Source organism: Catharus ustulatus, chromosome Z, assembly GCF_009819885.2.
Source record: "Catharus ustulatus isolate bCatUst1 chromosome Z, bCatUst1.pri.v2, whole genome shotgun sequence".
Lineage (NCBI taxonomy): Eukaryota > Metazoa > Chordata > Aves > Passeriformes > Turdidae > Catharus > Catharus ustulatus.
The window spans coordinates 26106944-26174362 of NC_046262.2; the positions used below are offsets into that span (position 1 = coordinate 26106944).

At 39.2% G+C, this 67419-nt stretch overlaps 1 protein-coding gene across 12 annotated transcripts; it reads left to right on the forward strand.

Moving 5' to 3' along the window:
• Window positions 1-634: 634 nt before the first annotated feature.
• ZNF366 (zinc finger protein 366) lies at window positions 635-38677 on the forward strand. Of its 12 annotated transcripts, none has more exons than XM_033085857.1 (8): window positions 5301-5381; window positions 10231-10380; window positions 13810-13889; window positions 20316-20449; window positions 21555-22883; window positions 24927-25118; window positions 30745-30919; window positions 32860-38677. In XM_033085857.1, the coding sequence occupies exons 5-8, from the start codon at window positions 21585-21587 to the stop codon at window positions 33393-33395; spliced, it is 2202 nt and encodes a 733-aa protein (XP_032941748.1). In that variant the 5' UTR covers window positions 5301-5381; window positions 10231-10380; window positions 13810-13889; window positions 20316-20449; window positions 21555-21584; the 3' UTR covers window positions 33396-38677. The 12 variants fall into 12 exon arrangements, with proteins under 12 accessions (XP_032941746.1, XP_032941743.1, XP_032941749.1 ...); XM_033085860.1 differs by having other exon boundaries at window positions 20316-20438; XM_033085855.1 differs by lacking the exons at window positions 5301-5381; window positions 20316-20449 and adding an exon at window positions 635-781.
• Window positions 38678-67419: the final 28742 nt, after the last annotated feature.

Genomic DNA, 67419 nt, shown 5'->3' on the forward strand with positions numbered 1-67419 from the left:
CTCTTCTGGAGCATAGTACATTGGTTCTGTTTGGCCATAATGCCACTCTTTGAGATCAGTTACTCATTACTGCACTACCAGTATCAGGCAATGATCCTTGCCATTTTCATGACCCCTTTCATAGCCCTTCTTTTTCCCCACAGCATTCTATAAATACCCAATGTGCTATTTTCTTGTGATCACTGTAAACAGGGTGTTTAGGCAATTTTTTACCTATATCACCATGGAAACAAGAACTGTGTATACATGTATGATTAGTCTTTCTCTAGAGTAAAAGCTTTCATTATCTATGCAAGCTTACCGCTAATTGTTCAGCATAAGATATGGGTGTCTTATTCCTGCTACTACTTCAGAATTCATTTCATGTAGTTGCACATAACAAGCTGTAAAGAAGGTTTTATGAAACCAATAATGCAGATATAATACTTGAGGAATTCCTTTTGGATTGGATATATTTATTTTTCCAAACATTTTGTTTGAGAGAAAACGAGATTGCTATCTGCTGTTTCCTTATTTTTTGCAGGAAAGCAAAGGGTTGTTGACTTCCTCTCCCCTCCCTTCCTTCCTTCTTTCTGAAGGTACTGTACTCATCTGAAAAAAAAAAGAGAACGAAATGATTGTTCCTGTTCTCCTTCTTAAGTCATTTGAAACATTGTCCCTGCTAGTTTTCTAAGTTTACTGCAATCTCTGCACAGGGGGTTCAGCAGGAGAGAGAGACAGACATGACAAACATGAGAGCAGGTAGTGTTTAGGGCAAGACTCCTTCCAGCTTCAACAACTGGTAAGTTAAGTAAACTGCTTTTATGGTTAACTCTTTAGAAGTGCAATATATATATGTGCTTTTGTATTAAGAGAAGGTGTTAATCAGATACATTTTTAACTGATAAAAGAATAATAACCATATGGATTAGCAAGCAATCTTTTTACGCTAGAGATACCTATAGTCCTGTTTTTAGATACTGGTGCTACCACCATATGGTTTAACCTATGCAAATAGGAAAGTATTTTGTAAGAGGCTGATAATATTCATATAATAATCTGCTGTGAATTTTGCATATATAAGTCCTGCCACCAGAATCTTGTTAAAGGCTTCGCTAACTTTATCCCAACAGTTTCACCAAGATTCACTGGGCCATTGCTAAAATGTAGAGAGGAGCTGTGTCATATGGGAATCAATGCATTTCATTTATCATCTGCCAGTATTGAAATCTGCTTCAGCACACCAACCTGTGCTATGTTGAGAGAATTACTGGGGCTTTGTTCCCTTCAAACTGCATTGTGTTTAGAATTACACATGTTTATCTCTGCTCATCTGTGTATATGATTAGTCTAGGAACAATGACATTTAAGAGGTGGTAAGATAGTTCCTGGATCTCACTTGGAAAAAAACAAAACAAAAGAAAAAGTTCATGTTGTGCAGTACATAACAACACTGAGGCTGATCACTCACATCAGTAGTAGGATGGACTCAGTTGTGTATCTCTTGTTTACATTTTTGTAGACATCACCAATGTTTTTCATGCTGATCATAAATGCATCTGAATGATCAGAATTTCCATGTGAAAAGAGTCATTGAATGCAAGAGCATATTCCAAATATTGCATGAACACTTTTATTAAAGCAGAATGCAGAGGTGGGGCAAGAAATAGGACAGGAGTCCATTTCTTTGCATAAGGAGAATTTGCTCGTTTTATGATTAAGTATTTCTTCAAACTGCTGCTCTCTGAAGTGCAGGGTCCTGTGCAGGATGCCCAGAGCCCAGACAGAGAGGCCACAAATGGTGGGCAGAGGGCTGGCAGGCAGCTCCAGCTGCCCCACTCCAAATCTTGCTCCTGCCAGAGTACCTGGTCTGCACTTCCGCCCTGGGGCAGCCTCCTGCTCCCACCCCTAGCTGAAACAACTAGTGGAAAGGACTTTCTGCCTCCCTCTGTCTGGTGTCTTTCTGTGAGTTTTTCCATAAGAAAGAATGATCTGCCACAAATCCAGCCCAGTTTCTGGGTAAGTTGTAGATTCCTTTTACTTTGGGAGCAGCCAAAGGGGGTTCTGGCAAAGGAGATGGAAATAAGTTGTTTTTTGAATTCCTTAGTTTAATGTAGGCACAATCTAGTTTGGTACGAGTTAATAGTTTATTTGGTTATACTAACTCACAAACTATTTGTTATCTGTTCATAACAAATGTATGCCAGGTCTTGCCGTGAAAACCATTTGCCACATCTTCCCCTTGGGATATCTGGGTTTATTTTTATGTGACTATATCCTGATTCAAATTAAAGACATGATTTGGACAGCTATTTTGAGAGTTACATGTCAAACACCTGGAATACCAGTTTTTACATCAAGTGAGACCTATAGGAGTCTTCCAAACACACACAAAAAATTACCTGAACTCTGGGTTTTTTGTGGTATTTTGTTCGAACTGCAGGGTATTAGTCTGGATTGCAATCACTTGCAAGTTTTTGGTCTGGTTGGTTCAGAAATTCAGTTTGCCATGTAGGTAAAAGCAAGATGCAGCCATTAGGTACAGATTTTATTTCTGAGGATTATAAACATTTGTGTATTTTTTAATAAATCCTTTCTCTGAGACATTGTCTGAAATATATAAATATGAACAAATTTGTTCAAATCATAGCAGGTGAACAAAAGCAGGTGAACATTGTAGGTGAACAAAAACATACTGTTTTAAAACCCAGTTCCCTATAATAAGCACAGAGAAAGAGCTTTTTTGGAGGAATGCTTAGTAATTTGACAGTAAAAAATAGACCTTGAATTTTGAATTTCATTCTTATATTTTACCTATTGGGTTTACTTCTTTTAAAAATATATCTCTGCAATCCTTTGATGTTTATTTATTTTCAATTTGTAGCATTTATTGCCAAAACCACTGTAACATGATTTAGTACAACAGGAGCTTGTAACAGAACTAATATCTTTCTTGAGGTGTCAGGAAGACAATTTTTTGGCTGACATGTTATTCCTACATCACTGAAATATTTACAGCAGAAAAAGGTACAGTCTGATGTGTGTTTTGCGACTAGCTTACAGCACAAATTCAGTTATTCATCCCAACATTTGTGAGAGACTGGACTGTTAACGGTTAATGGCTCAACTCTTAAAATTACAAAAAATATTCACAAAAGAAGCCAAGAACAAAAAGAGACAGTTTGTGTTTATTTTGCTTAAAGTGTTACTGCTTCTATTGCTGATAGCCGTATTTATGTATATAACATAAATAAGTAAATGGTCAGTCAGTGCATGTATTTCCTCAGGGAATTACTTAAAGCCATTATTTCCATTTGAGGTGTTCTCAATTATAATGAAACAGAATACACAAGAATATTACTTTTATTTACAAATAGAAAAGTAAAGCTATACCAGTAATGGCAGAGAGGGTACAGAAACAATTTGTAGCCCATGGAAATCCCAAGCTAACAGATCTGGTATAAAAAGTATTGAAGCTAAGAGAAGGTTTTCTGTAAATGTCAATTGCCTTTTTACATCTAAGACCTACTTTTTTTAATGGTGTAAACTATTGAGACTTTTTGGATACATAATAGTAGCACTTTCCTAGTAATATTTTGGCATCTAATGTACATTTTTGACCAGGAGATAATTTGAAGCTTTGAATCTCAAGGAGGTTTGTTTACTCGTTTTTTAAATTGTTTTTAATTCTTAGAAACAAGCAGACCAACAGGAGCCTCGTTTTAGGACTATCACGGTCCAGAGCAGATAGTGATGATTTGAAAGACATGTGCATGTCACAGATAAACACAGTGTTGTGTCTTTAAGGTGTTGTTCCTAGTACTAAAGAGACACATAGGATTTAGAATAGGATAAGCATGAGGGGTTGAATCATGGAAGCAACCCAAGACAAGCCCCATACATTGAGACAGAAGAGTATGGATCTCAGACAGCGCTTACATTGTTTTCAATCTTTGAAACTGCAAAGACTCAATGGTGCAGGAAGATTTCTGAGTGGACTGCTCCATTCATCTGCACATGCCAGCAGAATGGCACCATAAGAGACAAAAGCAGTAAAAGCTCCATGAGGTAATAGGGACTTTCTGTGGCTGTGGTTAAAGGATACAAATCAGTGGTGTGTGAGGAAACATCTTACTTACCAGTTAATAAAAAATGATCAACAGTTTCTGAGCATTAATGCATGTTCTGCAGTACCAACTAATCCAACCAAACTGCTCCTTCAAACAGACCTTGTAAGTGCTGTGAGACTGCTACGGGTTGTTAATTATTAATTTGCTTAATGGCCTAATTTTATAACCCAGCAAATTCTTAAGAATAAACTGCCTATTAAAACCAAATAGTTACTTTATTTTCAAGTGCAGCAGTTTTCTGGCTTATGATCTCAGAAGATCACTAAAACAAAAGGAATGTCATCTTGGAGAAGAAAGAATTATAGAAACACAAATAATGCAAAGCCTTTGAAAAGAAGGAAACAAATCCAGAGGGAAAAAAGAGTCATAAATTTAGTCGGGATTCTTCTGGTTTTTGCTGAAAATTTGCTATTCTGAAATCGAGACTGCAGCTTTCCGCTGCTGTAAAAATGCATTGGCATTTTATAAAATATATTCAGATTTTTATCCAATGAAGAGGCCTAAGTTAATCCTCAGCAGTTATTTAAAACTTGCGTTGGGTTGCACACTGGATGTGTATTTTTTGTTTATATCTATCTGACAGGGATTAGTCCTTCTTGCTTGACTTCTAAAATACTAATGATCCAGTGAAAATATTACTTAATCTTTGGTTTAGTACCTTCCAAATATAAAAACTTGTTGATTTGTTTCTGTAAAACAAATGTTTTCATACATATTACTCTTCTCTTGATAAGTGAAACACAGCATTTTCTTTCTCACCCAACAATTCTTAATGCAGTGTAAAAACTTGTAATGTCATTGTTAGTAATTAAACTAAATAAACATAGTAAAAAGAAAATATATTTGTGCTCTGGAAGTTATAGGAAGAAATTATGTGAATAATTGCTCTTTTTTTTTTTTTTAACTTTCATTTCTAATTTCCTGCTTTTTATGTTAGAATAAACCTGTTATTAATTATTTAAATATAGGATAAAAATACCACCCTATTTTTAATTTCTCTTCCCTTCTTCCTTCTTCTACCATGAAAGTTAGAACACTAACACATTTTCCTTCTACTTTGTGGATGTGCAGGAATTAATTTAATTTAAAGGAAAAAATCTTCGGGTAAAAAGTGTGTTTCCTGAAAACCTATTTTTCCCTTGTCAGTCTTCAAAAAAGTAAACCTGGAAACATCCAACTTTTCATCTGCATATGCTCATTAGAAGCACTAGAATTCGGAGAACGCTGAAAAAGACAAAGTTGAAGATTGGCTTAATTACTAAAAGTGACAAGGTAAAGTGAGCTCCTACTCTGATAATATCATCTTTTGCTGAGAGCTTGAGACAAGTACAACCAATTTGAAATGTAAAGTAAGGCTGTGAGAAGGAGTATACATTTTTAGCTGGTTTTCTTGGATGATGCTGTAGTAGAAGGGATGCTAATGTACAGCAAGTGGGCATCACCCACACAGTTCTCTGTCTGGAGGCCTGATGAAGAATAGACACCACCTAATTTCCCTACAAGGAAGAATCTTGATCTTCCCACAACAGAGGACTAGATGTGGTGGCTCTGGGAGAGAAGCATGTGGCTTTGCCCCTTCCTGTTATAACACCAGCCCCTCTGATAAGCCAAAAGTGTGTTGGCTGGGAAGGACAAGAAGACTTCTAGTCTTCTTTTTAATTTGTTTGTTGCTATTCCTGGTTGTGAAAGAACTACTTATACTGCAGTCTTCCCTTTTTATGGTTGCAATGTAACTGTTAGACCCTTTTTGCAGTGATGAAAGACTTCCTGTTCCTTGGTGGGCTCTGTGCTGGATCTGCCACTAAAGACTTTGTAAATTGGAAAGAGTATGTGCTCTTACCAACAAGCAGTACACTGGTTTTAAACCAAATCAAAAGGTAACCGGGATGGATATGTTGGAATGTAGTGGCTATTTCAGGTTTAATTGTTTCTCTGAGCTACTTTCTAAGGCATGTAGTGTTTCAGCTTGGTGTTTCAGCTCCAGATAAAAATTATCTGAGGCATTAAAAGATTATGAAAAGATTATTGGAGGGCATTATTTCAAAAGAGGCATCTGTCATACAATACTTTCAGTTAGCATAATATTTTTCTACTAGTCTGCTTTTTCTTAAAAGTATTTAGAGTACATGTGTACTGAAAACAATATCAGGAGGTGGAAAGGGAAGGAATGACCTGTTTTTAGAGCATCTGTCAGCTTCTAAGGAACAGCAGAAGTTGTTTGAAGCATCTGGAAGGCACCAGCCCATGCTGGGTCAGTTCCTTAGAGCAGATTTCTGATGCTGTGAAGATCATCCTGTATTTGTCCAAAACCATTGTCCTGTGATAGGAATTCCAGAAAACTGTAGAGAATCTCCTGGAAGAGCAAGTTGACAACAATTTGTTCATAAATTCACCAGAAATTAGGCCCATCCATTTATAAATAAGTAGGAAAATATATTTTCTATAGAACCATAGAGCAAGGAATCATACCAGTATGAATGTTATATTGAACAGTTTTCCTGCATAATTCTGCTCTCACAATATGAAGTCACCAAGATTTTTGGAAGAATTTTATGTGTGTAGGCAGCATTTTGTCAGGATGCCACAGAAAGAGTCACATATATCAGACAAATGGTGCTCACCAACTCCTCTTTCCTCTGCCAGATAAATGGAAATACCAATCTTTAATTCTAAACACTTTTTTTTTTTTTTTTCCACATCCAACAGATAGTGAACCCCACTTAAACTTCAGCCACAGGTAAATAATACAGTTGAATGGCTATTGCTGGATTCTGCAGGACAATGATCAGGACTCATGGTTCACACTAATGGCTTGCTGAAACAATTTGAACTAGTTTGTTTCCTGCTAAAAAGCAGTGAACGGGCTCCCACTGGAAGGCAGTGAATCACGTTAGGACAGTAAATCATGGCAGAATTCAATGGGTAATGTTCCCATGCCCAGACTAGACCTTTACCTGCTATTCCTCCTAAACGATGACAAAGTTCTTATTACTTTTTCCAGGTTTTTGCCTGTGGTACTTGTTTTTTTTCCAGGGAAAAGGTCTTGGGTAGAATGGCTGGGAGTGTGGCTGTGGAGGTGTGGGTAGGGATTGGTAGAGACAGTTATATTAATACATAAGGTGATTTCTCACAAAAATACAGTAGTTTCACGAATACAAGCCGCAAGGATTATAAGCCGCACTTCCGGTGCCTCGACAATGTTGCTGTCTTTGTCAATAGATAAGCCGCACCCCGAATATTAGCCGCACTTTCGTTCGTCGCGAGAATCTGTGCGCAGCTTTCACAAATTGGCCAATTAGTAACAGGATCGCGGCATAGCGGGTTTTACTGGCTCGGGGTGGGGCCAGGAAGGCTCGGCCCGCTCATGGTTGCTGACGGGGCCGGCCGGGTGGTGCTGCAGCCGCCGCCGGGCTCACTGGCCCCCCTCTCCCGTCAGCACCGCCTCGCCGCTACGTTGTTTACGTAGTCGCCCTGCCAGCGGGCCAACCACTGCCGTCGCTGGCAGGCATGCCGGCCGCCTCGCCGCTGCGTTGTTTACGTAGTTGCCCTGCCGGCGGACCAGCCACTGCCGTCGCTGGCAGGCATGCCGGCCGCCTCGCCGCTGCATTGTTTACGTAGTCGCCCTGCCAGCGGACCAGCCACTGCCGTCGCTGGCAGGCATGCCGGCCGCCTCGCCGCTGCATTGTTTACGTAGTCGCCCTGCCGGCGGGCCAGCCACTGCCGCCGCCGCCGGGCTCACTGGCCCCCCTCTCCCGTCAGCACCGCCCCGCTGCCGCATTCCCTAGCCCTGCCGGCGGGCTGCCGCCGCCGCCGCCCGGCTCGCCGGCCGCGCCGCGCCGCGTTCCCTAGCCCTGCCGGCGGGCTGCCGCCGCCGGGCTCGCCGGCCGCCCCCTCCCGTCTGCACCGCCGTCGCGTTTCCTCGCCCTGGCCGGCACTGCAGGCCCCCGCACCGCCGGGCTCCCCCATGCTGCTGGCCCCGATTCTGCTGGGCTTCCCCCGCTGCCAGGCAGCCCCACCCGTTGGCCTTCCTGCTTCTGCCATGCTCCCCTGCACTGCTAGCCCCAGTTCTCCCGGGCTCCCCCGCCCTACTGACCCGGCTCTGCCGCCCCCCTGCCCCGCCCTGCTGGCTCAGGCTCTGCCGCCCGCCCCCCACACTGCTGGCCCCGCCTCTGCCAGGCTTTCCCACCTCTGCCGGGGCCGGCCGGGCTCCAGCTTGGCTTGGGGCTGCCGCGGGCTCTCACTTCCGTGTTGGCAGCTTTTAGAATTTTGTTAATGTATTAGCCGCCCCGGAATATTAGTCGCACTTCGGGTTTCCACCAAAATTTTGGTCAAATTGGTGCGGCTTGTATTCGTGAAATTACTGTACTTTTTATAATGCTAGTTGGACAGTCTTAGTCATGCTGTAGAGGCACAGTGGTTTGATGGGATTTTTTGGTTTCTTTTTCCTTGCAATGAAAATCTGAACTGGGTTGATACACAGAGCAAGTCTGTTGTACTCATGGTGAAGGATTAGTATTAGAGTGGGAAATGTTCAGAATTTCAGGTTTCAAACTATGTTGAGTTTTCTTCTCACCTTTTTTTTTTTCTTTTTTTTTTTTTTTTAAATGATTGTTTATTGATTTTTAAATTGATTATTTATTTGCGATTATAGTAAATGTTCCAGTATCTGCTGGTGATACTTGGCTGAGTCTGAACTGTCTTTCCCACTCAATATGCTAGTTTATTGAATTCAGTAAAACTAGCATTTTCAATCTGTTTCAGTTTGAGATAATTAACCTCAAGAATTTTTCTCCATATTGACCAAAGGAATTTGTTTTCTAATTGATGAAAATTGCAGAAGCAAGATAAAATTTGTTTTGAATTTCAGATTTTCTGTAGTTTTGACAACAAACTAGTGCTTATTTTTAAAGCTTTCTACAAGTTAACAAAATCATTAAGAGCAATATGCAGGATGTGTTTTGGGGATCAGAGAGGAAAAGTACTTTTGTTGTTCAGTCAAGGACAAGACTCAAGTTTGGCACCACAATTGAAGGACAGAGGCAGAGAGGAAAGTATCTTAAATTACTTCTAGCAGGTACTTCATATGATCAGATAAAAATCACATTCTGAGCTGAAACTGAAGAAGTAAACACATTTCTCTTCAAAGTAAATAAAATGATCTTTAAAAAATGAACCCTAATTGAATGAAATTGTGAGATGTATATGCAACCAATTATTTTTATCATAAATACTTATTCAGTACAGTTTCAAAGCTTTAACAGAGGTTTCATGCTCTGGCAGTTTGAAAAGCAAAACTCCCTAATCACAATGCAGATATATCAAAAGAAATTCCTGCCAACGCCTCAGCAATTTGCCTTAAGAACTTTTTAAAATGCTGTCTCATTGATATGATTCTTGTTTTTTTCTTGTTGGGTCTCAACAAAATAAATACAGTGGTGTCCTAAGAACAGCATTGATATGCCTAATTCCTTTACTGTGTTTTCTGTTGTACTTAGGTTCAGAGGGAAATATGTAAGTCATTACTAAGCCAGCTTAATTATAAGTGAGTAATAGAGGCTAATAAGGATTAGCCAGACTTTACAGCCAAGCAGCTTTTCCAGCAAGAAATCTGCTCAGTCTTCAGTTGAAATAAAATTTATTCATCTTTCCTAAATTAATAGGAAAGCATTATCTGGTAATTACTTTTAATAACTGGACACCAAGAGAAGTGGTATCTGTTTGGTAGCAGACAAGTTTTGATAAACACACACACATGCACACATAAATACATACTTGCTTCTGCGACTTTGTGGGTGAAATCCTCTTTTTTCAGTTCTTGTAGGATATAACATGTCTTACTGAAACACATGGTACCTACCACTTTAGCAACCTTCAGTTTCACTATGAGTTTTGAATTGTGTGAAACAAGGAATTGAGCACTAAAGAAATAAAAAAAGCAATGGTCCTGCTGAGGACTAATAATACTCTTCCATGTTAAAAAAAAAAAATGGCTTTTCATTAAAACTTTTAGGTTTTAAAGGTTTTGGAACCTTTTTATGAAATCTCTTCCTTACAATCCTGTTCTCCCTTGCCCCTTTTCCAATCACGTGTGCACATTTTATGTGGTCCTTTCTTTTTTGAGGTACGCGTGGTGCCCATAAGGTGCCATTAACTGCTGATGGGGGAGCCAGCTGTCTGCCTTGAAGAACCAAGCTGAAGGTGGCCCTTAGCTACCCTTTAAGACAACGAAGAGATGGAAGGAGAGCAGACCGTCTCTCTGGCCTCCACATAGGTGATAAGGACTCTGGGATTCCAGTAGAAAGGAAAGCTCAGTATATTTCCTTTTTAAAGGTCATGAATGCCAGTGAAAGGTTTGCTTTCAAAATAACAGCTCAAATAGGAGGGTTATGGAAGGGCATGCTTTCTTGATCATTCTAATTTTGGATGTTCTTCATAGTTCTGTTATTTTTCTTAAAATAACAGCTCAAACCCTCCCTGTTCTGTTTTTTGTTTTTTTAATAATGTTTAATGATTGTGCATTGTAGGTGGAAAGATTATACCTGAAGTGTTCTTTAAGGACTCTACATTCTATCAAATATTGCTATTTTACTACAAAATCTTTCCTAATATTTCTATTATTCGTTTGTTCTTTCTTCACCCTGTCTCTTTTTATATCTATATGGAGTGAAAAAAAAAGTCCTGAACCTTCATGGATGTTATTTAATAATTTACCAGAGAGAAAACTATTTAACATATAGTATTCCTACAGTGCCAAAAATGTATTATTTTAATTTGCAGAGGCAGATATGGGGTAGAGAGGAAACGGGATGGAGTGATAGGACTTCTATAAACAGTGATTAAAGTGACTCCACATACTTTATAAAGGCAGGGACACATCCATGGTTCCAGCCTATGACATGAAATCGCCTTATCAACTTAAGAAAAGGAAGAAATTTGTCTAATTGTCATCATCTCTCAGTAGTCTTATCCCAAATCTTGTTCTCAGCTACACCCCAGATATTCCATAATTATTTCAGTACAACACAGATGATGTCAGAGAGAAAATTAAGTCAGCTGCTTAGGATGAGAGTTGTTTAATTGAGCAATTCATTGAGCTGGCCAAGCCATCATTAATTCCAATGCCTAGTGAGGGCAGGATCAAATTGCATTTTCTACCCTGTCTGCTGGCACCAGTTACACTTTGCACATTTGGAACTTTTCTGCTCCATGTGCTACAAATGTCACCATTACAACCGACCTGATCTTGTCAGCCCTGGGCTTTGAGCAGGCTCTGAAAACGCAGGAGACTTATGCCCAAGTGTTCTCGTGAAACAAGTCCTATAAGAATACTCACACGTAACTGAATGTATGCTGACAACATCAAATTTTGGGAAAAATACAACAGCCACGAGATGGCAGACTGATTAATTTCCCTCCCAAGAAGTTTGGACCCATATCTCTAACCACTTAGGGGAGTGCCCTAGCTGAAGCCTGTACTGGTGACTCTGGTCTCCTTTGGCTGGAGCTGGACCTATAGACTAAAAGTGAAAATGCCAAGGGGGAGGGAGCAAGGGCAAGTCAGATGTGATTGTTAGTGGCTGCAGATTCCAACCCTCTGGAGTCTGGACTGCTCCCAGGTGTAACTTCAGGTTACAATCTGTTTGCAGGAAGTTTTTTAAGATGCCTGAAGATCAGGCTGGAAAACTGACATAATATGCCTTCCTGTTTCTTGTATTCTTCACATAAACCAGTGTCTTGGGTCAGCTACACTGCTAGCCTGAGCTGACATGCCTTGTTTTACATCCTCCAGTGCCTCAACAGAGGCTCTGTTTCCTCTGAGCTACACTTCACAAGTTTTTGTGGAGGAGCAGAGAAAGACAAGAGGTTGGGCAGATGACACCCTGCTGTGGGCAGGGATGGGGCAGGGCTACACGGTGGACCCAGAGTTCTGCCAGCAAACAGCTGTTTTATCTCCCTTGCACTCCAAAGCAGCTGCGAACTCTGTGTTAGTACCAGCAAATCAGGCTGATGCAGGGGCTTAGCTGAGGACATTAAATTTTTGTCCCCTTACACACTTTTAGACCATATAATTTGCTGTGCCTTGCAGGCTGCCATCATGTGTAGCTATGGTTTGGGGACTTTTGTAAGCAGCTAGCACTTCAGAGTCTGTTGACTTAACATTCATTTCATTATGCAGGTTGTCTCTGTGCTGCTGATCATTTTAGCAAACAGAATAGAGAAGTAGAGAGGGAGCGAACAACAGATGGAACACAGAAGTGAAGAGGGAAGAACTTAAGAGAAGGACTAAGAAAACTCATAAAGAGGAAGAAAAAAAGAGAAAAAAAAGGAGAAAGGAGGATAAGAAAAAGAAAAATAACCAAAATAGCAGCCTAAACTATACTCAAAAATTACTTCGTTCATAACCTGAAAGACTAGAGAAGTCCACAGGGCCAAGTACTGCTAGAGACACTGCCAGTGAGCTGCTAGGGTAGATGATTTGTGAGTAATCCAGACATACTGCTCTGTCACCCTCACCCACTCCCTTGTGAGGCAAGAGAAGAGTAGAGAGAGTGATAGCAAAGGTGTTCCTAGAACAAGCACACATAAAAGCAACAAGAGGGATAGCAAACCATTTTGCTAAACAGACAGCTAAACACTCACACTGGACAGAAAAAATATATCTGCAGCTACCTCACTATAGCATCTGTCAAGTTATTTTTGGTTTAAATCTAATCAATGCAAACATGGAACACAAATTATGCCATATAAACACATCTGATACCACAAACAGCACCCCAACTTCACCAGGCTGCATGGTGGGACTGCTCCAGACTTTCAGAGAAAATCTGAAAATCTAGTTTAATACTTTCAGCAACTATAAAAAAAAAAGATCTGTGAGTTATGGAAAAGTGAATGCATGTCATTTTGATACTATTTTATGGCATCTTATCTATTATAACAAATACCAAAGTAACTATACTCTTGTGAAAGTGCTCATAGTGTCTTACTCTCTAAAAATGAGTACAAAGATTGAAGCAAATGAATACAAGTCAAACACAAATCCAAGATGAGTTCAAGACTATAGTGTAGGCAAATGGGTATGTTAAACTTCTGAATTTCTCAGCTAATATACAAAAAATTATGCAAGTTAAAATGTTAAAATTTGGGAGGAGCAAAGACAATGCAGGGAGACTGTTTCTACTCCGCAGTTTTCTGTGAGAAGACACGTTTCTTTGTATTGGTGATAACTCCTAGACAATATTAATGCGGCTATGCTGGATAGGAAGCCCTTAGACAAGAAAGAATTTCTAAAATGACTGAACTTCAAACATGAAGCTACAATGATACCAAAACAGCAAATGAAGGGAAAAAAAAGATTTAATAAATAAGATATCCTTGAAAGTTTGTTACTTGTTGTTCTGTTTATTTTGTCACACCCAACTGTCAGATTTTTAATCAACTAACTTTCTTTGATTTTCATTAAGCTTGTCTGCAAAGGTTGCAACTTGCTGACATATGTTCTGTAGATACAAGTATTTTTTTCGTTTATTTGAGGGATAGATGGGTTCCCATCTCATTGGGCAGCAGAACCCATAACAAATATTAAGGAAAACTGTGAGAAGTACTTTCAGCTGTCGTTGGAAGTCTTCCCACAGGCCTTAGTGAGGTCTGATTATATCTTATAAAGAATTAAAAAGGTTATAACTTTTCTTTTACCAAGCATTCACTGAGAAAAAAAACCCCACATCTGTTGATGGAAAGAAGAAGTTTTATCCTGAAGCCTACTACCAGCAGATGAAGGTAATTTCCCAGGGAGAAGTGAAAAGACAGTGATGTTCTTAGCATTATAATAGTAATGTAGGAAGAAAAAACCTGATCTGGTCCACTTCTCATTTTCAGTCATTCCAGATCCTGTTCATGAACAATTGCTTACTTATTTCCGATTCCAGTTCCATTAGTGATGGTAATCCAAAAAGGGAAGAGGAATGTTTATGGCAGTATCTTTATCTTGATAGCACTGTCCATTTAAGCAGAGATATCCCTTGTAAAAGGTATGAAGAAAGAAACCTTATTTCCATGGACAAATAAGTTGGACATCATTGGACACTGGGTCTACATGCATGTGAGACTGAGAAAACAAGTGTTTGTAGAAGTGGTATTGAAAAGGATTTGACTAAATGCAATAACTATTATTCCCAGCTCAGGTTTGTTTTTCTAAAAACTTGCAGTACATTTGTGTCTCTTCATCAGCATCTCCACTCGTTGATCTTTGGATACTTTCTGTAAATCCATATTTATTTTCACAAGGTAGTCCAAATTTCACAAGGTAGTCCAAAGTTTTGTCTTCTCCCAGCTCCAAACTATAGTAGAAGAAGTGCTCTTTTCATTTAAAACATAGATAATATTTTAGGTTAGCTTCAAATACTGTAGCATAGAAACGTCAAGACTGATTTGGGTGTCTTAATATATACTTACTTTCTATATAATATGCACACAGTTTATATAATCAAATTGAATTTATTACCATTACACTCAATTTATGCTAATGGGCTCCACTTTTCAAAATGTTCTGCTTAAAATGTGGATATTTATACCTGGAGAACACGGATGAAGAGTATACCTTGCACTGGCTTTTCTAAAGAATAGGATGGTATGTTTAACACTGATTTTAGAGAAATTCTGATGTGGGTTTGGACATGTTTTATTGCCTTCTGCCTAGAAGAATTCATGCTTTCATTGAAGGAAAATAGCAAGGAAAATTGCTAAGGAGGGATCAGATGCATACTACCTGAAAATACTTACTTACCAGTAATGGACATTTTCACCTTAGTGCAGGTGTTCTTGGCGTTTTCAAAGTCTGACAAATTCGTTAAAGCAGTCTTGATTCAGCAGGGAGCATTTCACTGCTGAAATGAAATTAATTCAGTATAATAAAGTCCCTCAGTCAGATCCTGAGACAGATGCAAGTTTTGCATAAATAGCAAATAAGAGAAAATTGCTGCTAAGTTCAACAGCTGTATAACTGGATAAATTTAAAACCAAAACATATTTGTAAAAGCAGACTAAGAGCTCATTAAACCTATTAAGATAATGATAATTATTGACATAATACCAGTTGACAAGAATCAGTGATTGAAAAAAACCCAGCTGGTTACTCAATAAAGCTGAAGCTCACCAACTTCTGAACTTTGCTTCAAGAAATATAATATTGTTAATTTTGTCAGTAATCCTTCCAACATCCAACAGAAAGAGTTATTAGTTGTAATTCTTTGCCTGTGAATGCCCATATTTCAGGCCTCAAAAGGAGAGCAGAATTGCACTCTTAAAGGGCATATTTTCTACAGTCCTACATGTTCAATTAAACATGAAATTTTTCTTCCAGAGAAAAGAAGCTGTTCAACCAGTTTGGCCCCATTTAGACTTCCTCCACTTTTGTCTGTTTCATTTTCTTCTGAAAGAGCAAACATAAGTGCAAACCTCCTAATAAAGTAACCCTTTTACCTTTGTCATATCTCTTCCACTCATCTTAGCCTTATTTCTGGATTTGTGATTGTGTTGCCCAGGAGAAAAATGTGAAGAGCTGTAGTCAGTGTTTAAATCTGAGAAACTTCATAACCTCACATTTTTATGGCGGGCATATTATTAGTCTATAGACAGAAAGTACTTTCATCCAGGAAGCAGAATCTGGATTCTGCTAAATTCTTAAGAAAATTAGCTGTTGACTCCAGTACTGGGTATTAACTGGAGACTGTAACAACATATATGCTTGTGGAGTGAATAAATAGCATCATTTACATACTTTCTTTAATCCTTTGTCTTAGAAATGAGTGAACATAAAGTAAATGGTGATTTATATTCTACATTAAACTCTCTTCCTCTTTCGTGAAAGTTAAGATTATTAGCTGCTGCAGAGATATTCTATTTTGGAAATTCCTACACAACTATCTCAAGTCACTTTAAACATTTTTCCTTGTTTTGAAAGGGCAGGAGGAGTTAGTTTGTGGTTTTATTCTTCATAATACTGCATTTCAATTTACATAAAGAAATAAAATTTGAGGATGCTTGTCTCTTCTACAGAAACTGACTTTAGTTCTGGAGTGCTTAGTTTAGTGGGGAGGTCTTATGTTTAAGGACCAGTACAGCATAGAAATCTCAGTTTCTATGAGTTTCCAGACAATTTTTCAAAACCTAGTAGCTTATCTATTACTGATAAAAGCTAGAATTTTCAATGGCCATCCAAAGTTTAGAGTCACACTATATAGCATTTCATTTTAAATAATAAGTTCTGCAGAAAGAAAGGAGTTTTAAAGTCCTTACATAAGAAACACAAAAGGCCCCTAGGTAATATTTGAATATAAAAACATTTAAATGAAAATGAATATCAAAATTAGGCCAAAAAATTTAAATTCAAACTCTCTCCTTGCCTTATTTTTTTTGTTGAGTATCAAAATGACGCGTTCTACTCCAGAGCAGGGTGGAAAAAGAATACTGTGGACTTGTATTAAAACTTTGAAGTTCTCTGCTGAAGTTATTTAAAGAACAAGGGACTGTTCCCTAAGTATATTTTGCATTTGGGTCAAACGTGTTGTCTCTTCTATGGTTTCCTCAGAGCTCATGTTTCTGTGGAATTAAGTTCTGGACATAGTTAAGATCATGCCTCCATTCAAATTAGCAAGGCTTTGCCACCAGCACAAAAGAAGAAATAATAAATACATATATATATATATATATATCATGGTAATTTCAGGGGGAGAAAAACCAAAAAGGTGATCCATATATAGACTTCCCCTTGTGTTGGATTTTACAGCATGTTTCTGATTGTGCTGGTTGCTGCCTGTAAACACTTTATATTGTCGGATTGGTCCTATGATGCCTGCAGCTGTGGCCAGTTGAATAAGTCCATATGCTCAGTGAAAGCAGTCAAAGATCAGTAGTGCAAGGAAAATGCTTCTTGCTAGTAATTTCAAGGAGTTCTACAGCTCTGTGTTCCAGAAAGAGTGAAACTTTGCAGAAAACTGTGCGGGAGAAGGGAGTAACTGGCAGCTGAGAAACAAGAGAGCAATTAGAAACAACTCATTGTCATTTCTGTGTAATTTTGGCAGCATTTTAATAATCCAACAAAAGCAGTAAATAACATGGCTGGATCCTCAATTGCTATGGGCTTTCTAAAGAATTTTGTACCCTTATTGCTGGGGAGAAATGAGATACAAAGTTGAAAGATGTTTGAGGCACATACTTTATAAAGAAGATTTTGATCTATAAGCATTATGTTCAAACTGCGTGAATTTTCTTTGCTAAAAATTATTGTTAAAAGTAGGTTTTTTCTTTCTTTTGGAAAGAAGTTGAGAATTTTCTAGTATTTGGGGGATTCCCTTCCCCTTCTCACTTTTTGATAAGACAAACCTTTGTACCCAAAGAGTTTTCAACACCTAACTATTCCTTCTTTTGACCAGGGAGCCAGGGTGACGAGGAAACATTGGGGTGATTAGCCAGTAAAAATTCTCTCTGGTGGAACACATGCCCATATATATTAGATATTTATGTATGTATGCACACAGACACAATGTGCAGTTCTTGGTACCACATTATATGAAGGATATAAATGAAGATGGTGAAGGGCCTTGAGGGGATGCCATATGAGGAGCAGCTGAGGTCGTTTGTCTGGTTCAGCCTGGAGAAGAGGAGACTGAGGGGAGACCTCACTGCAGTTACAGCTTCCTCACCAGGGGAAGAGGCAGGGCAGGTACCAATCTCTTCACTCTGGTGACCAGTGGCAGGAATTGAGGAAACAGCTGGATACAGAGAGAGAGGGCATTTGGCTGAATATCAGAGAAAGGTACTTCACTCAGATGGTGGTTCAACCCTGAAAGAGGCTCCCAGGGAGGGGAAGTGATCGCAGTACCAGGCATGACAGAGTAAAGAAGTGCTTGGACAAAGCTCTCAGGTATGTAGTGTAATGCTTCAGAATGTCCTGTGTAGGGCCGGGAGTTGGACTTGGATGATCCTTGTGGGTCCATTCAAAATCAGGATATGCCATGATTACTTGAATTGATACGGTGTATATATATGTGCACTATTTCAGTCAGTGCACTAGTGATGAAAGTAATCTTGTGGTATAATCATGGGATACTTGTCCAAGTTGTAAGCAATTATTTTATCTTTTCCCTCTATTCAGTGTGGGTTTTGAGTCATAAATTAAGATATCCTCCAATTTTTCCTTCAGTTAGTCCTCCTTTTTTCTGAGTTGTTTGATCCTTTTTTCTAAACTTTCTGTCTTAGAGTTTTGTCGCTGAGCCTTTAGCTTCACTCTTTTATCTCCAAGATAGTTACTCAGTCTACACTATTAGAAGGAAACAATCTGTTTACTAAAATTTTTTAAGAAGCCTTCTCTTGCCCATGGCCTAACTAGGTCATAGAGATGTGCTTTCATCTATCTTTAGAAGAAGGCTTATCCAGCATGGAGCTTCCTGAAATAGAAATAGAAGTGTATTTAGTGCTCCACTCACCTTCATGCTCTCCACCCAGCATTTCCAAGAATGATGGTATAAATAGAATCAACATGTCACAGATGATAGAGGGAAAATGTGTCTAGTTTTCCAACCCAACCTTTGCCTGGTTGGCTAGATACATGCACACAAACACACACATTTATATAAGTGCATCTCTTAGGAGGGCTACAAGGATGTCATGAACTTATGTAGAGAGAAAACTGGAGAAGCCAAAGCTAGCTTGAATTTAATCCAGCTACTACCACAAAAAATAACACAGAAATTCTCTAGATATGCATTCACATTAAAAAGTGAACCAAGGAGAATCTTCATTCTTTTGTTGGATGTCAGATGAAACTTAGTGTCAAATAGTGATGAAATGGCTGAGGTACTTTGTACCTGCTTTGCTTCAGTCTCGCATAGTCAGACCAGTTGTTCTCAGGGTGCTCAGGCCTCTGAGCTGGAAGACAGAGACAAGGAACCAAATTAATCTCCCATAATCCAAGGAGAAACAGTCAGCAACCTGCTACAACACTAAGACCTACACAAGTCTGTGGCACTGATGGGATCCACCCAAGGGTACCACGGGAGCTGGTGAAAGTGCTCACTGAGCTACTTGCCATAATTTACCAGCATCCTGAATACCGGAGGAGGTCCCAGTCAGCTGGAGGCTGGCAATATGATTCCCACCTACAAGAAGGGTTGGAAGGAGGGTTGTGAAGCAGCTCATCCTGAGAGCCATCTCACAGCATGTACAGAAGAGCACGGCAGGGGATCAGGCTCAGCCAGCATGGGTTCATGAAAGGCAACTTATACTTCCACAACAGGAATTCCTTCTATGACTTGCTTACTGAAAGAAGGAACAGCTATGTATTCTTTCTTCCTAGAGTTCAGCAAAGCCTCTCACAGCATTCCCCACAGAATTCTCCTGGAGAAGCAGACATCTCATGGCTTCATGGGTGCACTATTTCCCAAGCAAAAAAATGTCAGGATGCCCTTGCTCAGAGAATGGTAGTGAATGGGGTTACATCCAGCTGGCAGATGGTTACCAGTGGTGCTCCCCAGGGCTTAGTATTGGGGCCAGCTCTGTTCAATATCTTTGATGAATGTGGGGATCAAGTGTAACCTTGCTAAGTTTGTGGATGACACCAAGCTTGGTGGGAGTGTTGATGTGCTGGAGGGCAGGAAGGCTCTGCAGAGGGATCTGGGCAGGCTGGATCATGGCCCAAGGCCAGTGGTGTGAGGTTCAACAAAGCCAGAGCTGGGTCCTGCCCTTGGGTCACAACAACCCCAGGCAGTGCCACAGGCTGGGGCAGAGTGGCTGCAAAGCTTCCCACAGGAAAAGGACCTGGGGGTGCTGCTGACAGCAGCTGAACATGAGCCAGCAGTGCCCAGGTGGCCAAGAAGGCCAATGGCACCCTGGGCTATACCAGCAGTAGTGTGGCCAGCAGGAGCAGGGCAGGGATTGTCCCCCTCTACTCAGCACTGGAGAAGCCACACCTCAAATCCTGCGTTCAGTTCTGGGCTCCTCAGTCCAAGGAGGACACTGAGGTGGTGGAGCATGTCCAGAGAAGGGCAGGGGAGCTGGAGAAGGATCTGGTGCACTAGTCCTGAAATGAATATCTGAGGAAGCTGGGGTTGTTTAGCCTGGAGAAAAGGAGCTTCAGGGTATCATTATCACTCTCTAAGCTGCCTGAAAGGAGGTTATAACCAGGTGGGTATTTGCCCCTTCTCCCAGGTAACAAGTGAAACAAGAGGAAATGGCCTCAAGTTGTTCCAGGGAAAAAACCTCTTCACAGAAAAGGTGGTCAAGAACTGAACCAGGCTGCCTACAGAAGTGATTGAGTCTCCATCCTTGGAGGTATTTGAAAGGTGTGTAGATGTGGTACTTAGATGTAGAGGGGTTTTTTGTGGATTCAGCATTTAATGACTGGACTTGATGATCTTAATTTTCTGATTCTATGACTCTAGAAGGACAAGGTAAAAGGTTGCAGCCTTATTCACGAAATTTATAACCGATGTTTTAGATGAACACAAATTCAGATGAAGTTCCCCATATGGTCAGTGGAACATAAAATTTGGCCAGGAGAAAATTATTAATCTGCCGCATCACATTGTACTATCAGGTACGATCAGAGCATTTTTAAGTGTCAGTTGCTCTGGAGTCCCAGGGGTTTTGTTGACATGAAAGTTCTTTATTTAGTTTTATAGTGGTGCTTTTGCCCACCTGTTTAGAAATAAACAAACAAATTAAAAAAATCTTAGATAAAGCCTATTAAACTGAATGTAATTTGGAGAGTTGTCAAATGTCTTTCCTCCCCCAGATCTGCCAGGCAAATATCTCTGTGATTATAACAAAGAAAATAAATTAATCTCCGCCTTCTTATTACAATACAAAGTGCGAGTAGCCAGGAAACATGGCGCAAAACCTGATGGTACACAGTGTCCTTAGATCACTTGGCCATTGTTTTCTCTCACAGCAGCACATGTTAATGATACAAAGAAGTTTAACATTTTTTGGCTTTGGCTTTTCATGTCACAACCATAACAAATGTGCATATAATTGTTTGTATTGCCATATCCTTTAGATGCACCGCCAATTTCTAGAGCCTGTTCATGCACTGCCAAGGACAGAATTTTGCCCACAAACAGACTGACTGAATTAAATTAGGCAGAAACATTGCCATACTGATTCATCTGTGAAGCAGTGTGTCACAATACAGAATGTTTATGTTGTAAAAATATTGTGTGGGTCAAACCTGCTGCAGGAAGACCAAAGCTTTTCACTTTTCATTTTTCACTTAAGTATTTAATTCTGCTTTAAAAGGCCTTTGTCTTATATGGACCTAAGAAATCCTTTGTTGTATTTATTTAAAAAACCAGCAACCTTCAAAACAATAAAATGATCAATAGAAAGTTAAATCCAGAAAAACAGGAGTAAATAAACAGATTTGGGCTTTCTTTTGCTTATTTTAAGGGATTTTGGCCACAGAGAAGAAAATTGATTATGATGAAGAACGAAGAAACAAGTTTTAATGTGGACAATACCCGAACCTCTCCCTTCTCTCACTGCCTGCAGCCACTCAGCCCTGTTACAAAGCCACACAGAACAACTCAATTTGATGAAGAATTCAGGACACACCTCTCTCATTTCCACTATGGTCCTCCTCCTCTTGAAAACATGGAAACATTCCCGGGGTCCTTGGAAGGAGGGTCTCGTAAACGCAAGAGCATGCCAACAAAAATGCCTCCTCCTATCGCCCTTGAAGATTCCTCATCATCACCAGATAGACCTGAAGATCACAATGATGTAGGCTCTTCCAATCTCCCCTTGGTATTCCAACAGCCAGCTCAGCCCAAGTACAGTTCCCAGATGATTGACCTCTGCAACTTTGGTTTTCAGTTCTACAGAACTCTGGAGCATTTTGGAGCCAAGCCCATTAAGCAAGAACCAGTGAAGCCTAACATGGCATGGCCCAGTGGCCCAGCATTCATGCAGGCTCCTTATCCCTATTATCCTAAAGTCCACCCTGGCTTAATGTTTCCTTTCGTTGTGCCACCAAACTTTCATTTCAGGAACCCTTTTCAAATGAAAAGACCTCCAGAACCACCCTTTAGGAGGGCTGAAGTAAGAGAAAGTGGTGAAAACAAACAGAAAGTGGAAAGAGTAGATGTCAACCTTCAGATAGATGACAGCTACTATGTTGATGTGGGGGGCGAACAGAAACGCTGGCAGTGTCCCATGTGTGAGAAGTCCTATACATCCAAGTACAATTTGGTCACCCATATCTTGGGTCACAGTGGCATTAAGCCACATGCTTGCACCCGGTGTGGCAAGCTTTTCAAGCAGCTGAGCCACTTGCACACGCATATGTTGACACACCAGGGCACTCGGCCACACAAGTGCCAGGTGTGCCACAAGGCTTTCACTCAAACCAGTCACCTTAAGAGACACATGATGCAACACAGTGACATCAAACCTTACAACTGCAGGATCTGTGGCAGGGGTTTTGCCTACCCCAGTGAGCTGAAAGCACACGAGTCTAAGCACGAGAGTGGACGGGAGAACATTTGTGTGGAGTGTGGTCTGGACTTTCCAACTCTGGCCCAGCTGAAGAGACACCTAACCACCCACCGTGGCCCTATACAGTACAATTGCACCGAATGTGATAAGACCTTCCAGTACCCAAGTCAGCTGCAAAACCACATGATGAAGCACAAAGACATCCGCCCATACATCTGCACTGAATGCGGCATGGAGTTTGTGCAGCCCCACCATCTGAAGCAACACTCCCTGACTCACAAGGTAAGCCAGCTCTCACCTTGCATCTGTGGGTAGCACAAGAATTACAGACTACTAAAGATACGTATAGGTACCTCCTCAGAAATGTGGCCTTTTGCCAGCTGCAGAGGCTTATGCAGAAATCCCAGGATTGCTGGCAGTCGTATCACCCATCTGTCATTGTCAGCCTTGAGAAAGTACATGCAAGCCCAACTTTGTTATAAGCAGGAATTCAATTAAACCCCCTGTATCACTTCCCCAAACTGGATTCATATGTCTCTGTTTCTTGGCAGTTTTTTTTTGGAATGACCTTCTGTAAAATGTTGCAGAGCTGCATAACCACACCTCTACCCTGAAATTTTAAAATATTTTTGTACTGAGAGCAGTTCTGATACTTTGTTTAATTAGGAAGTACATGGGTTTGTAGTGGACTGCAGAAAAAAAAAGTGTGTTATTATTAAGATTTTGGAGAATCATTATAATGAGACATTTAAAAAACTAAACAACCCTAAGAGAAATTCCCCTTTGTCCTTATGTTATCCAGGATGCCAGTTATTAAAAATGGATAAGTAGGATAGTAATCACAGCCAATTCATATCAAGTGGCAGTCTTGCCACTGCCTACAGTGGTAACAGCAGGGTCAGTTTAGGGTAGAAGAAAGCTTTGGAGCATCTCCGAAAATACTGCTTTCAAAAAATATAATTGTTCTATTCAAGAAGCTCTGAAATTGACTATCCACTTTTACAAAAATAATAGGACAAATCAAAACCTTTCACTTAAAAAAAAGTGTGCTTCCAGATTTGCGTATTTTTTCTTTAACATCAGAATTTTGGCATAGTTAATGAAAAACATTAAAAATACAGAAAGCTACAGCACTTGAGTCTTATAGTCATGTATTCTTTGAGAACCAGACAACCTCTACTTCCACATTTGCTTTTTCTTTTCTGCTTCATGCTTATAATTTCTGTTCTTTCTGGAGATTCCCTGGTATTTGGATTTACCATGCAAGATTCCACTAATTGAAGACTTGGTACGTTTTTTTGTTTAAACCAAGACATTTTGACACAGGAAATGAAATGCCCCATAGCCTTTAGAGGGCTTCTGCTTCTTTGTTGACAGTCACAGGTGGATTAAGCCGTGAATATAATTTATAGTACTTAGCTGACTAAATGCAGCCTCATATCAGATGAGCAGACACTTGAAACGGCTGGTGATGTTCATTTTTAGCTTTGTAATTAACTGTGAAAACCACTGACAGTCATTTCACATCTTTTTAAAGAAGGCTTGCGGAAGGAGTAATTGCTCTCAGCACCTCACTAGTAAATCCTTATTATCTTCAGCAAGCAAAACTCTTAAACTGTTTAATAACAAATTCTTTGATTTTCATAGTATCTAAATCACCGTTTGAGAAGCTGACAGACTGCACAGGTGTGAGTAAGAATATTGAATTATGGAGTCATAAATAGAGCGGATAGCATAAAAAGTGATAGAAATGTTCTATAAACCTCATACAAAATGAAATAGTTCCACTATGGTTACTGAAAATCCCACTGAGAATGAACAGGGGTTTTTTTTCTCTGCAATAAATGTAAGATGTATAATCTTATTTGGTGATATTGCTTTACTGCTCTCAGTTACTTCAGATTATTTTCTGTAACTTTCTTCAAAATAGGGCTTTGCACAATCCAGTCACATTCAATTATTAAAGGCAAGCATTGCTTTAGTATTTTATCCTGTGGGCTTTTATTCTTGGTCAGTAATTTTATACATTTGATCAATACTTTAGATAAGCAGCAGAACAGGAAAGAGAAGCTCTGACACTGACTATGTCTGATTGATTTGTAAACAGACTTCATTATTTCATTAAGCTTACATTTGGTTTTACTTTTCTGTCTCTCAGAAGCTTGCAAGAATTTGTCAGGAGAAAATACATAGGTACCTTGAAAAATGCTAAAAGTGAAATAATTTATTATCAAGTCTGCTAATGCAGAATTAATAATTCATAAGTTGCTGTACTGACAATTAAATTACCAAGAAAATTTTCCACCTATAGAACTTTTCTTTCAGGGGGTGAAAGAGCACAAATGTGGAATTTGTGGCCGGGAATTTACCCTGCTGGCCAACATGAAGCGACATGTTCTGATCCACACCAATATCAGAGCCTATCAATGCCATTTGTGCTTCAAGAGCTTTGTGCAAAAGCAGACTCTCAAGGCCCACATGATTGTTCACTCTGATGTCAAACCTTTTAAATGCAAGGTAAGTGCATTTGGTGGCAGAGGCATTAACCTACAATACATTTCTCTGGTGTTATCATCATATGACATGGTAGAATTAGAAAAACAAAACCTGCTAACATATGCTGCAGCTGCATTCAAAAATTATCATAAACCAGTCTGATTTCCTTTCTTTATCCAGGTTCTGCTTATGTAGCGCAAAATAATGGAGGTAAATACCTGTGATATACTGCCTTTCCCTTCATTATCACTCATCCTCACATAGTTTTGGTTTTTTTCCTCTGTGATCATTTAAGTGCCAGAGGTTTTTGAGGACGATAAACATATCTGACATTTGATTAGTACAACCATCCAATCAGAAGTCCAAGTGCTTAATAGCTTGAAACACTGACAAACAGAAATCAAGATATGCACCCTGCAGAAGATCATGCAAAAGCAGCAGTCACAACTTCACACGGTGATGCTATATAACAGTTCAAGGAAAGAATCAGAAAAAGCCACAGCAGAATAAAACCACTGAAGTGATTTGAATGGGCCAAGTGTAATTACCAGACTGAAATTCAGGGCAAGATATCAGTACACCAACAAAACAGTCTCCGAGATCTGGAGACCTGGCCTTTCTACAGTCCTGTGCAAATTCCAGTTTGCTGCTTCCCCCAGCACTGGAGCCTGGTATTCTCTTTTCTTCACCCTCCCCATAACCCTTTAAGACTTTATTGACCTTATTTACTTCTAATATATTCCTTATTAATTATTCATATCTATATTCTTACTCAGTATTGGAGGCTACATAAGCTCTTTTGCTGCCTGTTTGGTTCATTACTGTAGTCATACCTTGTGAAGTGAAAGGCTGTAGATTTTTTTTCCCACTTTGATTTGTTCTAAGATGGCTGTAAATACAGAGTGTAGCGTATTACCCATATCATTATGCATAAGTAACTGATTTGGAAGCTGATTTCTGTAACTCTTTCATCCTACATCTTTATGTTATATTGAATATTTTCTTAAAAGGAATATTTCATGAAGAAGCAGAGAGGGATGAAAAAATTTAAATGGAATTACTTTTCTTGAAAAAATGTAGAATTTCAAAATGCCGCAGGAATATATGATATTCAGTGCTAGTTTTAGTAAGAAAATGTCAAAATTAATCCTTCAGACTTAATAATTTTGCTTTGTTAACTTCAAAAAATTTTACTTTGAAAAACGATGAGCAAAGTCTTCCAACTCAGTATTTTGTTTTATTTTAATTTATGTCTTATCAAAATAATATTTTGTACTGTAGTGCTTACATTATTCTATGTTGATAAAATAATTTATTTTGCTGAAGTTCTTAGAGTGTCACATGTCAGGTCTGCTGTAGAACATTCGTTCTTTGAGAACATCTGCAAACTTGCCCTTTGGCTCGCATTTGGTTGAAGTCCTCCTCTGACTCCCCAAACTTCAGAAAAGAAACTCAATCTTTGGATCAGATTTTGTGGGTGCAGTATGTGGATCCACATGCCTCTTTGGGTACGTGCAGATTAGCTGGAAGGCTGTGTTCAGCTCAGTGTTTGACAATGATAGACTATTGAAACTTGGAGAGGGCAGTAGTTGGAACTGGGAAATGGAGTATCACCAGTATGTTTTCCAGACAGTAACAAAAGCTCTACAGGAACACCTGTTTTTCTTATTTTTTTACTTTTCTGTCCCCACCCAGTGTTCCTATGAGGAAAGAAACAAGTAAGCCCAGTGAATCTGTTTCTCATATGGCTGAAGGGATAGGAATCAACATCAGTGCCCCTGACAGTGAAGATAGTAACAATAAGCAGAGGCAGAATCAGGAATTGCTTTTTTGCATTAGGAACATCCTAACAATACCTCTCTGACAGATCCCCCAAAGACTCTTGAAAGCAAATATTTCTGGCTGGTACTTGGAGGGTTAAGGCAATGACCAGATAGCAGCCTTTTGGCACCAGGCTCCTCCTCAGCAGAAGGAAGGATATAGCTGTATGAACAGCCTGCTTAACAATGGCTCACATGTCCCCAGGGAACCGCCTGCAAATAGATTTCATCTTGCTTTCTCTTGTACTTTTCAAAGCTTCCTGTTTTCTCACGGTCCTTTTGGACAGTTTACAGTCATTCTCCCTCTCCTTCTTTCTTTGAGGAAAGGAACACCCTTCTTATGAAGAAAAAAAAAAAAAAAAAAGAAGAATGTAAGGGAAAGAGAGCACAGCAGTAGCCTTTATACTTCACCACATGCAATAGTTTTCTTTACCTTTTTCTCACAGCAAAAGAAAACATGAGCTTTCCTATGTGTCTAATCACAGCTAAGCACATACTATCAAAAGTGAGGGAGTAGCAAATAGTTGTCCCTTCTGTTTCCTCATCCAGCTGCAGCCTGGATCTCTGTTTGATTTTCCTATGAAGAGTGAACTTGTCTGAAGCATTTAAAGGCCTAAGCCCATGTTGCCTTTTTTATTTCTGTTTAAGAAAAAAAAACTGTAGAGCTGCAAAGGTATTCCACCAACCACTGCAACAGTACTAATTTGGATTTACAGACAAAAGTTCCATGAAATTTACTTTTGCTTTTAGTGCTGAATTTATCAATGTTTCAGATTTCCAATAAAGGATGCAATGGATTTTTCTTCAGGCCAGACAAATATCTGAGAAAATGTTTTGAACACTACTTTTTTCCACATCTAAAAATGTGCACTTTAAACAGGAGTCAAAATCAAAGAAAATGTGAGAGAGAAGTACTTTGAGGAGAAACAAAACAGGTGATAAATCTAGAAGGATGATACTTCATGTGCTGGCTTAGGACAACAAAATCTAGGGATGAACTAATTTAGACTTTTCTAGCAAACTATACTGAAGTCCATTTCACCAGACAGTGAAACAAAATCTGTTCAGCAGACTTGCAGTTGAGGTGTTCTCTTCAGGACTTTAATTTTTTATTCTTATTTTGTGTAAAATAGACAGCCTAACAGCAAGTCCACAAGTAAACCGTGTTGTTCCTGATATCCCAAGTTCTCTTGCAAACTTCTCATGTCTCTGAGTGCTGTGGTGCACTGTGGTGGGTTCTGCTGGATTTCCTCCCATGAAACTTGCAGAGTCATCTTTCACACTCTGCTCATCAGTGCTCACAAGACCATCATGTCAGAGAGATAGAAAATGTTGCACAACCTTCTAGTTTGATCTGCAGACTCAGGCTCTTCACACAGCGCTACCTGTGTACTCCAACTAGATTTGAGTTGCAGTCTTCCAGCATACGAGAGAGAAACCTACTTTCTTTTACATCTGGATCATAGATACTAATCTGAATATCTCATGCCTGTTTGGAACAACCAGTAAAACAGAGATTATGCCACAGAGACTAATCATTCAGAAAAACAATTTTCCTATCTGCATTTCTTTAATTTTCCTGCCACACCTCTTCACTCTAGTACCATTTCCTCATGTCCCCAGAGGAGATTTCAGGACAAGAACACATTACACATATCTAAGATGTGCTTGACTCTGGGAGATGGAAAACCTGCCAACTTTATTCAGAGACACATTTATGAGGTAAATAACTATCTTTTACCAAGCCCCTGTCTTTTCAGTACGAAGAAAGACAAACAAATATCGCCTTGACAAGAAGCAACTAAATGCTACTCCTAAATTAATTTTAATACTCAAAACCTTATAAAGATAAGGGTTTTCATCCAGTACTGAAGCCATTCATCTACTCAGCATGGTTTTCCTTGGTTCAGAGAGAGAAGACCTAGTTACAGAAAAGCAAGTCCTGGTGATAACATATGTCAGCCATAATACAAGCAGATAACCAGAAGCCTTCAGCAAAGAGGTGTTAGAGAGATATTGTTGTTGACATTTTTGTAGCAAGAGTAATATGATCTGTTACAGGTTGTTGCAGCAGCTGTCAAGATACAATTAGCTGCTGTTACTCCTTGCAATTTTTCTGTGCTCATTAGTACTCGCAGTACTCCCAGCTGTCAGAGCTAGTTGTGGTTCCATGATTTCTCTGTACATAATCCTGCATATTAAGTTTCTTTGAACGTGAAGAAGACAGTATCTTTCCTCAGTGGATGGATGACCCTTGGAAACAGCTATCTTACTTTTAAAAAATAATTATTCGTTTTCAGTGGCTGTTCTTTTTTTCCACAAACTTGTCTAACACTTTGCTGAAAAATATACTTGCTATAGATTTCACTTTAGTAAAATCACAGACAGAAAAACACAAAAGGGTACATACACAGCTGAAACAAATAGTTTTTTTGAAAAGCAAGTGAATGTTTTCAGACTCTTACTTTTTGCAGCACTGACTCAGCTCTAGTTTTTATTTTAAAACAATAGACCTGCAGATTTTTGTATTAATGAACTGATTCAATTTTCCCTCAAGAGAGGGCTTAAAACACAAAGCATACAAGTTTCTCCAAGGATCCTTTCTATCTACATTTCATCCAGACATTCCAGGTGATGACTTTCTGAATTTACATCTACAAGTTCTGCATCAGTTCTTCTGTAATACCCAAATAAACAAAATTGGAATTCAGATTATACAAAAAAAATCTGGTGGAGTTTTAGTAATTTCTATTAGTAATTGTCTGCAGGATGGCTACCCTGATAGATGAAGGTTTCAGTTACACAGTAATGGTGTCTCTGCTTCATACAGTAATAAGAATAATGTTAAAAAATAAAAATCCAAGGGTAAAAGAAGTCGGGGGAAAAAAAGGTAGAAAGTAAACACAGAAGTTTGCAGAGGATGGAAATGACCACTTGAATGTGAATAAAATTATAAATCCTGATAAGGAAAGACCAGAAGACAAGTAAGACTGGATGCCTGTAATAGTGATGTCAAACTCTCATGTCTTAAGAATACATTAAGAGTCCAGACTACAAAAGGACCCATCTAAATAAACAACAATGAATAAAACTGACCCTTATTGTTCCATCAAAAGGAAAAATGCACGATCAATGACTTGAGCTGGCAGGAACATGCTTCAGGGAAAGCTGAGTCATTCTTGCAGCCTCATGACTGTTTAAATTGCAGCTTACTCACCAGAGACACCAAAAGCACAACAGTTCATAAGCAAATGGTGAAAGAATCAGGTAAAAAAGGGGTGAGCAAGAAACACAGGAAAAGAAGGAATTGCTTTTTTTTACTTTAAGCAAAATGTCCGGCCATTTAATTTCCATTTAAAGAGCAGTAATATTCTGCTTGGCTGTTTCACAGGAACCCTTAATTGGCTTAATTGTATAATTCCATTTCTACCTGACATTGTTATTGATTAAAGGCTATATGTATAAACTACAAATGGAATGGTTCATCAGGGCAGAAACTTGTACTTTGAATCATATTCAAGTTAAGAGCCTTCCAGAATACTCCTTTAAGTCTTTCCTCTCCTTACAACAACGTTGACGGCTTTTGGGGAATCCTTGACTGTGTGTGCTGGTCACCAATATTAAAAAATTTCAGCAGTTCAGAATGTCTTGGATACTCAACCATATATTTTTGCCTGCAGAATTTTTGCCTGGAACTTTGAAAAACATATTGCAGCCAAGAACTGCCAGGGTGTAAGTTGAGGAATGGAGGTCCTATTTCCTTTAAAAATGTTGCCCTTGAAAATACTGCTTCAAACTAATAATTTTCATTTTTACCTTTTTTACAGCTGTGTGGAAAGGAGTTTAACAGAATGCACAATTTAATGGGACACATGCACTTGCACTCAGATAGTAAGCCATTTAAGTGCCTCTACTGTCCCAGCAAATTCACCTTGAAGGGGAACCTAACCAGGCACATGAAAGTCAAACATGGGGTCATGGAAAGAGGATTTCACTCTCAAGGTAATAATTTTCAGCAAGATTATTCTCTGCGAGATCTGAATATTCATATCAGTAAACACAAACGGGCTGTGTACTACAGATCCACAAACTTGGGCCACAGATCTAATACTATTGCAAGAGATAGAATCCCATAAACCTGCGAAGATGTTATATAGCTATATAACCACAGTGTTGCATGTTCCAAATAAATCATAAATTAATCCTAAATTGACAGAAAAAGAAAATCTGGAACACTTATGATTCTTTCTCACTGCTTATTGGATTCCAGTCTGGAACAGAGATGGAATACTCAATGGGTCTACATCCAGGAGCCTTGGTCATTCTGTACTGTATTGGCATAGCTGGTGTCAGATGAATGGCCCAAGGTGCCATTTACAAGGAAGCACATGAACAGGAGGGGATATTCCTCAAAGTATAAATCTCACAGTATAAGCAGTTTTGGCTATGAAGGGCATCCTGTAAAACATTTTCGGTCTGCCACCTACCACATATACTTCCTAAAGTTATCCTCGTAAGTGTACACAGATCAATGGTATCTAAAGAAGTGGGGGAATTAGGGAGAATTTTTTAAGAGTATCCATTATAAATTTTTTAAGATTTTGCTGATAAATAATTCTGTAATGGGCAATATTTCTTGGTGTTCCTTGTATTCAAGTTTTAGGGCAGCTTAATGTACGTGTAAAACACTTTCTCTAATGACTTTTGGTGTAAAATTTATGAAGATCCTAATGGCTAATGAAATTAACTGTTTTTTTCTGCAAATCTCCTACAGCATCATGTTAGTTAGACAATTGCTCATAACTGGAGATTGCCCAAGAGCTTTTAATTGTACAGAGATTCTACAGCCCTTGAGGCTTATCAGATGTGAGAAAATCTGTGAGGCCTAATACCTGCTTATGAATCTTTTTAACAAATACACCTTGTTGCAAAATTACATCTGCTATCTAATGAGACTGGATAGACCCTTCAGAAACTGGATTCAGTTACTGAGCTGAAAATTAAAAACAAAACATAACAAAATAAATCAACCAAAAACCAAAGGCAAGTAAAATTGTGACTTTCATAGGTATTTGAGTGAAATCCTCACTTTGTATTGTCACTAGTTTTCATGAAGCTGGCCTGTGCTTGCAATATCTGAATTCTTTTAAATATGATATTGTCCTGATGATGTTTGGAGCATATTTGAGTCCACAGATTCCTCTTGGATAATCTGTATTTCCAGCAAGAGGGGAGACACTGACAAACACTAAGACAAACCAGATCTGTGACTAGATGTGTGATTATATACACCGCTCAAAATCATCATTTGTTTATAATGATGTCCTCAAACTGAAGCACTATCTAGTACATAGAGCTTTTCAGTTGATTGTTCCTCAGTGCATAAAAGGGAAAATTAAGGAGACTCATAGACTGCTGAGACTGTTGTCTTTTAATTTTTAAAGTATTAACTTTGAACCCTGGTGTCCATAGAACAAATACATTACCATGCGTTTAGTCTCTTCTACTGCTCTGAAAAATAATATACAAAACCTGGGACTTGGACTATGGACTGCGATGCTTTAGATCCAAAGGGGGGTTTTTTTAAAGAAAGAATAGGAAGGAGGAAGTGATTAGGTTGATTGGCAAAATTCAGTTTACAAGAAGCCAGACCATTTCACTCTACTTCCCAGCTGCATCATCCAGAGTCTGGCTGTACAAAACAATGTTCTGTGTGTCCTGACCTGGCTGTGAAGTGTATACGATAGCACTCCTTTTTGCAGCATCTCGAAGGAGATGCCATGAGATATAAACAATGAAGTACTTGGAGATAGATAAATGGAAGACAAAGGTAAAATATGAAATACAAAGACACCTCAGATTTTGTTTTTCGCTGTGTATCAAGAAGTAAAATTTCCTGTATGTAATTTTTTCCTTTTCTCCTCCCCTCAAACCACTACAAGGTTTTGGAAGAGGAAGGATTGCTCTGTCACAGACAAATGTCTTGAGAAGCTTGGAACAGGAAGAGCCATTTGATCTTTCCCAGAAAAGCCAAGGGAAGGGAATCTCATTTCATTCTGATGGTGAGAGTGCCAAGGGAAGCTCATGCCAGGAAGAAGAGGAAGACAACTGCTACGAGGCAGAGCGGTACAGCCCTGCCACGTACCATCATGATGACAACAAGCTGTACATGGCTCAAGATCTCTCTGGCAAATCTAAGTGCATGATGAAGGACTTCAGAGAGTCCTACTGCAATGAGAAGGAAGAGGTGTTAAGTGAGGGAGAACTGGGGAAGAGAATAGGAAATTCAGAGAAAGAGGAGAGATGTGGAGAGGGAGAGCTTGCAAACAACAAAGAACAACTCAGCTTTAGATCCTTTGAAAAGGCCAGACTTGGTCACTCTCTCTCTGATTACTTGTATTTCAAGCACAGGAACAAGAGTTTGAAAGAATTGCTGGAAAGAAAAATGGAGAAACAAACAATGCTTATAGGCATTTAAAATGGACATTTTAAAACAGCTGGAAAATGGTAACCAGACAGATTTTAACATGAATTGTAAGCTACTAGAGCCTGGAAGTCTGTAGTAGTACTTAGAAATAAATAAGCCAAATTATTAAAAATAATTTAGGGTAAAACACATACATTACAAGAATAAAGCAGCTCAAAATCACCAAGAAATGCAATAGATATTGAAAAATAACACTTTTATATTTATCCATTTAATGTATAACAGAAAATGGGTTGGGTACAGAAGTTTACTTCCTATTATATGGGGATAGATATTTACATGCAATTTTCTACTTAGCAGAAAGCAACATACTTTAGCAACTGATTTATTATCTGACTAAATATATATGAACACTTCTAACCATATGTCTCAAAAATATCTGAAAATACAAAGTATTTCACATTATAAGCCAGAGTACTATTAAAAATGGCATGCATGATGGTGCTGTCAACATTCAGAACTAATACTTTGATTTACTGAAGTGGCTCATAGTTCACCTACTTACAATGAGAAAAGGGAATCAAATTAATAAGAAATACTAATGTCTTGCAAGGCAGTAAATTTCTGTAAGGCTTTGAAAGGACTGGAATTTATTACAAAAGCTAGTCCTCTGGCACAAGGAATGTTCATGCTTTGCTGTGTTTCAGACAGTATGGGAGTATTCAGAAATTCTGTAAGTGAAATAGCATAGATTGTGTTGACATTTTGTTCTACTGTCTGCTTAGACCAATACATTTTCTGGGCAGCATCAGCATGCAGCATTCACAATCTTACCATAGTTACACATAACACAGAATGAGTAATTTAATTGAAAAAATTATGCAGCTTTCCCATTTTTCTCTTCAGTTTATCATGACTAGTAAGGATAATTTTGACATACATAGATCTGATCAATTTTTATTTCAGAAGGTAAAAATCACCCTTACAGAACAAGCAGTACCTCACAGAGGAAAATCTTCCTCTTATTTGGGTCAGATATCTTCTCTTATTAAACAAACATATGTTAAGCAGTGAGCGGTAGGCCTTTCAGACAAATTTCACTCATGCTGTTTTTATGGAGTCAAACTCAGTTTTTCACCCTCTGATTCCCATACAGTCATAAGTTTATAACAGACATGGAAAAAACATACTCCATTAAACTTTTCATTAACTTGAATACTTTGAACAGCATATTAGTTTCTGCATCTTTAAGAAAGACAAAAAGCACCATCATATTGCTTACATGGAAACAAAAATTTAATTAATCATAAAATTTGTCCTAGGTCCTTTGGACATCCCAGCTCAAAAGGTTAAAATCCATGTACATGGTACATCTCTTCCAAACACTTACCTGCCAAGTTCTTGATTTGAAATGCATTGCAATCATGCTCTCTGTACAGTAAGTTATAATTAAATGTAGTCATCTACTTATGGCTTGCTGAGACAAGTCATGTAGCTGCAGTTCTCTGCCTCTATAAGAAAACACACACTTCTCAAATTTATGATCGTCACACATACCAGTTAATCAGCATTCACAAGGCAAAGTCCTTATTCCTCATATAAAACTAGATTTGTGTAGTCCAAGGCTGCAGGCAGTGTTTTCCTTTTTCAAGGCTCAAACGTGGCATAACACACGCAAATGTTCATGCAGAGAAAGCTGTTCATAAAAGAAAGAGTAACATCCAGGTAACTCTTTTAAATTAACTCTATGTCTGATGTGTATATTTTTTAAAATAAAAATGCTATTCCAAGTTGAACTGGAAGGTAGGTCACTTTAAACCTAGAATTTAAAAAGTTGTTGAAAGTGAGGTGTATTTTAGAGGTATAGAGTCATGTTTCTTCCGGGATGAGCTGTTCTATCATAAACATTCCTCTTCCTTGCTTTAGCTGTAAGACAATGCCCATTGAAGAAAGAGCCATCTTTCTTTCAAGGATGACGTTGCAGTCAAGCAAAAACAGGAGGAAATTTTTAGAATAACGAGCATAACTGTATTCTTTCCTAGACTATAGAGGAAATGATCAGGTAGAAATTCAGCATGGTCTAGTAGATGGTCCCTCAGAAATGAGAGCAACTCCTTCGGTTAACTTATTGGCACTTGCTTGTCTCTGTCAGATGAAGGCTCCCATTTGAGCATGTATACAGCCAAGAGTTGCTAACTCTTAGAATTGTCTCCCTCTTGGTGGTGTAGTTTCCATGGTTCAAGATCAGTCCACTCCACCTTTCCAGATATGTTAGTTCTCATGATAAGAAGATCAAGCAAGGAATCGGGAATCTTTGGAATTTCTAAAAAGGTGATAATGAAGGTAGGTGGAATTTAGCAAGCTCTTCATTCCTGTCGTGTGTGAAGCAGGAAAGTACACAGCCCTTCCATTGCAAAGTTTTGTCTGGAGGGTGCTATGGGACAGCTAGACAATCCTTATCAAGAAAATAACAAAGTATTACATATCAATTGCTGTCCAGACAAAGGGAGCAGAGGAGACATTTCAAGCAGAGTTTAGTTCCCAGACAGATGTATTCGATCTGGGCTTCAGCAAAGCCTTTGATAGTATCTCCTGTGGCATACTTCTGGAAAAGCTGGCAGCTCATGGCTTGGGCAGACGAACTCTTTGGGTATAAACCTATCTGTATGGCCGGGCCCAGAGCATGCTGGTTAATGGGATTAACTGCAGCTGGCAGGCAGTCACCAGGGGCATTCCCCAGGGGTCAGCACTGTGCCCAGCCCTGATTAATAGCTTTAGCTATCATCTGGATGAGGGGATGGAGAACTCCTTAGAGTCACTTAGCAGATTCATGGCCCAAGGCCAGTGGTGTGAGGCTCAACAAGCCCAGTGCTGGGTCCTACCCTGGGTCACAACAACCCCAGGCAATACCACAGGCTAGGGCAGAGTGGCTGCAAAGCTGCCCACAGGAAAAGGACCTGGGGGTGCTGCTGACAGCAGCTGAACATGAGCCAGCAGTGCCCAGGTGGCCAAGGAGGCCAATGGCACCCTGGGCTGTACCAGCAGCAGTGTGGCCAGCAGGAGCAGGGCAGGGATTGTCCCCCTGTACTCAGCACCTCAAATCCTGGGTTTGATTTTGGTTTTTCACTCCAAGGAAGAGATTGAGGTGCTGGAGCACATCCATAGAAGGGCAGAAACCCAGACAACATCCCTGGAGGTGTTCAAGAAATGACTGGATATGGCACTTAGTCTAGTTAACCAGGTGATGAATTGGTCAAAGATTGGACTTAATGATTTTAGAGGTTTTTTCTTACCTAAATGCTTCTTTGATTATGTGATCCTGTGACTGCAAAAACTATGTCTGGAAGCATGCAGTCCAGAGTTTCTTTAAACTTGACGTTTAAGGAACTTTAATTTCCTGACCTTGTACGAGAATGTGCCAGATGTGTCCTTAGGAAAGGAAATCACTGCAGACAGCTCTGGATTGTCTAAATGGTTAATCCAAACTCCTTCAACTACACTCCAGTCAAATTACCCACATCTACAGGTGCAGTTCTCATTGGAGCAGAAGCACCTGACAACCACATATAGACAGATGGAAAAGAGTCCCAGAATGGCAGTACTATTTGCAAACAATTCATAATGTGAACCCCTTTTCATCACATTTTTCTAGAAATCAGAATATTTCTTTACAATGGGACTTTGAGATTCTGCCCAGTCACAAAGTCACACTAAGCTAATTCTCAAACACACAAGTCTAATTGATGTTAGAATAGTTAAAAACTCATCTAAAACAGTAAATTATCAATAAGAGAAATTACAAACAAAATTATTACTGAGGTAAGAAGAAAGTGCCAAGTGACCCAAGCAAAGTGGTTAGGAGATAGATGACAGTCTTCCCCACTCTAGAACATTATGCAAATGGGTCTAAGACACTTATTGCAGAGAGGCCTCAAGGGGCAAATTAAAAGTGAAATAACAACCTCTTTTGTGAAGCACCTTGCTTTTCAAACATAAGTTATTTTCACACTATTTACATTGGCACTGCTTTGGGAACAGACAGTAACAGCCTTTGCTTTTTATTAGCTTTGAAAATGCTTTATAGAAATTTGCTCTCATAATGAAGCTATTTCCCATTTGTAATTTTCAAGGGATTGGCTTCCTTATTTTGCCTTGTGTAGAGGCTCAGAAGTCCAATAGGGACGTTGCCTGTGTCCTGGACATTGGGGGATATATTTTCTTCTTTTTCTATTCCTATTGTAAGTTTTTCTATTGTCTTCTAGCTATGTTGTGGGGAAAAATGTCTTTATCTTACTATTATTCACTTTTCTTTGGGTCTTCAGTTTACAGCAACACATGAAACTAAAGCCCAGTCTCCACCACCTCTGTATAAAAGCACATCTATACAATTTCCCTGCATTGTTTATGCAGACTTGTTTCATCCTTTCTGAGAGCATTACAGCAATTAAGAGTGGCTACAAACTTGCACAGTTGAGATGCTTCCAGAAGTCAGACTGAGGAAAGATGATTTTTCTTTACCATAATGAGTCTGGCAAGTGAAGGCATGTGGTTTGTTAAGCTGGAGGCTTTTCTGATATTAAGTGTAGCAGGGTGAGTTCTGCAAGACACTTTGGAACACAGAGTAGGTGGAGGAAAAGCCTGGGCTACTAAAGTTTAAGGATGAGGATGGACAGCTTTCCATTTACAGGGAAAGTGAAGTTGTAGATGACCTTGGAACAAGGTGTTTTCAGTCTGGCCACAAGGACTCAGCCATCTGCTTGTGAAACTGAGTTTTGCTGGCTGCCAGATAGCCTTCAGTTTGTGACAGCAAAGACAGGTGCTCTGTGTTCAGAAGCTCAAAGGATAAAATACTTCATGATAATATCATAATTAAAGTTTATCCTGTGCTGTTTCTTGTAAAACAAATTACTGGAAAAACCAAGTAATGCTACTGCACCCACCTTTTTACAACTCTGTGATTGTCTACTACCTATTCTTTGATTTCTCTCTTCATATGGTGCTGCTGGAGTCTGCTGTTTTGACTGTACAGTTAAGAAGTAATATAAGTACCGTATTTATTATTCCTAGAAGTTTTAATAATTATTAACAGTTTTGAAAATGTCATGTCTGCTTAGCTGAACAAGATGTAACAGAGCTAACATTTTGTACTCCTAACAGATTTTCCAAATAATGTGTTGCATATTTATTTCACGCAGAACATTGAGTTCCTATTTAAAGCTACAGCCCATGAAGTGAACCAACTATACATGGATCTTTAGTTTCTGACCGTCTCAATAGTAAAAGCATGTATGATGTATTGTATTAATTTAAGCAAATAAATATGTACTGGAGAAGCTGCTGTACTTTGTATTGGAATAGATATGGAGTTCTTGGCATTCGAGATATTTTATATGGAATATGTATGGGCTTGGTCTGACAAGGTCATTCTTCACTGAGCTCCACTGAAGAGTGGTTTTTGTAAAGGGAAGGCTAAATCAATGATGGAGCACCAGTTAGAAGACAAGAGCAGAAGAGCTGCCAGGTCCTCTAAGGCAGAGAGATAATTTTATTATTACAGACAACATGGAGGACATAAAAATTCTTTGGAGTGATTATGGTATTTGTCTGGCTTCAGGCAAGCTAAAAGAGAAAGATCTTTATCTTAGGGATTTTTCTTAGAACTGAATCATGTAAAAAGAAGGAAAAAACCAACCAGGTGTATTGTAAAATTGAAGTTAAGAAAATAGAAATACCATTATAGTTTAAGGAATAAACAGAAGATTGGAATAACAGACTTAATTACTCAGTTACTTTTTCTGAAGTAAAATTCACTATAAAATACTAATTAACCTCTTGAATTTGTTTGTTTGAATGAGGTCATGCTTGAACTGGCATCATCAGACTTCACAGAGAACATTTCAAAATTTTTGAGCATAGAGAAAGCAGCTGGAATGTTTGCTGCAAGATAACTCAAATAATAACAAAGATAGATATTCCATTTCTGATTCTCTGAGGTATACGCCTTAAAAAGTGGAAGAAGGCTTATGCAAACACTAGAAATACATGCTGGAGGATAAAAAACCCTCAGAACTAAGCCTTTGTTTTATTTCCCATTTCCTTTCGTTTTCCCTAATGCTTTGAAGGTAGGTAGCAACTACTATTAGGATTATAGACTACCTCTACATGAGAAGGATGAAGATATGTTGAAGAGTGAACTAGTTTATAACCATGTGACTCAGTATCACTGAATCTCAAAGTTTCTACCTTGTCAGTCACAAAAATATGATTTAGAAAAATATGTTTGATATTTTCCACAAACTTCAACTTAGTTCAGAACTGAGCCATGTTCATATAAGTTTTCGGTTATATATTTCCAACTATTTAGTAGAAGAGAAAGAGAGCCTCTCAAATGCTCTGGGGTGGGGGGCGGGGTGGCATTTCTGTGACAGTAGTGACATGTTGAAAGGCCCAGAGTACCTAAAGGTGACAGCCAAATTAATACACACCCTCTTACCAAATTTGTCTGTCCCATTAACACACTCTTAGGCTCATGTAGCTCATACAGCTACATGTATTTGCCCACTGGTTCATAAAGTGAAAATCTGATCTAAAACCACGTGCAGGATGTCAGTAATTTCACCATTTGGAAATTATAAAACACACTGCTAATGCTGCTTCTATGTGTGATAATGTGTTATATGGTGATATATACGATGAATCCTATAGCATAAATTTTCCTAAGCATTTCCTGTAATGAAAGTACTGCTGAAGAAATATATGAATAAGTCTTCTGGTGTCCTATCATTTTGATTAGCCTCTTTGAAAAAATACTTTATATCTATCCCATCCAAATTATTTAATTTGGATGAAGCCAGACTTTCCCTTTACTGAATTATTTCCTGTACTGACATATTTCTTGTACTTGGAACATCTCATTCAAAAAACCCTATCAATTTACATCAGTAGAGAATGTTACCTTGTCTTTTTGGAGTTGGGATTCTCTGATCGCACTGCACTTTTTTCAGTACTTAAATACCCTTACGCTTCTGAAGGGAAAATCACTGAGGAATAAATTATGTTCAAGACACTAATTAGCCAGCTAAAAAATAGGTTGCTGTAAAACTGGCTATGATGGAGTTATGTGAAAACTAGAAAGGCATTTCTTGTGGATTATTCCTTGTGGATAACTGTTATGAAATTAATGGAGATAGGAACTGTCTAAAAATGTCAGAGAAGGTGATACATGAATGTCTTTTAAAGAAATATGGTTATACAAGATAAGTGACAGATATAAACCCAGAAGAATATTTAGCAATACAGAGTGATGTGTTGCCAGGGAATTCTGCAAGTTGCTTTATTCTTTACAGAATCTCTACTAAAATTATAGGGCTTTTCTAGAAACAGTAAATCATGATTTTTTTCTAGTTGTTTCAAAGGCAAAGGTGATTTTTCAAAATCAGGTTATAAAGCTAGCCAGAAATATAAATATAATGACGACTGACAACAATGGTGCAGTCTCGCTGTGAAGAAAGTTACACTAAAATTGAAACAGAATTGTGCCTAGTACAATCTATCCTGGAGGCCTGTGAGAGCAGCACCGAGATCAGACAGGTCCAAAATTATATAGGTCAGATAAACATGCATGCAGATACTACCTAGAAGCTTGATTTTACTTTGGTGAAAAGCATTTAAAACTATTCCCTAACTGGAGTTTTTATTAAAGCTATTACATAGCAGGTTCTAAAACGATTGTATGAGGCTGACTTCACATGAACAATCAAGACTAGACACCAGTAAAACTAATTCCACTGAAATACTTCCTACAGAAACGTCTGGGGTTGCTCACGACCACAGTGGCTCATACATGCTGGTTACCGGTAATCTGTGGGAGGAACCACTCCCAGCCAGCTGCCAGAATGGATCATAAGGGAGTGTGGTGCAAATGTCACCTGTTACACTGTTGGCTACTTCATTTCAAATATATTATCCCCATGTTAAGCCAACCTGCCTATTTTCACTCTGAAGGGGATGAGGCATGCTTGTGCTGCCTGTTCAGCCCACTCTTTCATGCAGCTGTAAGACAGAAATATTTTAAATAGTTGTACCCAGTACACATCTGTTGAGGACATGCATCAGCATTCCTGATTTGAGCAGTAACATCAGTGGTCTTCCTACCTGACCCAGACTAGCAGATCCAACACCTGTACAGATTTATTTTATTCTAGGGTTTTAATTGTGTATTTCATGTAGAGCCAATATTTGTGTAGATCCTATTATGCATGTAGAGGAGTATGAAAGATTAATCACATATGTTTTTGACAGATAGTGGGAAAATAACAAAATACATTTTCTTATCCTTCTACTCTTTTTTATTTAAAAAAAGGGTTTCTTCTATTTCCTTCTATTTTCATTTTACTTGTTTTTATTAACTCCTTAGTGCTTAGACCACCAATCACCTTTCTACAAGGGATTCTAAGTGATCAGATGATCTTTGAGAGCACTGCTGAAGAGCCATTTCTATAATTTTCTTACTAAATGCTTGGAAGAAGAAAGAACAGTCCAGTGTGATGGATTACCAGACAGAATGACTGGCACAGGTGCACTTACCATTTTCAAGAGACAATACTGTGAATGCAGTACAACAGGCCTTGTTACTAAACAAAATGAAGATTTAATCAATTTTAGATTAATTCTAAAAAATTGCTTCAGGGTTTGCACTTTCCAGATGAAAGAGTGAGTCTGTGAGTAAGTGCACACAGTCAGAACACACAGATTTGCATGGAGCCGTCAAAATTGTTAATCTCACTTTTATTTTTAGATTTCATGAATTAACAGTCCAGTATATTTATGTATTTATATTATTTATATTTATATTATATTTATAATGCATCAATTTCCATATGTGAAATTTTTCAAAGACAAATGAAAACAAAAATCCCTTTGGATTGGCAGCAATCATAAAATTCTTCAATCAGATTATTAAGAGTGGTCTCATTCTTTTCCTATCATGCCTAAGAAACAGCTTTATAAAGCAGCATCGTCAGCAAACCTACACTTGCTTTTGCATATATGTGGGTTTGTTGTATAGTTAAAATATCTGTCCATAAAAAATTAACTGCCATGTTCTGCAGAGGTTCCCAGGCAGAAAGGGACCTGGGGGTGCTGGTACAGCCGACTGAACATGAGCCAGCAGAGTGCCCTGGTGGCCAAGAGGGCCAATGGCCCCTGGCCTGTGTCAGGAACAGTGTGCCCAGCAGGAACAGGGAGGTCATTCTTCCCCTGTGCTCAGCACTGGTGAGGTCACACCTTGAGTGCTGTGTCCAGTTCTTGCCCCTCAGTTCAGGAAGGACATTGAGACGCTGGAGTGTCCAGAGGAGGCCACAAGGCTGGTGCGGGGCTTGGAACACAAACCCTGTGAGTAACGGCTGAGGGAGCTGGGGTTGTTCAGCCTGGAGAAAAGGAGACTCAGGGGTGACCTTATCACTCTCTACAGCTCCCTGAAATGCGGCTGTGGTCAGGTGGGGTTGGTCTCTTTCTCCAGGCAGCAGCTGACAGAACCAGAGGACGCAGTCTTCAGCTGTGCCAAGGGAAGTATGTGCTGGATATTAGGAAAAAGGTTTTTATGGAAAGAGTGATAAAGTACTGGAATAAAGTACTGGACGTGGTGGAGTCACCATCTCTGGATGTGTTTAAAAAAAAGATTGGATGTGGCACTCGGTGCCATGGTTTAGTTGCGGTATTAGGGCATGGGTTGGACTTGATGATCTTGAAGGTCTTTTCCAGTCTAGTGATTCTGTGATTCTGTGATTCTCTTTTCTGCAGCTCAAACACCTCAATTCCAGTTGCCTGAAGAAGAGGAGCAATTGCTTGTATGTCAGAAAAGACAGCATAATCATTTTGGAAGTCTACTTGATTAATAAAATAGATAACCTTACCAATTTAAATGCCTTTCAAACTCTGTAGTAAACATCCCTAATACCTCTTTTGTTTTAGAACTGCCTTATGTTGTTAACACGAAGACAAGGCCTAGTTACCCAACAAGTAGAAAGCTGTCCTACACTGTTCAAACCTGAAAGCCCTTCAAAACCATTTAATTAAATATGTGCTTTTCAAGACTTCTCTGCCTTTTTTCTTTGCTATATTGTACTTTCTCATTTCTGACCCTCCTGTAACTTTCTGATTTGGTTACACAGGAGATGCCTGGAGGCAAGGCCAGCAGAAGAACCACATCTCCCTCACCCTGTAACCCTATTCTTTCCAGCCAAACGGCATTTTACAAGCTGGTTACAGAATAAAACCTTTTCATTTTGGTCTTGTGAGGCATAAACCATTGAAGTCAGGTTTGTGGGCAAGATGTGAGGCTTTTCCCCACTGTGACAGAGGGTCTCAAGCTTCAGATCCTGTGGCTTTGTGAGAAAGTGGTCAGGGTTGCCCTGTGGCACACAGCAAAATTGGAATCTGCCTTGCTTTACGGGCAAAAAGGATTGAAAAACGGTACAAAAGAGAACTACATCTGTATGCCATGACTACCATGAATCAACACTTAAAATTTCTCCCATAAAACTCAGCCTGAGTGGATGCAAGAAGTAGGGTCTTGATTAGACTCGCTCTGTACAGTGGCTGGAATTATTTTAGGAAAGGTGCCTTTCAGGAGAGTGTGAATATACTCAGGAGCAGTCAATTGGGCTGAAAACCAGCCCCATAGCTCAATCAGGGAAGAAAAATGCAGTCATAACAGAGACACAGCTGTGTATTTCACTTCTTCTAGCTCCTCCCTTCACTTAGCTCTGCCTCCATTTTCTCAGGTCCTTCACCACTGCACACTACAAGCCATTCTTGCAACACCTCCAGCAGCCACCTGATAAGGATACACAGTCCTTGACTCCTTTTCTCATTTTGCTGTTATTTGTTTTCAAAATCTGTAAAACAAGCATACCACACCCTCAGCTTTAGCTCCAAGCTCTGGGGAAAAAGAACTTCTTCACTTCAGCTCTCCTGAATGCCTCTGTCCATCTTGCTGCTCCCTCAGGAAGGTGACTGACCAATCTCCCTCACTGAGTGTGTGAGCTCTCTTGGTTTCCATGCTGATAGAGACGTTTGAACCAATTCTTGTCCATCTCTTCACATCTTTATTTCTACCAGTCTTTTTATGTTTGGCTTTACAACCTGAATAATGTCCTTTTTGGGTATACATTTAGTGGGTATACATACCTTTGTGAGAGGGAATAGCATCACTTGCCTCAAGTGCCATCAGCTGTCTTTTCTAGCAATTTATTTCCCCTTCTTGTCTATCTTCCTTTTGCTTTTTCTTTCCTCTAGGCAGCTGCTACCGGCACATCCTCTTCCTAACAAGTGTGAAGCCGTAGGCGGCTATGTTAGCGAGACTGTAAGACCAAATATAGAGAAAAACTGCATGCTGCTCCAAAGCATGTTAAGGTTCACTGTGTGAGAAAGTTAAGAGTAGCTTGATATTTGTGGTGGGTGGGATTGCACTCTCCACGTCTAAATGCAAATTTTAATTCTCTTGTCTTCAACCATTCTGTTAATGTTGCTTTTTAAAGGGTAATTTTTAAAACCATGGTCTATGGGAAAGATGAATTGACTTTCAGAACTAGCTTGCTTTACCACAAGCTAAATGAAACACATGTGAGAGTAAAGAGGACTTCATGGAGACAGTTCAACATACTTCAACAGCATCTCAGGTCTGCCTCTTGTCTTTAATGAGCAGCAGTTTGGGCCTGAGAGCCAGAGCAGTACAGTACAATAGCAATACAGATACCAACCTGAGCTGTTTGTCCTTAGGCAAGGCACACAGGCAGAAATTATGCAGTCCACCCCACAGCTCAGACAGAAAACAGCTTTAGCTCTCAATTGAGACTGCTGCCTCCAGCTTACATTTTTCAGCCCGTTACTGAGGAAGGGATGTACCTAAAACAGGTGCCAGTAGACCTTTCAACTTTGAATGCCTGACCAGCTGCCAGTTGTGTATTTACAATAGAAGATAAAATAAGGTTTCTGACAGCCAAACTTCCTTTGCACTCTCTTCCTTCTCCCAGGGCTGAGCAGACTCTGATCTGAAAACACTCCTGTGCTGGTGTCTGACTAGACAGCATTACCCTGGTAAAGTGTAAACCTGACCCAGTTTGACTTGGCTGTTCAATTTTTAATGGCACACTGCCAACTTGCTACCAGTTGGGCTATTCATGCTGCAATAGGAAGCAATCTTCCTGACATGCAAACTTCCTTCTTCTTCTGCCTGAGCAGCCGTGCAGTCAAAGATGCTGAGCTAGATAAAGAACAATTTGACCCTATAAAATATGGGTCTTGACCCAAGGCTTCACTTCGGCTTTATTGTACTAGCCAGCAGAAAAAACTATCATTACCCATGGTAAACCGGAAAAGAAAAAATGAGTTCTTGCAATAGAGAATCACTGTTACAGCTCCTAGAGAAGGACTTACTCCGTATTCAGATGTAAATTTGTGACCTGCAAATCCCTGAGAAAAATTATGCCATGAAAGGTGGTAATCAAAACTGGAATTCAAGGTGCCACTGCAGAGCTTGATTACATTTATCTTGCTGGTTAGGAATACTGATCCAGTAGGAAGGGCTTCATCCCTTGTTGGTTAAATTGGCTGTACGAGACCACTTTCTTTCTCTTCTTTTCTGTCCTCATGGAAACTCCTAATCCTATTAAAGAAAAATTTGCAATGGGTTTCACAAATGGGTTTCACTAGTCTTGTCACTTGAACTGATATACACTATTCTTCCTGGAGGACAGCAAGTTAGAAGGAGTATCTGTTCCATCTAAGAACATCATGACATCAATATAAGCCATGTCTTTGGGTGAGGGTCTCCTTAGGTCCTCATCTGAAGGGGAAGGAGAAGCTTGGAACAGCAGCAGGAAAGAAATGGGGAGCCTTTATTTTAGTCTCCAACCGAAACAAAAAAACCCTGTTACAGCCAATACCCTAACACTTATATTTTTTACTGTTCAATTGAGCAACTGGAAATTAAAGTCACTGATAAGAAAGACTTTAAGGAAATTTGAATAATTTGAAGTATGTAATATCCAGCTACAGACTCTGTAGTGTACTCTCAATTTGTCTAAGCCAGAGAGATAAGAAATCCACAACAGGACTGAAGTAAGTGTATTCATAGAAGAATATAATACTTTCAGCAGAATAACTTTCCCTCCAGGCTGCTTCATTACTGTGACCACAGCATTTTTCAGTCAAGACCCCATGAGAATCTTTTACCTCTTGCTTATCATTTCCACTAGTTTCCACCACTCTCCCAGAAAACTGGGAGGTGAATTAAGGCAAGGGACATTCTCACAAAGTTGCACAGTAGGATGTGCGTCCACACTGGCTTAAAACAGCCAAGGACAGCACCTCAGGAGCTTCCTCAGAAATGAAGACTGCGTTTGTCAATCCCCTCAGTCAGTTTGCAGATGACACCAAGCTGGGTGGGAGTGTTAGATGTGCTGGAGGGCAGGAAGGCTCTGCAGAGGGATCTGGGCAGGCTGGATCATGGCCCAAGGCCAGTGGTGTGAGGCTCAACAAGCCCAGTGCTGGGTCCTGCCCTTGGGTCACAACAACCCCAGGCAGTGCCACAGGCTGGGGCAGAGTGGCTGCAAAGCTGCCCACAGGAAAAGGACCTGGGGGTGCTGCTGACAGCAGCTGAACATGAGCCAGCAGTGCTCAGGTGGCCAAGAAGGCCAATGGCACCCTGGGCTGTACCAGCAGCAGTGCGGCCAGCAGGAGCAGGGCAGGGATTGTCCCCCTGTACTGAGCACTGGAGAAGCCACAGCTCAAATTCTGCGTTCAGTTCTGGGCCCTTGGTGACAAGCGAAATGTTCAGATGATGAAGTGTATCCCAAGAAGGGCATTGGAGCTGGTGTAGGGTCTGGAGCACAAGTCCTGTAAAGAGTGGTTGAGGGAGCTTGAGCTGCTTAGACCAGAGAAAAGGAAGATCTGAAGAATAATATTTCTCTCTGCAACTACCTGAAAGGAGGTTGTAGACGGATGGGCATCAGCTTCTTCTTCCAAATAATAGAGTAAGAGAAGTGGTACTCAGGTTGCTCCAGGGAAGGTTTAGACTGGATATGAAAAATTTCTTGACAGAAAAGGTTGTCAAGTATGGACTATCTGTACAGGAAGTGGTTGAGTCACTACCCCTGGAGGTGTTTAAAATATATGGTACTGAGGGACATGTTTTAGCAGTGGACTTGGAAATGTTATGACTCAATGATTTTAAAGGTCTATTCCAATGTAGATTCTGTGATTCTATGACTTTCTGGAGGCGTGCTTGACATCACCAGGGAGCACTGCAAGGAGAGAAAGATACAGTTACATGTTCTGCTATTTATGTCAATGCACAGTATCCATGGAGAAAAAAAAAAAAACAAGTTTCATTTAGATCCTTGAATTGCCTACTTTTTCCTGCCTAGGATAAATCACTCTTAAGTGTAAAAAAGAAAAAAGCTGAGGAGGAGAGTTTGAAAAGGCAGTGGATTTTAGAAAAGTGGTAGCTTTGAATCAAACATCAAGTACCCTGAGCTGTATATATCTGTTTTCAGCCAAGAACCTTTACATAAAATATGTTAAATCTGGAAAGTTTGCAAATTGGGGTGTGTGTTGCTCTCTATTTACAAAGAAACTACAAAAAATTCTCTCTCTTGGAATACAGTAGGGACAAGCAACAGGAGGCAGTTTCTTTGTTCAGAAAATCAGATCTGTTTGAAGCCAGCATTCTGTCCAAAATTAGAACTTTCTCTCCCACTCTGGATCTTTTCCAGGACCATCCATGCTGCTGGTACTTCCTTGCTGGTTCTGGCTCTTTTTTGACTGCATTTTTGTTAGATTAATGTCACACGCACACATATGCACTGCTATGATCTGGTATCAACCAGTCACCTGTGTCTGCAGAATCTCCCAAAGACAGTTTTTTGACTGGTACAGACCAGACTTTCCTTAGAACCTTGGTGGTCTGTGACTCAGATAGCAGTTTCTACTGTTGAACAAAATGTATCTGAACATTTTCTTAGTGAGATTTATGTGAGAGTCTACTAGCCAGCTGTACTGAGGTTTGAGAACTACCAATATGTCAAATTATGAACCTTGATAGTTATCATCATATTTTAGTGTAGAAGTGTTGTATTTGTTAAAACAAATTTATGTATGCAGGAGTTCAAATGGCAGGTTAGGTATTGAGAAGATGAATATGAACTATATACAGGTATGGATATAAAGAGAAGCCCTCTTACAGATTTAGATAATTAAGTGCTACAGTACTGTGAATAGGGTTTGATTAAATTCCCTTTGAATAATTATTACACTAGATAAAAAGTTGGTTCTTAATAATAGTACACAACAAGGTTAAATGCTGCTTGCCTTAGGTACTTTAAAATTATTTTGTTTCACATCTTTGAGTGTCATCTTTTACATCCAAACCTTCCTGACTCCTCCGTGAAATGAAATGTCTGCTCAGTGTAATATTAATATATACTGACATACTTGAAGCAGTCTGTAATAAGCATTCAGCATTGTTCTGAAAAATTACTCCAGCTGATATACAAACCAGAAGGTATAACAATGTGAACCCTCTGCCAAAATTGCTCTTAGCAGCAGTGGCTATTAGCTGAGAATCAGAACCACTCCAAATTAGTAAATGCTTGGTTGCTTGGAAGTGTGGCATTTCCCAGTCTAGGCATCAAATAGAAAAGTTAGGTAATCCATCACTGGGAAACGGGCATGAGTAAGCTGGTGTGCTGGTGCTAAAGCCAGCTGAAATCTTTAGTTAACTGAAGAGAAATTTGAAACATTGCCTCAAAAAAATGTTTTCTGAGCTCAAGCTCTTCTAGGATTCCCTTTCAGCAAATGGACGGCAGTAATTGTCTTAGCCTCCAAATCCCTGTTCCTGTGATTCATTCTCAGAGAAAACAGACACACATCACATTCTCTGCTGGTTGTGCAAGGAGACTCTTCCTAGTGAGCACCCAACTCACCTGGATAAAAGTTTGTGGCAAATATACCTATTTCTTGTCCACAAAATATTACTGTAAAATGCAAATCTGAGTCATATGTTACACTACAAATAAAGAGCTACTCATGTTTGTACTCAGTGCCCAGAAACATCAATAAGCACAATTATATAAATTAGTTACATAATATAATGACATCAAACAGAATTTTTTTTTTTCAAAATAGATTCCAAAATGCAGTCTGAAGCTGTTTTGGGTTAAAAACCTTTCTGACTGCAGAAATTTTCACTGAAGCCTGTACAGCTTTGCAGAAGAGAAACAGGTTTATTTGAAACAACTTTTAAAAACAGAAATTGCACAGAAAGCAATTTTCAATTGTAGCTACTCCTGACCTTATAAAATCTTCGACTGTTCTCTAAAACTTGAAAGCTGCGCTGTTTTACATGTACAGTACTGTGTTCCTCTGACTTTTCCCCTTCCTTTAAAATGTAAACCCATGACAGATCCTTCTATTTGTTTATCTTTGACAGAACAGAGCCATGCACATTTCATTTCTATACAAATGATTAATAATGTTATGACTTTTTAGCCACTGATTATGAAGAAAGACTTTGCTTCTTACCCTCTGCTTCATAATTTGGAGTCTCCCACCCCCATCCATGACACACAGGCCTGTCATTCTCTTTCACTGTCATTTCCTTCTATTTTATCTAAGTGTTTCAGGGTTTTCCCCAGGAAATTCTTTTCTATTCATTTTTAGTGCTTTTAAGGGAGCAAACAAGATGAAAGCTTAAGGAAAAAAAAGTTGTCATTCTTGACATTGTAAATATAGCTGATGTTTCCCTTTTTGTAACTATGTGGGATGCAATCTGAGAACTATTAAGGTAAATAGCAAAAATACTTAGTTTTACAGCACTGCAGATACTGCAGAAACTGTTAGTTCCTAAATAATCTAAAAAACAACAAGAAATCAGAGAAACAGAATAAGGGATTTCAGTAGATATATAGTGGATACCTAATTGCTCCTTTCCAAAGCAAGTAAACATTTAACTTTTTGTTGGTTCATAATAATACCTTTAAATCCAGGAATATAACTTCATTGCCTTTTTTATGGTATAGACCAGGAATAATAATTTAATGTTGAGTTTTTCTAACGTGACAGGCTGTTAATAAAACTCTGGTAAAAGAGATAAGAGTAGTTTCCTTTTCTCTAGCTACTTTTGTGCAATAAGCAGATGGTAAAATGTCTCTCCACATGTTTTACTGGCACCAATCTTCGTGCAATTTACTAAACATTGTCTTCCAAAATCCCCCTTGGATAAAGAAACAGCATAGTGAGAAAAAAATAATCCTGTGGTAATCAGGAATTCTATCACCTTCACTTGGACCTTCCTAAAGTGTGGTAATCAATCTAACAAATGGTAAAAATTGAGATATAGGAATTCCCCTTGTTACCATGGAAACTAGCAGTTGTCTGACTGACAAAGGAAAATAGATTTGTTGTATTAATAACTTCAGCATCTGAAGAGAACACAGTATTTATGGAGCTGGAGAATCACAGGATAAGTGAGGTTGGAAGGCACCTCTGGAGGTCATCTGCTCCAACACCAGATGGATCCAATTATAGCAGGTGGCTGAAGATGTCAGTTGAGTTTTGAATATCTCCCAGAGACAAAAAACTCCACCATCTCTCAGGGAAATCTGTTCCAGTGCAGTGGAAATTCTCCAATGAAAACAGTTTCATATTCCTGTGTTCTGATTTATTCCTCTTCCCTTCAGACCTGTCACTGGGCACTTCCATGAAGGATTTGGCTTTGGCTGTATCAAAGATAATATCTAACCATTCATGCCATTCTCTGCAGTGTTGCACCAGTATTTTGGACTTGTCTTTGTTAAACTCTCTGAGGCTCTTGACACCTCGTTTCTACAGGCTCTTGAGAATTTCAGCTTTTCTCAGCGTGCCCTCCAGCATATCTGCTGTTTAATGATTAACAAGGGTTAATTTTTCTTCATGGAAGACAGAATGTACTTGGCGAAAAGATTCATTAAAAAATTTGGTTTTCTGCCAAAGACCAGTTTAGCCAGAAAATATTTTCTATTTGTTGGCTGAGGCTAGATGTGGTGAGTCCCAAGAGGCAAGCTGAAAATTGTGTCGTGTTCTTTCTTTAAAAGTAAAGATAGAAGTGATGACCTTTATGCACCCTTTTTGTAATGCCCCAAAGCACTCTTAATAAGATGTCTGCTTGCAAACTACTATTGAAACTTCCATTGCAGTTATTCAAATAAATGTTTCAAGTACGTGTTTGAATACCCAACATTATTATTATTATTAATAATAATATATAATAATATAATTGTAATAATAATATTTAGTAATATATAATGTGTAATATAGTGTATATGGTGTATATAGTAATATATAATAGTGTTATATATTTATTACATAGTAATATATTGCTATGATATGATATTATATTATATTACATGTAATAGTATATAATAACAATTATTAGTATTATTATTGTCATTGTTGTTGTTGTTGTAAAACACATCAAAGAGTGTGGATGGTCTGTTTATTTCCTTACAAATCTCTATAATGAAGGAGACCAACACAGATTTACTAGAAGTTAACATTGTTGTGTGATGCGTCCAAAATCCATGTGACCTCATGAATGACTGATGTGCGCTAATAAATCTCCATTGCATTCTCTCTCAGGATGTTATACTTAATTCCTTGAACTTTGCAGCAAAGTATTAGAATTCTAATGCCTGTGTCATCCTTGCATGGCATCAGTTCTTGCAATCCCTTGTTAACACATATATAAGTAGTTCCCATTCGAACTTGTGTAAACATTTTGTGCTATTCATCTAAAAATCACTTAATTTTGCACCTGTCCCTTCCTCAGTTTAAATAATGTGCACATATTTCTCCTTCCTTCTATTGTTCTCCCCTGTAGGAAAAGTAAGAAGATTCACGGTGGGCACCTAGTAAAGGAAGTTACATTAATGTATATTGGAAAACTGCAATTAATAATAAATGATTTAACATGGAGAAGTCAATGTGTCTTAGTGTCAGTTTGCCTCTTAATTGGAAAAGGGTGACTAATTTTATATTGCACTGGTGCTTATTCTCAGGAAATCCACCATCCCTCCATTTACATACAACACAGAAATAATTTTGTACAGAGAAATAAAATTGTACAGAGTACAACTTCCAAAAACTTTGTTTTTAAAGTATTAGTAGAAAGTTATTGAAATGGTTAAGCTTTTTTATTGTGTAGTCTAAAGCATCTCTAGTCACCCATGTAGCGAATGTGAGGGAGAACATCGGTACCTCTCTGGACAAGCTGCAGATTCCGTATGACACTAGCGTCTATAGTTGAGCATCCAAATATGTTGGAAAAACAACATTTTTATACAGTGATACAAGACCTTGGAGAGATCATTAAGAGCATAATCCCTGTGTTAAGAACTATTTCCTTAGTTGCAAAATGAAACTTTTGTAACTAAGGTGATGTAGGAAGGTCTATTTTTAGTTCTGCTGCAGAGACAAGGTGCCAGAACAGGGAACTCTGACTGATTTTGCATTTAGTGAAAAAAGTTTCAGTTCTGTCCACTGGAATATGTTTGTACAGCATGTGAGCATCTTTCAGATATTTCAGGAGCTTTTCGAGGTACAATATTACTCACGTAATATTTGACTCCTGGCTGCTGAGAGCCATGCACACTAAACTTGGGGCACCAGTACAAAACAGTGTAATATGTGTCCAGAATAGAAAACCCCATCATGTTTAGTACATATGACAGGATTTTTTTTTTTTGTTCCGTTTAGAATTTTGGTAATGCTGTTCTGTGAGTCAAGAAAAGTAAATATATTGAACTACAAAATTCTTTTAATTGTTCTTTTATGTGTAGAGGTGGATGGATGGAGGTCACTGTAATCTCTGGGGTGTCTTTAAAACCATACAAAATAACTTCTAGCATTATTCTTACTTCCATTACTGCTTGAAACGATTCCAAAAATGCAATCATTTTGCTAGAATAACAGTTTATGGAGTTCTTTAGAGTAAACATCTCATGCTCTAAATGATAAAGGCCATATTTTTATTTTATCATTGTCACAGTAAGACAAATTTTAATTTTGTGGACAAAAGCTTTTACACAAGAATGTGTTTCCTCAGTGTTCTGTCTTCTGATAGCTGAAACTAAGGTCATAGCCCCATGAAGTTGTAAAAGAAGTAGTGGGGTTTAAGCAGACCATCATCTAAGTGCTTACAAGTTTATTGTAGGCAGTAGATGCCTGTTCTATCAGCAAAGGCAGTACAAAATTCAGAATTATGCAATACAAACCAAAGTTTGTACCTGTAAAGTATCCATAACAGCAATATTTTTGTACAGGTGTTCAACAGAGAGGAGAATCATGTTGAAAATACCTCTTGTGGGTTGATGCTGGTGCCAGGCACCCACCAAAGCCGCTCACTCACTCCCCTCTGCAAACTGCCCAGAGGAGAGACAATTTACCAAAGGGTTCATGGGTTGAGAGAAGGACTGGGAAAGATCCTCCACCAAATACCATCACGGACAAAACAGGCTCAACTTAGAGATGTGAAGTGAATTCATTATTTAAAAAATCACAGCAGGATAATGAGAAGTAAATAAACCCTTAAAAACACCTTCCTCCGCCCCTCCCTCTTTCCCAGCTCTACCTCCTCCCCCATGGCACAGGGAGACAGGAGTGGGGGTTATGGTCAGTTCACAATCTGAGGCTTCCCCCACTGCTCACGGAGAGGAGTCCTCCCCCTGCTGCACTGTGGGATCCCCTTCCCATGGGATCCATGAACTTCTCCAGTATGAGTCCATCCCACAGGCACACAGTCCTTCCCAGACTGCTGCAGCATGGGTCACTCTTCCACAGGTGCAGTCCTCCAAGGACAGGCTGGCTCCAGCCTGGAGCATGGCCCCTCTCTCCAGGGGTCTCCCATGGGGTTACAGCCTCTTCCCAGGCATCCACCTGCTGCAGCATGGGCTCCTCCGTGGGCTGCAGATGGATCTCTGCATTCCCCATGGATCTCCATGGGCTGCACGGGAACCTTAGCATCTGGAACATCTGGAACATCTCCTGCTCCTCCTTCTTCACTGACCTCGGTGTCCACAGGGTTGTTCTCACATCTCACTCTGCTCTTCTCTGGCCACAATTACAACTGCACAATAACTTTTGATTTCTTCTTAAGTATGTTATCACAGAGATCTTACCAACATCTCTAATTGGCCAGGCTTGGCCAGCAGCGTGTCCATCTTCAGAGCCATCAAGGACTGACTCTGCCAGACATCGTGGAAGCTTCTGGCATCTTCTCACAGAAGCCACCTCTGTGGCCCACCCACTCCCAAAAACCAGGCCATGCAAACCCAACACATAACCTAAAACATGGCGAGTAATTGGACTTAGGTAAACTGTACTTATTGGGTAAATGAAAAACTTGCAGTTGTCCTTCTAACACATCAGAAATATTAACTATGTTCCTCCTTAGATCCAAAGTTTGTAAACAATTAATTTTATTTACATCATGCAATAGACATGGCAATTTTTAAGTGTGTATTGCCCAGATGAAACATTGTTTCCTAGTTGTTTGGGGTTTGTTTGGGTTTTTGTTGTGTTTTGTATGTTTAGTTTGTTGGTTTTTTGTTTCTGTTTTTCTGTTTGTTGTTGTTGTTGTTTGTTTGGGTTTTTTGTTTGTTTGTTTTGTTCATTGTTTTGTTTTGTTTTGTTTTTTCCAGGGGCTGGGCTTCTTAGTTTTATTAATTTTTTTTTCACTGTATGAATAGATTTTGTTCTGTGGAATATCCAGTGTAACTAGCTCTTGCACTCTGGGCTCACAGCTGAAGAAAGTTTCTCCTGTGTAGATAAAGTTTGCTCTATTTGGTCACTCTGTATGTGACACAGAGGATTTTGAGATACAGCTCTTTTTTTCATTGCCTGAAAAATTCTTGCTTTGTCTTGCCTTCATTTGCCTTCTGCTGTTGCTGATTCAGCATGGTGATGATATCTGTATTGCCAGGTCTGATTCCGGATATAAATGCTTTGTAATGCCGTGAGCTAATCTCACATTATTTCATTTACCATATTTTAAAATGCACATGCAATTACCTGGTCCCATGAAACAGCAAAACACCGTTCTGTGGATTTGTCCAGTTTCTGTCCATGCTGCTGAAATTTATAGCCTACAACCACAGTGTAAACTCTACACAGACAAAAAGATGTTCTATGCCAGAACAGCAGTGTCACATTCATCATTAAGGAGAGGAAGTGCACAAAGCACCAGCTGGCTTCAGTGGAGTATGCAAGCAGAACTTTTTTTTCTCAGAAAGCCCTTTGGCCTTACTAGTTTTCAAATATTTGAATCCATCAGTAGACTTAATTATAGTCTCGCCCTAGCTTTGCAGAAAAAGACACAGATGGGTCCAGATATAGCAAGACACCTTCACCACTGTTTTGCTGCAAAAAAGGTGTATTCAGAGTCTCAATTTAGTCCATAGATGTAAAGGAACAAGAAACAAAGAATGGCTGCAGCTACAAGCAGCAGCAGCTGCGGTTGTGAAATGCATTTAGGAAGATCCCTTCACAGCAAAGGTAAAAGTCTCTGCCTCTTCTCTTACCTGGCAGGGCAGGAGGAATGTGCTGAGCAATAATACTGCCCCCTCACAGAGAGACAAATCTATGTGCACAGATAAAGATCAATGCAGAGAGAACTGCTTCCTTGAAGGTCAGGGCATACCAAAATAACCTTGACAATGATGAGGCATGACTCTTTAAAAGAAAAGGAGGCATTTACTGACTCGCACAATGAGGAAAATAAGTTAGAATAGACCAGGCCAAAATAAATTGCAAAAAATTGCAAATCTGCTGTGGATTTTTCTATGCTTCTGGACCGAATTTGTCTCTATTACTCAAAAAGGCAGTTTTTAGAAATGTCTGATATGTCTGTTTTATGCTTTCATTTGTCCCCTTAAGGTCATTTGGAGAAACAGGAAGCATTTTCATGTATTAAGTTTCTGTTTATTGTTTAAACAATAGCATTTGCTGAGCTGGCCTTTTAAACACATTTGCAAGGTCTACAGACTGGGTGCTTGGGAGGCCAGTGAAAAATTCTCTTACTGCAGAAGTGAAAACTGAAATGAAGCAAAGTGGCACACAGTAATTTACACCAATGGGCCTGACTTCTACATTTTCTTGAGTTTCTACAAAAGTCCAGATGCTTCATGTATCTGAATGATGTCATCTGAGATGCTGTAATACTAAATTAGTTCTATTTCAAAATAATGTATGTTTTATGGAAGTTTTCAGATTGATTGTCTAGATTTCATGATCTTTGGATTTACAACACATCCAAGAAAAAGACAAGATCACGCTGCTTCCCATCATCCTTACAGACATATATTTCTGGCACAAGGAAGGGCTTGTGAAGTAAAACGCCCTGGTTAAGGACACTTAGAGTGACTTGACTGTGACTTGACTGCCAAGAGCTATCAATTAATTTCACAGCAGGATGATAACATACAGCTGCCAGCCAAAACTGCTCACAACAATTTTAAGGAAGGCATCCAGTCTGAAAGCCTCATTTCTGGGACACCTTACTTTGTTCAATTTTCTGCGCTGCCAGGTGGCACAGAAAATCCATGTGAAACAGTATCTGAAATTCCGTCCCTAAATTTCCAGAGATGGTCTCTTTAAAACTGAGGCAAATACCAACATTTTGGTTGTAAGTACATATTTATCTATAAAATACATGTAATAATTCCTTTACATGAATGTTACTTCTTAGACCCTTGTTGTTTCTGGCTAGAAGCTGAGGAATCAGGATGGCTCAATTATCTCAGGTGTTTCTAAGGAACAGATTTCAGTTCTCACATGAATTTTTGGTTATGGTCACAGTATCATTTTGAGAATACACCTCTACTTGTACTCAAAATCAGAGAGATATGGCAGTCTTTCATGCTATTCACAGAAAATTTTCTAAGGTATTGTATAGTAGACCTGATTCAACAATTTTCAATGTGTTTCCTTTTAAATGTGTGTATGTATTGGAAGCATACCGGGCTGTTTAGTAGGGTATCATAGGTTTTGGAAGAAATGGGGAACATTCTTGGCATAAATACAAACCAGATGATTTGTTACTCCTCTTCCTCATTTCTTTTATTTGCCCTGATTCACAGCAGGAATTATGACTGCAGCCAGGATAGAAACACAGCTTTGATGTACTTTTCTTCTGCCATGGAGAAGTAGGTCTTGTTTCCTCTTTCCCAATACCCTGTTTTAATGAGTCTCCATTCTGAGTGTGCAAGCTTAAGAATAGAAATATTAAGAAACCAAACAGAAGAACAGATCAGTTAACTTGCTGCTCCTAGGCTGCCTAAATAAATGCCTAGACTAATTACAGCAGCAGCCTTGCTCAAAACACACACTAATGGCCTTACTCGCTATTTATAGAAATGACCTTGAATATCTGAAAGACAAAAACCACACATGTAAATTATTCCCTGCAGCTAACAGGAAGACTTCCAGCTTTTAAGCATGTGGGCAAACGAAATGTTACAGCAATGCACATGATAATTGGCAAATTGAGTGCAGACCTCTTGCAAAATTATAGGGCAGGAATAGGACCAAGCACAGTACAATGGAGGAACATAATCAGACCTGGCTTTATATGTGAGCATGAGAGAAAAGAAACGCACTGACATGCCACCGTGGGATGGAAGCAAACATATGACTGCTCAGATTGGGAGAGAAAACAACTTGTAGTTTGGACATCCACACCTGAGTGAAGGAGAAGAGACAGCACAGCAAGACCAATGTTACTTATAAGCCTTATAACATACTCTTACACAGCAATAATCAGAGCCATACCGGGATATTGCTTCTTATTGCTGCTATTTTGGCAGTGTGAAAAGTCTTTCCTTGATGTGGACACTTCTAGATATGTCATCAGAATCTGGAAAAAGCTCATCAGATGAATATCTTTGGGAAAAACATCATGAACACTTCAATCCCTAGGACTTAAATGGAAAAAAGCGGCTAACTATGTAAGTATTCCATTAAATGACTGCATGGGAAGTATTGACTTGGTTCAGGAAGTTGTACATATACTCTGACCTTAAGAAAAAGATATTTTAAAAGACTAGTGTAAATATATAAAGAACATTAATGAAGTATATGGGACTTCAAATTTTATTGAATCTCTCCTATTTTTTTGCAGAGATCCACCTGCAGCAGAAGGTGACTGATTACATTTATCCAGTAGGTGAGAAAGTCTGTGGGCAGAATGGAATGGAGCAGCGGTGAGTTACTAAAAATCATCTGTCAGAGCAAGAATAGCTCTTTTCTCCACTCCTTGGAGATCACAGGATACTTCTAGGCACCCCATTTTAGGGACAAAACAATAAAAGTTTGTTACTATAGCAAGCTGTAATTTGGAGTGGTTCTCAGCCCATGCTTAAAACACTCATAGTCATTCTAGGAGTAGGCTAAGAACAGGAGCTACCTGTAATCATGTGCAAAGGAAGAAAGTTAACTGAAAATACATGTTTCTTAAAAGGAATAACAAGTGAAAGAACAAGGTTTATTTCACTGGTAAAAAAGGGAGCTACATACACATAGCTACAGTTGCACAGGCAAGGTTTTTAATTTCCTTTCTCTGATGATGTTTCATGCTATTCTCTGCTGATATGTAATGGGGGTGGGACAAAATGACCTCCACAAATCTCTGCACTCTCTAGTTAAATTATTAGTTTGTAAGACATTCAAATAAATAAATAAATAAATAGATAAATAGATAAATAAATAAATAATCAACCCAAAATTGAGGTGTCACTAAGATAGTTACAAATACATGTAAAAAGGGGAAAAATCTAAAACTGTCTTTGGTAATGTGAATTACAAGGCACCACACTGTTCCCATCACATTCTTCAACGTAGGAGACTACTTTGTCTGGAAATGCACAGAAGATAGAGATACATGACAACTCAAGGGAGAAATGCCCTTCTGTCTGGCCAGTTGAGCCCTTGCAAAGGTGTATGTGGTGTAAACTCTCAGGCCTGAAATTTAACATGCTGATGCTTTCATCTGTGTGACTGTCCAGAAAGAGCTGCATTAGGGTAATAGACTGCAGGTTCTTTCCTAAATTCAACCATATGCATTTCTTAGCATTTTGAGATAAATTTTTCAAAGCTTTTATTTACCAATGCTTACAGATCTTAAACCCTTTCAAAGGGTAGTAAAAGTGCAGCAGAGCAAATTCTGTGGTCTGAATTTCCCCTGAAAGTACCTAACCACTATGGCAATTCTGTAGATGTATCATCCTTTCTCCATCACAGTTCTCTTTTGCTGTCATTCTGATATGAGAACTGATAAAGCTTCAAACATAAAGAAGAAGTTCTCAACAATGTCTCTGCCTTTTATTTCTCCTTTTTATTCCTCCCTTCCCTTTACTCCTCCCCAAGTGATGGTATTACAGAGAAGAAGGATGAGAAGTTTCCCAAACTGTTTTGTTCATCTTTAAGTACAAACTTAGGACTTTTAAAATTATGTAAAGTGAATTTGTGAACTGATTCTGTTTCCTGTTATAACAATTTATGCTGGACCCTCTGTCTTCACTTCTGCAGCACATGGTAGCTGAAAGGACTACAGAACCACTCTTTGTAACAGTAAAGTCAGCAACAACAACAACAAAATTAAAATCTTTTAATCCAGAGCAAGATTCACATACTGTCATAAAGCTGAAAGATGTGTTAGAGCACTTTTAAGTACTTACAAATGGAATAACTGCAAGGGAGTTACTTGACGTGCTGGTTTGGGCTGAGGAAGAATTAATTCTCATCTCAGTGTCTGGCATGGGGCTGTGTTTTGGGTTTGTGCTGAACACAGGGCTGATAACACAGAGATGTTTCTGTTATTGCTGAGCAGGGCTTGCACACAGCCAAGGATTTCTCTGGTTTTGGTACTGCCACACTGGTGAGGGGACTGGGGCTGCTTGGCAGGATGGGAGGAGACAGAGCCAGGACAGGTGACCCAAACTGATCAAAGGGATATTCCAGACCATGTGGCACCAAGCTCAGTGTATAAACTGGGGAGAAGAAGAAGAAAACCTGGAGGGTTCACCTCCCCCATAATAATTTTGCATGATGGGGCCCCGCTGTCCTAGAGAACTGCCATGGCATTGCATGCCCATGGGAAGCAGCAAGTGGATTCCTTGTTTAGCTTTGCTTGCGTGGACAGCTTTTGTTTTCCCTATTAAACTGTCTTTTTCTCAGCCCATGAGTTCTCCAGATTTCATCCTTCCAATTATCTTCCTGATCACTCTGGTGGGGGAGTGAGTGAGCAGCTATGTGGGGTTTGGCTGCTAGCAGGGGTTAAACCATGGGAATTCTAACTCAACTGTTTCAAGGGTTACCATTAAATTATCTTTCCCAATATTCTTTTCTAAAATTTTCCATCAAGATTGGTGGTATCTCCTGCTACAAGACACGGCCAGTTCCTAAAGTAGACATAATTTTCTAGTCTGAATTACCTAGCAGCCACAAGACTTGTGATATTTCGTTTTGATGTTGCAGTTACTGCTGGATACAGGGGAGGCTCTAATTTCTCCTCAAGCACCTCCCACAGGTCAGCGGGAGTGAGACTCCACAAACTTCCCTCAACTTCATAATAACTGAAAACAAGGACTAGCTTACCTTAGGAAACTGGAGACAAAAAGTTCAACTTACAGTCTATCTAGAATATAAACCTTGAAAGAAACACCTTCATGTAAACTAAGATGGCAATTTCTTTTCTGGGCCAGGTGCTGGAGTGGATACAAGGGCTAGCTGCTGCAAGCTTACATCCCCTTGTGATGGAATTAGCCAGACTAGCTACCATCACGACTATTTATAGAGCGCATGGTTGTCACACGATTTGGGAATTTGCACTGCTATATTCTGGGTAGAAAAGGGGCGACAGAGAGGCCAGGTTTGAGTCCAAAACTTTCATTGTAACTCATAACCCTGACATCTCAAGCGAGCATTGGGGCCAGGATAGGTAATTACCAGTCTGAGTATCCAAGAGATTAAAAAGAGAATGTTTTCTGTACAGTGGTGTAGAAGACAGCTACATCATGGTGCTCTGGCAATATGAAATCTGCATTTGTTTCTCACAAGACAGGATAGTCAGTAGTTCCAGGTGTATAACAGAAGAATTCAATGTGAAATGAACTCCAAACTCCAGCTCAGAGAAGGTCTGATTAGGTCAAGTTTCTTAGGGCCATTTCCAAGTTCCAGGTGAGTTTGTAGGCCTTCAAGAATAGAGATGTTACATCCTCTTACAAACTCATTCAGTATTTGATCTCCCTCATTATAACTTCTTTTATCCTAATACCTGACCAGAAGGCTCCATGTTTCAACTTGTGGTCATTGTGCCCAATCATATCATCATGCATTTCTGAGAATAGCCTAGCTCCACCGCCTCTTTGTCATCTGATCAGGCTGCTGTAGACAGGAATTAGGTTTTCTCTAAGCCTTCTCTTAAGGCAGGCAAACCCATTTCTCTAAACCTATTTTCCTCTTACAAACCTGGTGGCAAAAAGGCAGAGCACTTCAGTCTTCTCTGTGCCATTTGTCACTAGTTCCGCCGTCCCACTGACTAGTAGGGCCATATTATCCTCAAATTTTCTTTTGCTGTCAATATTCTCAGAAAAGACCTTTCCTGCCATCCGTTGCTAGGATGCAAATTCTTTGCTACTTTCAAGTGCAACTAAGCTTTGGTTTTACTGACTTACTTCTGAATGCACAGGCAATGTCTTTGCATTCCTCCTTGGTAGCCTACCCTGCTTCCACCTTCTGCGTGCATCTGTTTTGTGTTTGAGCTCAATCAGGAGCTCTGTATTCATTCTGGTCCTTTGCAGCCTGATTGACTTTATACACATGGACACAGATCATTCCAGTGCTCTCAGAATGTTGCCTCTGAAGATGAATCAGATCACCCCAGACATTTTCTTTCCGGGGCAGTTTCCTATAGGAACCTGCAGGTAAGTCCCTGAACATGCCAAAACCTACTCTTCTGAAGTTTTGGATCTAGATTACTCCCTCAGGATCTTAAACTTCACACTCTGGATTGCACAAGAATAATTTTTACTGCAGCAAACAATGCTGCCCTTTACACTATCCAGCAATTTTTTAGCATTTATGAGTCACAGGTCAAAGAGAGCATCTTCCCTTCCCTCTGTCACATGAACCAAGATATTACCCTCAGTACATTCCAGAAGTCTACTAAACTGATTGTGTCCAGCTATGCTGTCCTTCCAGCAGAGTGACTAAGGTCCAGATAGGAACTAGGGTCTGTGATGGAGACTTTCTCCAGCTGCTTCAAGAATGCTTCATCTGTGTTTGTGTGTACGTGTGCACCTTCTTTATAAGGTAGCAGATAGTATTGAAGCATCCCTGTGCTCATCTGTCCTCTGATCCTTACAAAAGCTCATCACCTTTTCACTCATCACCTGAGTGATGAATCACTATTCACTCATCACCCGTCTCAGGCAAAATTGATGCATGTGCTTTTATACAGAGCTCAACCTCTCCTCTTTGCCCTCCTTACCCATCCTGTCTTTTCTGCATCCCTCCACTGCAGCACTACAATCATGAGAGCTATCCTACCAAGGATAACAAGGTATTAGATCTACAGTAGTGTATTCACAATCCTCCTGGTTATTCTTTTTGCTCACAGATTTGTGTACTAGCATTCGAGATGGGCCCCAAGTTGCACTGCTTTCACAGGGAAGTGAGAGAGCCTTTCCTGTCATGCTGTTTGCTACATTCAGATGCACTTTCTCTCTTGTGCCCTCAGCTCTCCCCGTGCTGTGGAAACCCTTCCTGGCATACCTCATGTAAAGCCATCCTCACTAGGTTAGGAAGCTTGATTGCAAAGACCTGCTTTGTCAAGCATACTCCAACCCAACCACCAGTTCTGACTCTGATGGTGGTCACAGAAGCCAAAGGCCTGTCTGTCAGACTGGCCATGCAGCCAAGCTTTGACACTCTGTCACACTTAATCTACTTAGACTTCTCCCTCTCTCCTGGTCAGGATCTGATGGACATCATCTGTGTCACCTGTGCTTTAACCTCCTTTAAAATGTAGCCATCCTTAATGCACTCCAGGTTACTCTCAGCAGTATTGCAGGTGCCCACATGGAAGATCAGCAAAAATCTAAAGGACAAACAAGGCTGCGCACGTTCCAGACGGATCACTGCCTTCACCTCCATAGGAAGGAGTCTCCTTTAAGTAACAGAGGGCTTTTACTCTTCATGCAGACACAAGGTTCAGGCCCAGCTGACTTTGATTCCATACATCTGATCTGTGTGCATAGTCCCTAACTCAACTTCTGCTGGAATTATTAGGAGATCCAGACAACTGCATAAAGACACAACAAAAGTCCCTGAAGGTCTACAGTCAGCTATTTTCAATAGCAGAAGCAAAGATAGGTAAGAAAACAGCACTATATTTCACATTACAAAATATGGGACCAGTAGTATCAGTTTTAAGTCTCCCTAGTTCATCTTGCTGCTTAAATTTATGATTCAGATGAATATGAAATTACTTAAAAAGTAGTCTGTGAGTAGGCAACAAGACATTTGCTAAGTTCAAAATGCTGTTCATAAGCAGAAGTTTGAAAGAAACAGAAGATGAAGGTGGCGAATGACATCTTCTTTTAAAAACTTATTCTATGGAGAATGTGACAGTAGAAGGGCATGCAAGGAGCCACAAAAGATGTAGCTTAAAAACAAACAAACAAATCTCTTACTTCACAATTAAAATATTTTAGAAGGATGCAAACCTGAAGCAACCTTGAAAAAAAAAGACCAAAAGAAAAATGAAGTTGTGTATCTTTAGACCTATGCACGGAAGGTCTGCCTCCTTTCTATACTGCTGCAAACTTCTAACAAATATGTTTCATGTCACTTAGAGTTGTTTAGAAGGTTCACTAAATATGTGAATGCTCTTCTTGAGGCTTGAAAGCATTCCTGAGCTCTCTTGCAATGACTAAGCCTTTCATCTTCCTTTTTATTATGTTGAAGAAGAAAATTGAGAGAAGCATTAAAAAAGGCAAACCTTCCTCACCAAGACTCAAGACATTTGTGGAAAGAAATATGAAAAACAACCAAGTATTAACTCATGGAGAAAAGCAAAACCATCTTCAGCAGAGGAATTTCAGCCTTTTGAAGACTGCACACAATCCAGATCCTATCTGAACATAAAAATGAATACTTTTAAAATTCAAGACAGAAAAGGGGTCCAACTTTCTCTTAATAGCAATGTAAGAATTTGTAATTGTCATTTGTGTACAAGAAGCAACATCGACACCCTACCATCTAGGTAATAAATTAGGATTTCCACAGAATACTGTAAACGCTGTTCTGTGATCATTGACAGAGATGAGCAATTTCAATAAATGCTGTAAGTTTCAAAGTAAGTGCTGTAAATCTCTAGGTTTTCAGTCATTGCCAACCATTACTAACATTTCGAAGCAGTTTTATGTTGCCTGGATTTTCTATTTTAAGATGGCACACATCAAACATAGGGCAAACCATTAATTCTGCCTTGCCCTTACATAAGTGACACTGCAGGCCATCCCTGGAAATAATGTTGGCATGAGAGTATGGTCAAGAAACGCCACCTGCTGTCTCCTGGATCACTGTTCTAAAAGGCTGCTGCAGTGCAAGGACATGCACAAAACTCATGTTTTACTTTACTGGAGGAAGAATATTTGAGTGTGATAAAAAGCGAGAATTCCACACAATACCTCAAGGAGCTCTCACATCTCCACCATAACTACTTACAATACATGCAATTTCAAGCAGTACTTCCTACAGAATCTCTTGCAGTGAAACCTAGAGAAAAATAAATGCAGCAATTCACTTTGAAATGTAAATGCCTTGGGGTTTTTTCAGATTGTTAAAATAAAAGCTAATTGATTTTAATCTGTTTGAGTTCAAGGTTCAACATTGATAAAAACTGAGTATCAATTGCAGTAACAGTGCATATCCTATTCTCTGAGACTGTATTCATGAGAGGTGACTAGCAACTCAGCCCTTGACATTCCAGCCACTCTAATCCAGAAAAAACCCTAAGTATTTCCTTATCTTTAGACAAGTTTGGGTTACTGATCCTTGGAGCTGAGATACTAGGAGTCAACACCACCTAAGTACACTCTCTAAGTACACTAAAAACTCTTCAACACAAAAGCCAGTGTGCTTAGAATCTTGTTGCACCAAAAGATGAATCCATAAATAACCACCCAAATCCAAGATCACCCAAATAACAGCCTCTGGGACTTGTATGACAAAAATGACTTAGTTGGAAATCAGCTGCATAAATACTAGAACTTGCTTATTTCTCCCAGCTTATTATCCTAAGGGAAAATGTTAGCAGTCTTCTACAACACTTCTAGAGCAATAGCCAGCATTCTAACTTTAATTGTCTAAATTTTGTGTTTCTTTGAACCTATTCTTTAATGCTAAATCCCTGTTTTCCTCTTCTACTTAAGCACTGTTAGTTAAGTGCATCTCCTTTCTTTCTCAAGAAAAAGATGTTATTTCTTTTTTGAAAACATTAACTAGTACTTTTGAGTAAAAAAACCCTTGTTTTCTCAAGAAAACAAGTAGTCAAGCGAAAAAAGAATGGAAAACATCAAGTATATTGACAATTTTAATAAAGTTATGATTACTTCAGTTGCAGGTAGGATACAGCCTTAGTTAGGAACCTAAACAATTCTGATTAGAATGAATAAACACACATGCACAGTCCTGGGATGCAACAGCTTCTTGCAGTTAATACAAGTTTTAAAGTGCTAAGTTAGAAAATTAAACAGAACTGACCATATGTATTTGCTATGTAAGGTTAAGTGGGTCAAACTACCCTTGATGGCCCTTAAAAACATGGCATTTATACACTTTTAACACTGAACAGTTGTCCTGATTGTACTGCATGACACCAGATGGTTTTCCTGTCCATACAGAGTAAACTGAATAGTAATTAATTCCTTTAAATTTTTTTGCCACTGATCCTTGCCACACTGCAATGAGCCTTTACAAATCTTATACCAAATGTATTTGTAGAGAAAACATTGTGAAGTTCTCAAGGGTCCACATAGTACTGGAAATGTTGAAAGAATTTTCCGCGAATTCACAATATTACAGAAAAAGTAATAGCTGTGTTCAGAGATTATGTAATACTTTATGCCACCAATCATAAAAGGGGTACACATGATTCATAGAAGTGTGATACATACTTCAAATTATTTTCCACTTGCATGAAATTCCATCTACTTTGTAACAGTTTTTGTACACATTAAATATTACACAGGACACACTGTGACAAATAAGTTACAGGGTTAGAAGGCAGCATCCCAATAACTGTAGCCACATGTATTTTGAAACATGGGTGGGTTCTTGTTTCTTCAGTGTCTCACTGGCTACAGTGATATGGATGCAGACATTTATTCACAGAAAATATACTGTGAGTCCTGACGTTTGCTTGAGAGGGCAGAGACTAAATAAATAAACAGAAGGCAGAGGAGAGATAATGCAGCCCAACTTGGCAACTTGAGTTCTACCTAGTCTTGCGCTCACAAGACCACCAAGTTCTCTTAATAATATGTTCATCATTTCACATGCAAAGGTAGCCAAAGGCACATGAATGCTAGCCAAAGTATACCTGTTTCCAATTCCTTCTATTCCAGATGGTGAGTGAGTTCAGATTCTTGGGTATACAGGACTCACAGACACAAATGACTTTATGGCTAGAGTCAAGCACATTTGATTTAGAGTCGTTAAAGCTGGACAAAGTGAAGCTTCTTTATACTTTTTTTTCAATCAAAAAATAGGGTAAATTAGGCAGATGGTGTAATTATAGCTAAAAATGTGATCATAATTGCTCTAAGAAACTCTTTATTACTTAGTTGCACATTTGCATCAAGATTGGCTTATCCTAGGAATCCTAGTATCAGAAAATTAGAAGGAAGCAATTTGTGAAGTCACTCATTCTGAGAGTGACTTTTGATCTCCTACAAGTGAGAAAGCAACCACTTTATTA

What these genes read in the sequence shown, in the direction of transcription:
- ZNF366 (XM_033085851.1), top strand. An exon ending in AACACTCCCTGACTCACAAG is followed by an intron (nt 22,884 to 24,926) that starts GTAAGCCAGCTC and finishes CTTTTCTTTCAG; the next exon opens with GGGGTGAAAGAGCACAAATG. An exon ending in AAGAGGATTTCACTCTCAAG is followed by an intron (nt 30,920 to 32,859) that starts GTAATAATTTTC and finishes AACCACTACAAG; the next exon opens with GTTTTGGAAGAGGAAGGATT.